Raw genomic sequence first — 72,089 nt, 5'->3', positions numbered from 1 at the left:
GCTCTGATGGGAAGGGCGAATCCCCAGGAGCAGAGTGGAGTCCAGGGTTCTTCAGGCCACATGGGGAGAGGTGGTTCCCCTGCTGGGAGGACACCTGGTAGAGGCTGTGTGGGTCCCCCAAAGGCAAGGCCCCAGTGAACCTGGGAAAACAACCACATTCTCTGGTGCTGGAACAAGGTCATTAAGGGTGAAGCCTGGTGCCAGATGTGTGCTGTGATTTTCCATAATCCCTGAAACACTCCTGCTACACTATCTCACAAACTTTTTCTGGGATAGGCTGGCACCCAGCCGCAGGCTCTGGGCATCAGCAATAGCACAGTCCCGCAAACGTCCCTAGGTGCAGACAGCACCCAGCCATTGCTCAGTGAGACCCTCCTGCAGAGGGGCAGAAGGAGACAAAGTTGCAGTCTCTCAGAAGTAAGGGGACGGGGAAAAACAGCCACATCTGAGACAAAACTCAGGAGGGAGGTGCTGCCTGGGGCTTGGTCACAGACCGTGTAAAAGCGGGGAGTGGATGGAAGCCAAAGACAAAGGAGGGGTGTACAATTGCTGATTAGGGAGAACAGCGCTCTGATACTAGAGACTGTGTAGCTGGGTAACACCATTTTTACCGCTCCCACTCATGCGCATACTCACCTACAAGTGCCACAATAATCCACCCCAGTAAGCTAAGCAGCTCCATCTAGTGCAGAATGGAGCCATTACACTAAGCTCCGCCTGACTGGGTCAACCTTGCTCTTCAGAAACACAAGTCTCTCTGCGTGGACTATAAAGCGCTTCATAGTTTGACTTCTAGGGGAAAACAAAGTAATTTCAGTCATATTTCAGTCTGTTTACTGGTCCATCTATTCAATTTTCTTTCTTCCTTTTATTTTCTTTTTTCCCTTTTCCCTTTTTTGTTTCTTTTCTTTTTCTGAATACAGAAAGAGAAAAAACTCATTTTTATTTTCAATTTTTATTAAAAATATTTTTCTTTGGGGCGCCTGGGTGGCTCAGTCGGTTGAGCGTCCGACTTCGGCTCAGGTCACGATCTCACGGTCTGTGAGTTCGAGCCCCGCGTCGGGCTCTGGGGTGATGGCTCAGAGCCTGGAGCCTGCTTCTGATTCTGTGTCTCCCTCTCTCTCTGCACCTCCCCCATTCATGCTCTGTCTCAAAAATAAATAAACGTTAAAAAAATAATATTTTTCTTTAATTTTTTTTCTACTATATTTTTTAATTTTGTGTAAATTTTTTCAAATTCTATTTTACTTCCATGATTTCATTTTAGTCTACTTCAGTGTATTCATTTTTTCAAATTTTCAAAGGATTTCCTTTTTTTTTCTTCTTTCCCCTTTTTTCTCTAATGTATCAAGCCCCTTTTAACACCCAGACCAAAAGAAACTTAGGATCTAGCATCATTTATTCGATTTTGTGTGTGTGTGTGTGTTTCTAATTTTTTTAACTTTAATTGTTTTATACCCCATTAATTCCTTTTCTCCCTTCAAAATGATGAAACGAAGGAACTGACCCCAAAAGGAAGAGCAGGAAGATACGACAGCCAGGGACTTAACCAACACAGATAGAAGCAAGATGTCTGAACCAGAATTTAGAATCACGTTAATAGGAATACTAGCTGCAGTCAAAAATAGATTAGAATGCCTTCTGCAGATATAAAAGAAGTCAAAGTTACTCAGGATGAAATAAAAAATGTTGTAACTGAGCTGAAATCTCAAATGGATGCCACGGCCATAAGGATGAATGAGGTAGAACAGAGAATCAGTAATATAGAGGACAAAGTTATGGAGAGTAATGAAGCAGAAGAAAAGAAGGAGATTAAGGTAAAAGAGCACGATGTAAGAAATAGAGAAATCAGTAACTCATTAAAAAGGAAAAACATCAGAATCATAGGGGTCCCAGGAAAGGAAGAGAGAGAAATAGGGGTAGAAGGGTTATGTGAGCAAATTATAGTGGAAAACTTTCCTAACCTGGGGAAAGACACAGACATCAAAATTCAGGAAGCACAGAGGACTCCCATTAGATTCAATAAAAACCGACCATCAACAAGCCATATCATAGTCAAATTCACAAAATACTCAGGCAAGGAGAGAATCATGAAAGCAGCAAGAAAAAAAAGTCCTTAACCTACGAGGGAAGACAGATCAAGTTTACAGCAAGCCTATCCACGCAAACTTGGTAGGTCAGTAAGGAGTGGAAGGATATATTCAATGTGCTGAATCAGAAAAATATGCAGCCAAGAATTCTTTATCCAGGAAGGTTGTCATTCAAAATAGAAGGAGAGATAAAAATTTTCCCATAAAAACAAAAATTAAAGGAGTTTGTGACCACCAAACCAGCCCTGCAAGACATTTTAAGGGGGACTCTCTGAGGGGAGAAAAGATAGATAGATAGATAGATAGATAGATAGATAGATAGATAGATAGATACCAAAAGCAACAAAGACTAGAAAGGACCAGAGAACACCACCAGAAACTCCAACTCTACAAGCAACATAATGGCAATAAATTCATATCTTTTAATACTCACTCTAAACGTCAATGGACTCAATGCTCCAATCAAATGACACAGGGTACAGAATGGATAATAAAACAGGATCCATCTATATTCTGTTTATAAGAGACCCATTTTAGACCTAAAGACACCTTCAGATTGAAGGTAAGGGGATGGAGAACCATCTATCATGCTAATGGTCAACAAAAGAAAGAGTAGCCATACTTATATCAATCTAGACTTTAAAGACTGTATCAAGAGATGAAGGGAATTATATCATAATTAAGGGGTCTATCCACCAAGAAGACCTAATAATTGTAAACATTTATGCACCAAATGTAGGCTACCCAAATATATAAATCAATTAATCACAAACATAAAAAAACTCATTGATAGTAATACCATAATAGTAGGGGACTCCAACACCCCACTCACAGCAATGGACAGATCATCTAATCAAAAAATCAACAAGGAAACAATGGCTTTGAATGACACACTGGACCAGATGGACTTAACAGATATATTCAGAACATTTCATCCTAAAGCAGCAGAATATACATTCTTCTCCAGTGCACATGGAATGTTCTCCAGAATAGACCACATATGGAGACACAAATAAGCCCTCAACCAGTACAAAAAGATCAAGATCATACCATGCATATTTTCAGACAACACTATGAAACTCAAAATCAACCACAAGAAAAAATTTGGAAAGGTAACAAATACTTGGAGACTAAAGAACATCCTACTACAGAACGAATGGGCTAACCACGAAGGTAAAGAGGAAATTAAAAGTTCATGGAAGCCAATGAAAATGGTAACACCACAACCCAAAACCTCTGGGATGCAGGAAAGGTGGTCATAAGAGAAAAGTATATAGCAATCCAGGCCTTCCTAAAGAAGGAAGAAAGATCTCAGATACACAACCTAACTTACGCCTTAAAGAGCTGGAAAAAGAACAGCAGATAAAACCCAAAACCAGTAGAAGACAGGAAATAATAAAGATTAGAGCAGAAATTAATGCTATCGAAACAAACAAACAAACAGAAACACATTAGAAGAGATCAATGAAACCAGAAGCTGGTTCTTTGGAAGAATTAACAAAAATCAATAAAACCCTAGCCAGTTTGATCAAAAAGAAAAAGGACCCAAATAAACAAAATCGAGAATGAAAGAAGAGAGATCACAACCAACACAGCAGAAATAAAAACAATAATAAGAGAATATTATGAGCAATTATATGCCAATAAAATGGGAAATCTGGAAGAAATGGACAAATTCCTAGAAACAGATACACTACCAAAACTGAAACAGGAAGAAATAGAAAATTTGAATAGATCCATAACCAGTAAAGAAATTGAATTAGTAATCAAAAATCTCCCAAAAAACAAGAGTCCAGGGCCAGATGGCTTTCCAGGGGAATTCTACCAAACATTTAAATAAATTTTTTTCCAAAAAATAGAAATGGAAGGAAATTTTCCAACCTCTTTCTATGAAGCCAGCATTACCCCGATTCCAAAACCAGACAGAGACCCCACTAAAAAGGCGAACTATAGACCAATTTCCCTGATGAACATGGATGCAAAAATCCTCAACAAAATATTAGCCAACCAGATCCAACAATACATTAAAAAAATTATTCACCACGACCAAGTGGGATTCATACCTGGGATCCAGGGCTGGTTCAATATCCACAAAACAATCAATGTGATTCATCATATCAATAAAATAAAGGACAAGAACCATATGATCCTCTCAATAGATGCAGAGAAAGCATTTGACAAAATACAGCATCCTTTCTTGATAAAAACCCTCAAGAAAGTAGGGATAGAAGGATCATACCTCAAGATCATAAACGCCATATATGAAAGACCCAATGCTAATATCATCCTCAATTAGGAAAAACTGAGAGCTTTCCCCCTAAGGTCAGGAACAAGACAGGGATGTCCACTCTCGTCACTGTTATTCAACATAGTATTGGAAGTCTTAGCCTCTGCAATCAGACAACACAAAGAAATAAAAGACATCCAAATTGGCCAGGAGGAGGTCAAACTTTCACTCTTCACAGATGGCATGATACTCTATATGGAAAACCCAAAAGATTCCATCAAAAAACTGCTACAACTGACTCATGAATTCAGCAAAGTCGCAGGATATAAAATCAATGCACAGAAATTGGTTACATTCCTATACACCAATGATGAAACAACAGAAAGAGAAATCAAGGAATTGATCCCACTTGCAATTGCACCAAAAAGCATAAAATATCTAGGAATAAATCTAACCAAAGAGGTGAAAAATCTATACACTGAAAACTATAGAAAGCTTATGAAAGAAATTGAAAAAGACACACAAAAAATGGACAAAGATTTCATGCTCCTGGATAGGAAGAACAAATATTGTTAAAATGTCAATACCAGCCAAAGAAATCTGCATATTCAATGCAATCCCTATCAAAATAACACCAGCATTCTTCACAGAGCTAGAACAAATAATCCTAAAATTTGTATGGAACCAGAAAAGACCCTGAATAGCCAAAGCAATCTTGAAAAAGAAAGTCAAAGCGGGAGGCATCACATTCCCGGGCTTCAAGCTACACTACAAAGCTGTAATCATCAAGACAGTATGGTACTGGGACAAAAACAGACATTCAGATCAGTGGAACAGAATAGAGAACCCAGAAATGGACCCACAAACGTATGGCCAACTAATCTTTGACAAAGCAGGAAAGGATATCCAATGGAATAAAGACAGTCTCTTCACCAAGTGGTGTTGGGAAAACTGGACAGCGACATGCAGAAAAATGAACCTAGACCACTTTCTCACACCATACACAAGAATAAACTCAAAATGGATGGAAGACCTAAATGTAAGACAGCAAGCCATCAAAATCCTTGAGGAGACAGCAGGCAAAAACTTCTTTAATCTTGGCTGCATCAACTTCCTACTCAACATGTCTCCAGAGGCAAGGGAAACAAAAGCAAAAATGAACTATTGGGACCTCATCAAAATAAAAAGCTTCTGCACAGTGAAGGAAACAACCAGCAAAACTAAAAGGCAACCGACAGAATGGGAGAAGATATTTGCAAACAACATATCAGATAAAGGTTAGTATCCAAAATCTATAAAGAACTTCTCTATCTCAACACCCAAAAAACAAAGATCCAGTGAAGAAATGGGCAAAAGACATGAATACACACTTCTCCAAAGAAGACATTCAGATGGCCAACCAACATATGAAAAATGCTCAATATCACTCATCATCAGGGAAATATAAATCAAAACCACAATGAGATACCACCTCACACCTGTGAGAATGGCTAACAGTAACAACTCAGGCAACAACAGATGTTGGTGAGGATGCAGAGAAAGAGGATCTCTTTTGCATTGCTGGTGGGAATGCAAGCTGGTGCAGCCACTCTGGAAAACAGTATGGAGGTTTCTCAAAAAATTAAAAATAGGGGCGCCTGGGTGGCTCAGTCGGTAAAGCGTCCGACTTCCGCTCAGGTCATGATCTCACGGTTGGTGAGTTTGAGCCCCACATCAGGCTCGGTGAGGACAGCTCAGACCTTGGAGCCTGCTTCAGATTCTGTGTCTCCTTCTCTCTCTGCCCCTCTACCGCTTGTGCTCTCTCTGTCTCTCAACTATGAATAAACGTTAAAAAACTTAAAAAAAAAATTAGAACTACACTACTACCCAGCAATTGCACTACTAGGTATTTATCCAAGGGATACAGGTATGCTGTTTCGAAGGGACACATGCACCCAATGTTTACAGCAGCACTATCAACAATAGCCAAAGTATGGAAAGAGCCCAAATGTCCACTGATGGATGAATGGATAAATAAGATGTGGTATATATATATATAAGATGTGTATATATATATATATATATATATATATATATATATATACACAATGGAGTATTATTCAGCAATCAAAAAGAATGAAATCTTGCCATCTGCAACTACGTACGTGGATGCAACTAGAGGGTATTATGCTAAGTGAAATTAGTCAGAGAAAGACAAATATTATATGACTTCACTCATATGAGGACTTTAAGACACAGGACAGATGAACATAAGGGAAGGGAAACAAAAATAATATAAAAACAGGGAGGGGGACAAAACATCACAGACTCTTAAATATGGAGAACAACAGAGGGTTACTGGAGGGGTTGTGGGAGTAGGGATGGGCTAAATGGGTAAGGGGCATTATGGAATCTACTCCTGAAATCATTGTTGCACTATATGCTAACTAATTCAGATGTAAATTAAAAAAATTAAATTAAAAAAAATTTTCAGACTGGAACACAATGTAAATAATCTACAATAAACTATCACTATTCCAGTTAAAAAAAAAACAAAGCAAAACAAAACAAACAATGGCACATGATTTTTCAAACTATGTAATATATTTTGAATAAAGCAGACAAGTACTCTGCTAATATTAGAAACCACAAGTTTCAGTTTAAAGGGAAAAAAGTTACCAAAATAAAATACAAGACATTAATAAAAATATTGTCAACTTGAATTATAGTTGAAAATAGTAATATATGCTCATAATTTTATTTGTACTTTTTACTACTTTCTGTACCCTAAAAGTTCTAGAACATATGAAGCCCATGTGCCAAAGCCATACCTTCCATCTACATCTTGATTTCTAAAACCAGCCCAGTAAACAGAACCATGGCCTCTTGAAGAACTGGATAATTTTAGGTGTAAGGCAGGCAATTTACAAAACAAGCTGGGATATATTGTTGTTCCAGAAAGACCAAGGCCAGCACATCATCTACTGAAGCAAGATGAAGGGGATGACCAGCCACCAAATGAGAATGATTTTGGCACCAAGAGGCCTAATAAATGCAAATGAATATTTTTAGAAAATCTTTGGAACCACAGTATATGAGGAGAGTAAAAGGAAGAGAGAAGGGGAGCTCATTTGTCCACAGAGGGGTTTACCATTACACTAAAACCCTGCTATGACAATTGATAATCAAAGGTAAAGTACTAACCATGGATCCTGACACATTTGTTGTCTATACCCCAGTTGAGGCAGGAAAACTCTTTATCAAAGAATGCTATCTAAGAAATGAAAAAGAACGGAGGTATTAAAAAATCACTATGCTGTAAACCCCCCCAAAAGCAAACTGTTGTAGACAAAACTGGTCAATGGATACCACAACCATTACTAGTGAGTGGCTAATGGAAAAAAAAAATGCATTTGCAGTGGAGAGGTCAGTCCGTTACAACATTCAAGACTGGCATCACTAGCAATGGCTGCTCACAAGGATTACATGCCCAGTGTGGTACAACGTGAAGCACGTGACTGGCAAGTAGCTTCCAGCTTATCATGGAGAATATAGGGGATAGAGTCACAAGTTAAATGGCACCTTGTGGAAACACACAAGACAGGACACAGGTGTTCCACAGCTGGTTTGTGACATTGGAAAGTCAGGGTCAGGGGAGGAAATAGGTAACAGTTCTAGACCAAGTGAGGTTAAAGGCATAAGGAGGCACACATCGTGATTGCATTTTTGTTGGAAAAATATACTCTTAGCAGATTGAGTATTGGTTAAAGAAATCTGGTCTTTGCCTGCGAGCAGATAATCAGGAGCTCTTGTTAATTGACTCAAGGGTAATGATTGAGCCTGGTGTAACAAAGGTAATAGCTAACAAAGAAAAGTAATAATTGTGACAATGTATATTTTACTCAGACATGTTTATCATTTTGCCATATTTGCTTTAATAATTAAATAAAGACAGTGTATGTTGGCTGAAAGAGGTGATTGTAGTATGTTTTTCAGTATATTGGATTATTTTAATTAAATCTTAAAATGTTTCAGAAAAAAAATACATTCGGCCCTACTGATACTAAAAACAATTTTTTTACAAAGCAGCTGCCTAACAATTTATGCCAATTGTATCACTTTATATTTGGCACACTGAAATTTAGTTGCTCTCTTCTCCTGTTTTCTTTCTTTTGGTAATGTTCATGTGTTTTCTTTAAAAGATCTATTAGCTACTTTCCTTAAAAAGAAAAATTAGGAATTGTGAAACAAAATTATAGTGAACCAGTACCCAAGTTCCTTGCCAGTCTGAAAATTCAGCTGAAAAAACAGTCAACAACCAAGCATGATGTATTTTAAGCCCAGTCTTTAAGAAATCCAGCAAGGTTTTGGGGCACCTTGGTTAAGCATCCGACTTTGGCTCAGGTCATGATCTGATGGTTTGTGAGTTTGATCCCCACGTTGGGCTCTGTGGTGACAGCTCAGAGCCTGGAGCCTGCTTCGGATTCTGTGTCTCCCTCTCTCTCTGTCCCACCCCTGCTTGTGCTCTGTCTCTCAAAAATGAATAAACGTCAAAAAAATGTTTTTAAAAAGACAAAAGAAATCGAGCAAGGTTTTGAAGATCTGTAAGACAGCCACTTCTCTTGGAATGAATAGCCCCTACCAGGTGTGGCAAACAAATATACAAAGGATTTAGGTATAAATGAAAAAGAAATGTTAACATGAAAAATAAAGTCTGAGAGAGTTTACTCTTAATACCTCCACATTTAACATACCTGAGGAGGATGACTTTTTAAGTTTTTAAATCCCAACACCGTAAGGCAAGTGTTGCTCAATATGTGAAATCAGGTTTCATTTAGCCTTTTCAATCTCTCAAACTATGGGATGCAAGCCTTTGGGAAATCTAACCACCATATACAGTTGCAGAGTTTGTGTACTGCACAAATGTACCTCGCCAAAGGGGATGTGAAAGCCAAGTAGGGCTGGGCCCAGGAAAAGTCACAAATCTAAATATATATATGTAAGACTGTACCAATTTAAGGAGATCTCAAACCCTATGAAGCCCAGGACACAAGTCCAGAACCTTTTCTTCTATTCATTTCTACCCAAATAAATGAGGTTTGCATTTTACCACACTGAGACTTTGTTGTTGAGTCAATTGTACCTCAGGCATAAAACTAATTACAAATGTGCCCTTTTCAAGGTAAAAGAAAATTTATCTTTACCAGGTTAATTAATTATTTTGTCCTTTGTTACAAAACTGATTTTTATCTAAATAAGATCTTAAGACAGTAACTCTCAAGTATTTTCTCTTGACTTCTTTTCCACTACATGAAAGGGTCACTCTCTGGCCTTTATAAATTTAATAAAAAGCTAACACTATGGAAAGCATATCTAGGAGTAAAAGTTTCAACATTTATAACTTCATGATATCTACTTTCTTTCATTTTAAAGTTTCATTCAAATAAGCAAAATTTATCAATTGAAGCTATCAGTTATAACAGCTTAACTGAATGAAATGACACAGGAACATACTCTGAGATACATACACTCATCTGTCAAAGTCAACTGATTTAATAAAAATATTTGACAAGAAAAGGAACAAAAGCATCACACTTAATTTCAGGATGCAGCTATAAATTTAAACTCAATTCTATGTGACATCACCACCCCATTCTTCAGTACAAAGAAGTCCCCAATGTCACAGCTAAAAGATCTTACACAATAAAAAGTTTTTGTTAATATCTGATTTTCTCAAAACACTGTTAAAGTAATGTAAAGAGATCTTTTTAAGTGTATTGTAAAAATACAAAAAAGAACAGGAGAGTACTTCTGTTTCAGGCAAAATAACTTAGTAGGCTGGATAACTTAAGAAAAACTCCTGGAACAGATGCTGAAAAGTTCTGGATAAAATGTTTGTTTTGTTTTTTTAATCTCTTTACAATCATGGTTGGGCACTATGAAGAAGCACTACACAAGCAAAAATGAAGCAAGAACTTAAATTAAGTGAGATAGCTAAGTGTAAGAGCTAACAGTTACCACTGATGCTTCTGATGATCGATGCTAGTGGATTCCAGCTTTTTGGTCTTTATGCAAATAAGAACACTGGAAAAAAGAAAAGAAAACGTGGGACCTAACATGACAGGTGAGATGAGATGAGATGAAACCCAAAACTCCCGAGAAAATAAGATGAACACAGAAGCAGATAGGAAGGAAATATATCTATTTTACCTTAGCTCTGGGAGAAGGAAAGGTTCTTCTGGGAGTTTCTCCAAAAGCTGGCCCTGCACGCACAAACAAAATCTGTAGCGTCCTTGGGTGTGAAAAACTCCAAGGTGCGAATTTAATTTAAAACATTCCCGGATCCTAGAAGATGGCGACGAAGGAGGATGCTGGTCTCACCACATCCTGCTGATCGCTTAGATTCCACCTACATCTGCCTAATTTACCCCAATAATCACCAAAAGACTAGCAGAACAGACTTTCCGGAGCCAAGCGTAGACGAGAAGCCCACGGAAGAGGGTAGGAAGGGCGGAGAGGCAATGCGTGCTACATGGACGGGCAGGAGGGAGCTGGGGCAGCAGAGGGGCAGCCAGCCCACCAGGCAAGGCAGAGCCCCCGAGTCTGGCTTGCAAAAGTGGAGGGGCTGGACGGAGTGTGTTCTGACAGCCAGTGGGACTTAACATCTGGAATGTTATACGTCATCAGCTCTGCTCGGAGAGCGGGAGAGAGAGTTGTTGAGTCCCGGAGGACAGAACTCAGCTTGGCGGGGAACAAAGGCAGTGGGAAGCGCCGGCTCCCTCGCCCATCCTCCAGCCAAAATCACAAAGGGAGCCAGTTACCGCCACGGAACTTGTTTGCACCGCGCAAACACCCAACACTGTGCGTCTGTGGATCCATCCCTCTGGCGGGTCTGCCTCCCTCCCAGGTGCTGCAGGACCCCTCCTGAAGCGGACCACCAAAGGCAAAGAGAGCTGAGCCTACCCCTCCTGCCCCTGTGCACCTTGCAATCCACCCCAGCTAATACGCCAGATCCCATTGAAGCAGCACCACAAGCCTGGCAGTATGCAAGTAGCCCAGACAGAGGCCACACCACTCCAAAGTGAGTCCTGCCCCTGGGAGAGGGGAAGATAAGGTACACACCAGTCTGACTGTGGCTCCCAGCAGCAGGCTGGGGGCAGACATCAGATCTGACTGTGGCCCTGTTTACCAACTCAAGTTACACCAGACAGCACAGAGGAAGAGCCTTGAAGTTCCAAGCCACCCCAGAGACTATCCAAAATGATGAAATGGAGGAATTCTCCTCAAAAGAAACTCCAGGAAGTAGCGACAGCTAATGAACTGATCAAAAACGATTTAAGCAATATAGCAGAAAATGAATTTAAAATAACAGTCATAAAATTAGTCGCTGGGCTTGAAAAAAGTATAGAGGATAGCAGAGAATCTATTACTACAGAGATCAAGGGACTAAGAAACAGTCAGGAGGAGCTAAAAAATGCTATAAATGAGCTGCAAAATAAAATGGAGGCGACCACAGCTTGGGTTGAAGAGGCAGATGAGAGAATAGGTGAACTAGAAGATAAAATTATGGAAAAAGAAGAAGCTGAGAAAAAGAGATAAAAAAAATCCAGGAGTATGAGGGGAGAATTAGAGAACTAAGTGACATAATTAAGGGAAATAATGTACGCATAATTGGGATTTCAGAGGGGGAAGAGAGAGGGAAAGGAGCTGAAGGTGTACCTGAAGAAATCATAGCTGAGAACTTCCCTGACCTGGGGAAGGAAAAAGGCATTGAAATCCAAGAGGCACAGAGAACTCCCCTCAGACATAACTTGAATCTATCTTCTGCATGACATATCATAGTGAAACTGGCAAAATACAAGGATAAAGAGAGAATTCTGAAAGCACCTAGGGATAAACATGCTCTAACATATAAAGGGAGACTGATAAGACTCATGACAGATCTGTCTACTGAAACTTGGCAGGCCAGACAGGAATGGCAGGAAATCTTCAATGTGATGAACAGAAAAAAATATGCAGCCTAGAATCCTTTATCCAGCAAGTCTGTCATTCAGAATAGGAGAGATAAAGGTCTCCCAAACAAACAAAAACTGAAGGGATTCATCACCACTAAACCAGCCCTACAAGAGATCCTAAGGGGGATCCTGTCAGACAAAGTACCAGAGACATCACTGCAAGCATGAAACCTACAGACATCACAATGACTCTAAACCCATATCTTTCAATAATAACACTGAAGGTAAATGGACTAAATGCCCCAACCAAAAGACATAGGGTATCAGAATGGATTAAAAAAAAAACAAGACCCATCTATTTGCTGTCTACAAGAGACTCATTTTAGACCTGAGGACACCTGCAGATTGAAAGTGAGGGGATAGAGAACTATCTATCATGCTACTGGAAGTCAAAAGAAAGCTGGAGTAGCCATACTTATATCAGACAAACTAGACTTCAAATTAAAGGCTGTAACAAGAGATGAAGAAGGGCATTATATAATAATTACAGGGTCTATCCATCAGGAAGAGCTAACAATTATAAATGTCTATGTGCCAAATACAGGAGCCCCCAAGTATATAAAACAATTAATCACAAACATAAGCAACCTTATTGATAAGAATGTGGTAATTGCAGGGGACTTTAATACTCCACTTACAACATTGGATAGATCCTCTGGACACAGGATCAATAAAGAAACAAGGGCCCTGAATGATACACTGTTTCAGATGGACTTGATAGATATATTTAGAACTCTGCATGCCAAAGCAACAGAATATACTTTCTTCTCGAGTGCACATGGAACCTTCTCCAAGATAGATCACATACTGGGTCACAAAAGAGCCCTTCATAAGTATACAAGAATTGAGATCACACCATGCATACTTTCTGACCACAATGCTATGAAGCTTGAAATCAACCACAAGAAAAATCTGGAAAACCTCCAAAAGCATGGAGGTTAAAGAACACCCTACTAAAGAATGAATGGGTCAACCAGGCAATTAGAGAAGAAATTTAAAAATATAAGGAAACAAATGAAAATGAAAATACAACAATTCAAATGCTTTGGGTGCAGTCAAGGCAGTCCTGAGAGGAAAATACATTGCAATCCAGGCCTATCTCAAGAAACAAGAAAAATACCAAACACAAAATCCAACAGCACACCTAAAGGAAATAGAAGCATAACAGCAAAGACACCCAAATCTGGCAGAAGAAGAGAAATAATAAAGATCAGAGCAGAAATAAACAATATAGAATCTAAAAAAACTGTAGAGGAGATCAATGAAACCAAGAGTTGGTTTTTTGAAAAAATAAACAAAATGGATAAACCTCTAGCCAGGCTTCTCAAAAAGAAAAGGGAGATGACCCAAATAGATAAAATCATGAATGAAAATGGAATTATTAAACCAATCCCTCAGAAATACAAGGAATTATCAGGATACTGTGAAAAATTATATGCCAACAAACTGGACAACCTGGAAGAAATGGAAAAATTCCTAAACACCCACACACTTCCAAAACTCAAACAGGAAGAAATAGAAAGCTTGAACAGACCCATAACCAGCGAAGAAATGGAAGCAGTTATCAAAAATCTCCCAAGAAATAAGAGTCCAGGACCAGATGGCTTCCCAGGGGAATTCTACCAGACATTTAAAGTAGAGATAATACCTATCCTTCTCAAGCTATTCCAAAAAATAGAAAGGGAAGGAAAACTTCCAGACTCATTCTATGAAGCCAGCATTACTTTGATTCCTAAACCAGACAGAGACCCAGTAAAAAAAGAGAACTACAGGCCAATATCCCTGATGAATATGGATGCAAAAATTCTCAATAAGATACTAGCAAATCGAATTCAACAGCATATAAAAAGAATTATTCACCATGATCAAGTGGGATTCATTCCTGGGCTGCAGGGCTGGTTCAACATTCGAAAATCAGTCAATGTGATACATCACATTAATAAAAGAAGAACCATATGATCCTGTCAATCGATGCAGAAAAAGCATTTGACAAAATTCAGCATCCTTTCTTAATAAAAACCCTCGAGAAAGTCGGGATAGAAGGAACATACTTAAACATCATAAAAGCCATTTATGAAAAGCCCACAGCTAATATCATCCTCAATGGGGAAAAACTGAGAGCTTTCCCTCTGAGATCAGGAACATGACAGGGATGTCCACTCTCACCACTGTTGTTAAACATAGTGTTGGAAGTTCTAGCATCAGCAATCAGACAATAAAAGGAAATCAAAGGCAACAAAATTGGCAAAGACGAACTCAAGCTTTCACTTTTTGCAGATGACATGATACTATACATGGAAAACCCGATAGATTCCACCAAAATTCTGCTAGAACTGATACATGAATTCAGCAAAGTCACAGGATACAAAATCAATGTACAGAAATCAGTTGCATTCTTATACACTAATAATGAAGCAACAGAAAGACAAATAAAGAAACTGATCCCATTCACAATTGCACCAAGAATCATAAAATACCTAGGAATAAACCTGACCAAAGATGTAAAAGATCTGTATGCTGAAACCTATAGAAAGCTTATGAAGGACATTGAAGAAGATATAAAGAAATCGAAAAACATTCCATGCTCATGGATTGGAAGAATAAATATTGTTAAAATGTCAATACTACCCAAAGCTATGTACACATTCAATGCAATCCCAATCAAAATTGCACCAGCATTCTTCTCAAAGCTAGAACAAGCAATCCTAAAATTTGTATGGAACCACAAAAGGCCCCGAATAGCCAAAGTAATTTTGAAGAAGAAGACCAAAGCAGGAGGCATCACAATCCCAGACTTTAGCCTCTACTACAAAGCTGTCATCATCAAGACAGCATGGTATTGGCACAAAAACAGACACATAGACCAATGGAATAGAATAGAAACCCCAGAACTAGACCCACAAAAGTATGGCCAACTAATCTTTGACAAAGCAGGAAAGAACATCCAATGGAAAAAAGACAGTCTCTTTAACAAATGGTGCCGGGAGAACTGGACAGCAACATGCAGAAGAATGAAACTAGACCACTTTCTTACATCATTTACAAAAAGAACTCAAAATGGATAAAGGACCTAAATGTGAGACAGGAAACCATCAAAACCCCAGAAGAGAAAGCAGGAAAAAACCTCTCTGACCTCAGCCGTAGCAATTTCTTACTTGGCACATCCCCAAAGGCCAGGGAAACAAAAGCAAAAATGAACTATTGGGACCTCATGAAGATAAAAAGCTTTTGCACTGCAAAGGAAACAATCAACAAAACTAAAAGGCAACCGACAGAATGGGAAAAGATATTTGCAAATGACATATCAGACAAAGGGCTAGTATCCAAATTTATAAAGAGCTCACCAAGCTCCACACCCAAAAAACAAATAATCCAGTGAAGAAATGGGCAGAAAACATGAATAGATACTTCTCTAAAGAAGACATCTGGATGTACTTGCTTCGGCAGCACATACACTAAAATTGGAACGATACACAGAAGATTAGCATGGACCCTGCCAAGGATGACATGCAAAGAAGACATCCAGATGGCCAACAGGCACATGAAAAGATGCTCAACGTCACTCCTCATCAGGGAAATACAAATCAAAACCACACTCAGGTATCACCTTATGCCAGTCAGAGTGGCTAAAATGAACAAAACAGGAGACTATAGATGCTGGAGAGGATGTGGAGAAATGGGAATCCTCTTGCACTGTTGGTGGGAATGCAAACTGGTGCAGCCACTCTGGAAAACAGTGTGGAGGTTACTAAAATAATTAAAAATAGACCTACCCTATGACCCAGCAGTAGCACTGCTAGGAATTTACCCAAGGGATACAGGAGTACTGATGCATAGGGGCACTTGTACCCCAATGTTTATAGCAGCACTCTCAACAATAGCTAAATTATGGAAAGAGCCTAAATGTCCATCAACTGATGAATGGATAAAGAAATTTTGGTTTATATACACAATGGAATACTACGTGGCAATGAGAAAGAATGAAATATGGCCTTTTGTAGCAACATGGATGGAACTGGAGAGTGTTTGCTAAGTGAAATAAGTCATACAGAGAAGGACAGATACCATATGTTTTCACTCCTATGTGGATCCTGAGAAACTTAACAGAAGACCATGGGGGAGGGGAAGAAGAAAAAAATGGTTAGAGAGGGAGGGAGCCAAAACATAAGAGACTCCTAAAAACTGAGAACAAACTGAGGGTTTATGGGTGGTGGAAGGCAGGGGTGAGTGAGTGATGGGTATTGAGGGCACCTGTTGGGATGAGCACTGGGTGTTGTATGGAAACCAATTTGACAATAAATTTCATTTAAAAAAAAAATTCCCAATGAGGCACCTGGGTGGCTCAGTTGGTTAACCGTCCAACTTTGGCTCAGGCCATGATCTCGCTGTCCAACTTTGGCTCAGGTCATGAGTTTAAGCCTGGGCATTGGGCTCTGTGCTGACAGTTCAGAGCCTGGAGCCTACTTCAGACTGTGTGTCTCCCTCTCTCTCTGCCCCTCCCCATCTTGCTCTCTCTCTCTCAAAAATAAACATTAAAAAAAAAAAAAACACTCCAAAGTGACTGGCAGAAATAAATGCAAATCCTAGTCTACCCTGAAGTCTGGCTCCCAAGAATTCACAGATAAAGCAAATATGAAATTAAGACAAAAAATCCCTTAGGTACAAGAGAAAAAAAATCAGCATACGTGACTAACACTCAAACAGAACACAACCATTTCAGACTCACAGTGACTGGAAATAATTTACTGACTACATTTAAATATATACTTAAGATAGTACTTAAAGTATGAACAGGCGTATTTCATAAGTAGAGTGTCTAGAAATTTAAAACATATCATTGGACTTGGAAACTCAATAATGAGATAAAAGAGAAGATTAGATGTGGCTGAAGAAAGAATTATTATCAAAGATAATTTTGAAGAAATTACTCAAGATGAAGGAAAGAATAATAGACGAAAAATATAAAAAGAAATGTAATAGATATTGAGAACAGAGGGAAAATGTTGAACACATCTCTACTAAGACTACCAGAAGAAACAAATAAATAATATAGGAATGAGGCAATGTTCAAAAACATAATAGCTGAAAATTTTCCAACACTGATAAAAGGCGCAAATTCTCAGATTCAAGGATCCCGATGAGTCCTAAAAAAGCTTAAAGAGATTCACAACTAAACATTACAGAACAATGAAGGGAAGATCTTAAATACAGCTAGAGGCAAAGATTACCCTAAAGAAACTAGTCTAACTTACTTCTAAAACTCACAAGACCTACTCCAAGAAGAAGTAAAATGGACTCCCCCCAAAAATGATTTGTGATGCAAAAATCAATGGTAAGCAAAATAAGCAGAAAGTGCATAAGAAAATCTAAGCTACTATTGACTGTATAATGCAGCAACAACTGTACTGAAATGTGGGGTTAAATATAGACCAGTAAAATAAAAAATAATAGTATATAATTTGGGTGATGAGCAAAAACAGTGATTAAATTTTGAATTTGTTCAATTAAACATGCTTGTTAGAATTTTTAGAACCACAAAAAATTAAAATAGAGACCATCACTTTCAATGGAGAAGATGAAATTTAAAACAAAATTTTAAAAAATCTCTATCAATCCAAGAAAAGGGAAAAAATACATATGTAAAAAGAATGCTACAAAACACAAAATAAGATGGTAAAAAGAACTCCAAAAATATTATTAACATAATAAATATTAAAGACTAAATTCTTTAGTAAAAGAAAAGGTCCATATCCAGTACCTGTTTTATAAATAAAGTATTATTGGAACATGGCTACACTCATTCATTTACAGATTACCCAAGGCTGTCTTTGTGTTGCTACAACAGCAAAGTTGAACTCTTCAATAGTGTCTCACCATGGCTTTTCCTAATTATCATAAACCTTTCTATTTGTACAAGAGGAGTTTGGGCAAGCTTTTAATGTTCTGACTCAATTTCAAGAGAATCACTAGAGGCCAAAGGCTTACTACAATCTTCTTCTTAACCTGGTGGCAAGACCTACTGACCTGGTAAGGGCAGCAGCTACAGCCGCCAACCTAGGAGAGGCTTCTGCAGACTTGGTTTTAGGGTCTCCTTTAAACTTGATGGTGTCCCATGCTGTACAATCTTTGCTGCTTACTAGTAATATACAGTTCTCACCAGGTGGGCTTATCTTCTATGAGATGCTATTTTTTTCCCACACATTTATATTCATTATTATATTCGAAATACTGCTGCTCTACTTCTATTACCTGGAGAAGAGGACACTCACGACTGTTTAATCTCTGTGCATGAATGATCTATGCTCCAAATTGATTTATTAGAGAAGCCAGACTTAAACTTCTTTGTTGATGGACTTACATAGAAAATTATCAGGAGAGATACACTATAACAGGTCTCACACTTCCCCTCTAGGATATGACCCCCTGCAAGAAGGCAAAATTTGCCTCAGTATATTCACCAGAACCTGTTGGTTACTTAAAGAGAATTGATATATAAACTGATAGCACGTATGATTCTTGATCTCAGCAGAAAATCTAATTAAGATCAATAAGAAAATTAAAGAACTTTGAAGTACTCTAATACATCCTAAAGTACTGGTCATTATAATGGTTGGAACTTATCACAAATGGGATAACATGACACTGAACAAAATGCCACGGCTGATCACGATGCGAGACAGGCATCCTTTACTAAAATCCTAGTGTTCATGAAATCCCAAAAGACTAAATCTTTGGAGAGGTGAGGCTATTACAAGATGCCAGCAATTAGATCCAGAATGAGAAGAGAAATACTGGAAGAAATCTGGATGCAAACTGCATAGGGATAATGTCTTGACACTCTCATCATGGAATATGGTAAAAAGTTTACACGAAACTACTTACCACAGCAAGGAAAAATTGGCCACTGTACTGAACCAACATTGGTATATTAGCCAGGGCTATCCAGAGAAATGGACACAACAGAATAAACACAGACAGACAGATACACACACACACACACACACACACACACACACACACAGAGAGATATTATAGAAATTGGATCACATAGTTATGAAGACCAAGAAGTCCTGTAATCTGCTATCTTCTCTGCAAGCTGGAGAAATAGGAAAGCCAGTGATATAATTCAATCCACTTCCAAAGGCCCCCAAACCAGGAATCCTGATGTCCATAGGGAAAAGTAAAGAAAATTCAGCCTCCCTCAGCCTTTTGATTCTATTCGGGCCCTCAACTGACTTGATGTTGCCCATCCAAACTGATAGTACAAATCTTTAGTTTAATGATTCAAATGCTAATCTCTTCCAGAAACAACCTCACAGACACTCCTAGAAATAATGTTTTACCAGCTACCTGTGCACCCCTTAATTCAGTCATAAATGTGACATAAATTTAAGCATCCCAGTGTGGAAACTTTACTAAGATTGCTGCTGGTGTCTCTGATGCATGTCCCATGTCACCAGTATAACTTTAGTAAAACTTTAAAGGTTGGCCTTGGACAAAAGCCCCAAATTCAGGTCCTCTTTGAACATCTCCAAATGGATTTCATCCAAGTATACCCTATTATGGGTTTTAAATATGCCCTGGTCATTGTTCTATCCTTATTCTCAGGATAGACTGAAATCCTTTCTTACTAGATCTTTAGCCCTATAGTATAAAAAATATTACCTAATTTCATGCTCCAACCTGAGGAATTCCAGCCTCTCTCTCTTTAGTAAACAAAGCACCAGTTTCCCTGGGACTATTTATTAAAGAGTTTTGTGAAGCCCTACCACTTACTCAGAAAGTCTGCTATGCATATTGCCCCCAATTTCTAGGAAAAGTAGGAAAAAAAAAAAAATGGAGTTCTGAAACTTAGTTTAGCAAAGTTCTCAGAGACTCTCCAAGTTCTACGGTTGAAGATATTCTCATTGGCTTTAATGACTCCACTGGGGTTCAACAACTTTTGCCTTATGAGTAGTTGACTTATCTGGGCATCTAGGAATATTACATCTGATTCTAGACTCCACACGCTACTAGCAAGCAGGCATGACCAAATATGGCAAGGGACTCATGTAATACCTCTGACCTTATCATCAACAGGTATGAGCAGACTTGCCTTGGAATCCTCCTAAAGTATGCATTACCTTAAAACCCAGATTTGGCCTTCTGGAAGAGACAAATGACTCATGAACAAGTAGAGCATACAACCAAACTAATCATTGGAATTGTACATATTTCCCTTTGGGAGCAGCCACTTGGTTTCCCTTGGTTCCATTTCCTTGAATGAAATCTGGTAACTTCTGTGTAAACTCAATCATTTTATTAGGCATTTTTTTTTTACTTTTTTTTTCTTGTATTTGCATTTATTTTATGCAGGATTTGTTCCTGGGCCCTAAGTTTTTGTTTCTTCAGTTTCTTCTGCGAGATCTTTTTCTTCTGTGCAACCTCCTCTTTTGGTTTAGGAACAATCTGCTCTTTTTCGGTCAGGATCATCTTAGTGTGGCAGGGAGAGCTCATGTACCAGTTAATACGACCATGGACTCTCTAAGTTCTGCATTGCATCTTGAGGGCTTTGTTCACCTGGATGTGCTCAATGTCCAGAGAATCTATATCTAAACCCTTAAATTCAGCACTACACCCTGAATTTTTAAGCATGTGCAGCAAAAATTCAGCACTCTTTTTGGGACACCGACTGTGTGTCAAGCCCCACTGTTTAGCCTGGGCACACCTACCAACTCCACCATTGTAGCGAAGGAATGGTACACATAGCTCCTGCAAAGTGACATCTTTCAGATACTTGGTGGTTTTTTGGACATGCATACCCTTGATGGCCTGGCAGTTTCACATGTGTTCTTAAAGTAAACAAGAAGATTTGAACTTCTTGATTTGCATGATTTACTTTAGTAGGGTTTTCTGGATCCACTGAATAGGGAACCATTTTCTGAGATCACTTCAGTCCACTTAGGGCAAGAGTATCAGGCAAATTTTTAGATGGCAAACAACACACAGATAGACAGCCAGAAATCTAAAATCCTCTATCATGTCATATGTAGAAAAAAAAGACTCTTGTCTCCACCAAAACTATTATTTGGACCTTTTGTGGGATCTAGCTATGGTACTTGAACTCTCAGATATGGAGCTTGGAAAAGAACTAGGGAACACATGGTAGATATTTGGAAGCTGTCTCACTTTATCCAGTGCTACAGGTAAAACACACTATTTCCTTTACTTTAGATGTGCCTAATTAATGGTCTTGACACTAAATTTTAACACCTGGAACCAGACTACTCAAGTGGCCCCAAATCATAAAAAAACTAATTGACAACCCCATTAGGGGTACTTTAATCAAAAACAGACGACTAAGTGGCCACCAATGACTACATATGTAACACAAAACTGACTTTGTAATACAATTAGATCTGTAACACAAAAGTCTATTGGCTACAAACTGCAAAATGCCCAGGGGTTGTTACCATGGTAAATGGACAACCTGCCCTCAGGATAGTCTGATATTACCCACTCGGACTCATCAATTTGCCTCTCAGAAAAGGAAATTAGGTAAATTAATGAAAGGAGAAAAATTGGACCTTAGGTTAAAAACTGAGCCCTAACGATTCACAGAGAATTCTGGATTGCTGTCTATTATCTGCTAGACTATTTCACTTTGCAAGAAGCCTTGAAATAGGGAGACAGCTTACATGCTATGGTTCAGAGAAAAGGAAAGCTAGACAAATCCACTAAGGCTATAAAGTTCCACCAAGGAAATCTTCATCCAAGAGATTCAGGAAATTGAACTGAAATAAAAGCCCATTAGATATAATATTGGTGTCTTGAGAGGAAGCATGTACTGTTTTAGGGGAAAATGATGTGATTATATCACTGCAGACCTCTCTGGCATCTTTAATACTACTAAATAGATCTGGTAAGCTAACAACAAAAAAAAAATCACAAAATATGGTAACTTGGCTAATAATCCCCTATCTGGTACTACAGACTCTAAATGGAAATGAAATCTGTCCTTCTATTTTAATTTGGGCACTCTTGGCTCAGGGTTTAAAAGAATTCTACAAACTCTGATCATAGTCCTTCTCTTAGAATTTGTTATACAGGGGCTCAGATGGGTGACGGCAAGTTTTAAATGTTGCTATGCAACTGGTGTCTCATCACAAAATTAAAGAAATGATCAAGAAAAAGAACAGAAAAAACTAACACTGTGCATGCTGAAACAGTCATCTGGGAACTGTGATACATGATCATGATGCCACAAATAGCAGTGACAATCTGCAGTAAAGACTGTGGGATCACATCCCTTGTTATGGATCTTTCAGCTCAGGCCAAAGAATGGCAATACTGAGAACCGAAACTATTTGCACTTACACAGCTTACTGTCAACATTAACAACTTTTACTATTTGACTGTCTTCATTCAATGGCATTAATATTCTAGGACACTTGCCCAGAAAGCTAAAGCTACAAAGAACTTTATTGTTCATTTTAAGAACTTCCTTTAAGTCATTTATCTGTACACTAAACTATTCAACGTCCACCCTCAGCAAAGTATATACTCTTTTCTCAGAACAGGTAGCATTTAGTGACTATTTACTTTTCAAGATTTACTTTAAAATCCTAGTACCAAATTTGTCCAGCCACAAACAAGACCTCAAATCAAGAAACCCACCTTAAATCAGACCGCAAAAAGAACTCACATAACTTGATTTTGCTCTCCCTTACTTCAAAACCCTAATAAGACTGTCAATGAAGTGATTGTCCTTACCACAGTAAAGAATAAACTCAGCTTTGCTTAAATAAGTAGGATTATTTTGGTATATTTTCAGAAAGCTAGCATTCGACAATTGAGTAGGAAGCTTAGATTATGAGGTGCCATAAAAAAAAGCCCCATATAAAATGAGGGTAGCATGGTATAGATGTTACTACACTGGGGCTCCTGGGTGATTTAGTCGATTAAGCGTCTGTCTTTGGCCTAGGTCATGATCTCACTGTTCCCAGGTTCGAGCCCTGCGTCAGGCTCTGTGCTGACAGCTCAGAGCCTGGAAACTGTTTTGGACTATGTGTCTCCCTCTCTCTCTCTGCCCCTCCCCCACTCACACTGTCTTTCTCTCTCAAAAATAAACATTAAGAAAGAAAGGAGGGAAGGAAGGAAGGAAGGAAGGAAGGAAGGAAGGAAGGAAGAAAGAAAGAAAGAAAGAAAGAAAGAAAGAAAGAAAGAAAGAAAGAAAGAAAGAAAGAAAGAAAAAGAAATCACTATACTAACATTCCCCCAAAGTACCCAAAGTATACTTGAAGGAATACTAATGTCTTGGGATATTTAAAGAATGTTAATTTAAAAAGAGGTTCTATGTTCAAATACAGTAAAACCTTGGATTGCGAGTAACTTGTTCTGCGAGTGTTCCACAAGATGAGCAAATATTTCTAATAAATTTTAACTTGATAAACAGGCGATATCTTGCAATACTAGTACCTGATGCCAGATGTCACATGATCGTAACTGAGCCATGGTTCCTCTCTGTCTGTCTCTCTCCCTCACTGTGGGATTGTGGGTGATCGTCTCTCCCATGCTCAGATGCTCAGTCTCAGGCCAAGGTGTTTGGCAGAAATGAGTGATTTTTCAGAACGCTGGAAAGTGCCCACAACTAGCACTAGTGTGTTTTTGTCACTTCAAAGCACCTATGGACGGTCCTTTGCTTTTCCATACAAGAGTAAGCTCAGGAATGCTTTGCTTCATTCTAGGTCAGGCTGCCTTTAGACACAGACCTTTTCCTTTTCTGCCTTATTGCCAGCTATACTAAATACAGTATATGACAAGAGTTTATTAATACTGTACTACAGTCAACATCTGAGCAAACATATACAATGGCCCCCATGCAGAAAAGATTCCATTGAGCCAATAGATAGCAGTGATTCCATTAGTGATAGTGAAAGTTGTCCTATATAATAACCTTGCTCTCTGTCTCCCTTACACCAGCCATGAAGGTTTTCAAAGGTAAGTGCAGATTAATTTATTTTTCTTTTTATTTTGTATTTTATTATTTTGTACTGCATTACAATATTATAATCATTTTTATATGAATATTTTGGGGTTGTGGAATGAAGCACCCGAGTTTCCATTATTTCTCACAGGGAAATTCGCTTTGATACACAAGTGCTTTGGATTATAAGCATATTTCTGGAACAAATTACCCTCGCAAACAAAGGTTTTATTATAAAGGGAAATATCACAATGAACAAAGGTAAACTGGTCTTGTTGGTACAGGGACTTCGTCTGTGCTACCAGCATCCATAGGAACAGCATATACAAACCCATTTTACCACGAGACTCCATGAAACCTCTTGTGGGATTAGTGATCTAAAGATAATCTAGAAACACTGAACTCTACTAAAGTAAGTCAACCTAGGTTCAAGCCTTAAATCCACTACTTAATGGTTGTGCAAACCTGAATCAGATCTATTGGCTGGAGTTTCCATTTCTTTATTGTTAAAATAATAATAATACTTGCCCTACCTACTTCTTAAGGTGGTTGTGAGTCAAATGAGACGTTTGTGAAAGCCCTTTGGAAGCTCTACCGCAGGACACATGTGACTAAAATGTTCTTCACAATACCTCTCAGGAGAGATAAGGTAAATCCATGGGAATCAGGGGACAGTGTATTAGTGAAATAAAACGGAAAACATTCTAATAAAAATTATTCTGGACAAAGTTGGATAACTGGCACCACCAGAGTTTTCTTTGATTGTCTACTCCAGGTCAGGGGTAAACAGCTAAATAAATACACTGAGCAAACATTTAGTGAGCTACTGTAGTGCCAAGACATGAATACGACTGACATGAACTTAACCTCAGTACTTCTCCTTGATACTATATTTTATAATGATGCTTCAACCAGAAAAAAATAAGTTGTCAAAACCTCAGTGTACCCAACTGGTCTTTCTATTCCTTAGCACCAGTATAGATTTAATCTTATGCATCTATATTAACAAGTAGAAATGTTACTGATAAAGCTAAAATTCAAAGACAATTATTCTCCTCCATGATCCAATTTAAAACAGAGACACAGAAAAATGAGACTGCTGCAGGCATAAGTTGCACAGTAATATAAACTGTCACCTGACAGATCTATGAGCCAACAGCCCTGTTTGATCAGACTTGGATTCTTTCTTTCTTTCTTCTTCTTCTTTTTTTTTTTTCTTAACACAGGAGGCTAAGTTCATTTTGAGAGAGTGAGAGTGAGTGTGCATGTGCACACAGGGGAGGGGCAGAGAGAGAGAGAGAGAGAGAGAGAGAGAGAGAGACAGAGAGAGAGAGAATTCCAAGCAGGCTCCATGCTATCAGCACAGAGCCCAACGTGGGCCTCAAACTCACAAACCATGAGATCATAACATGAACAAAAATCACGAATCAGATACTTAACTGACTGAGCCACCTAGGCGCCCAGGTCAGACTTGGGTTCGATGTAACGATATGAACAGAACATTTAAGCTTACAGTTGTATAACAAGGCATGGCTTCCAATAACCCCACTCAGGGAAAAATTTGTGAAGAAAGAAGAAATCACTTGTGAGGAGACCTGAATTTTTATTTTCTATTTGCCTTTCATGAGCCGTCTAGGGAAGAAACTTCAGTTTACTCATCTTGGACAAGATAAGTGGTTCCCAGACTTCAAAACTTTATGGTCCAGTAAAACTCTCCAAATTTGGGATACTCACAAGAGACTGTCAACTCTTAACTTTAGTAAGGTAAGGCCACTTTTTAAAATCTAGCATTTTTAATTTTAAAACATTAAGAAGGAGGATATAACCTCAGAATAAAAAATAGCTCTTTAAAAAACTCATCATATTATCCTGTCTCTGTATACTATAATTTCTCTGTAAGCTCATATCCAAAGGTAAGAGTAAGTAACATCACTTTATGAAATTTACATATCTCCAGATTAAAAATCAGCCTGAAGGCTGGAGCCATTTAACAACTTGAACTCACACATAAACACTGAACACAACTAAAAATGCTTACATGCAGCATGCATATAACTCAAAGTTAGCAAGGCATCTGGTTCCTTCAACAATGAGGTACTTCAAAGCATGCATTGACAGCTCAAACATCAAAGAAAGTAATTGCATTCTCGACGGTTTTGCGAAATAAACACTTCAAGCTACAATGCAAGTTATAGTCTCGTAAGCAGTAGGGTTATTTGACTGGAATCCCCTTTCATAAACATTAAGAAATATTCCATATCAAGCTGTTTGCATGTGCTAGGTTATGACTGGCATTTGCACATACATTGTCATTTAATCTTGACAAAACACAAACAAGAAACTTAGAAAAGAGAGAAACATTCCAGAAGACATAAACAAATGTCACCCTTTACTCACCCATCCTTTTCTTCCTCCTCTTCAAAGGGGACAGAATGGCAAAATGATTCCTTCTTACCATCTTCAAACTTATATTATTCCCATTCTCAGTAGAAAATTCAAGTTACTATCAAAAATGATACATAGGAATTTGCTCACTAAACAAAATCCAAAGAGGATCTTACAAGCTAAACAAGGCTATTTTAGGCTCAAAGCCTGAGTTAACACGAAATGGTTAGCTATACTTACACTCAACACACTATTTTTAGCTTCTAGGATTTCATCTTTAATGCTTACAAGATTCTAATATTAATGTAATAAAATATGAGGAATAAAAAAATAGCCCCCTAAAACAGAAAAACTATACTCACTTAACTTCTCACTACCAAGCCTGTTTGGAGTACATGTCTGACTTAACCCATCAATTGCTTTCAACCACATATATGAAGATTAACTCTTTTTCCTGAACTTGGGCTGTCACAGTGAGAAAAGTAAACCATGGCTTGAGGTTAGCAACCTGATGATGACATGGAATTGAGCTAAGTTAACCCAAATCAAGACACCATTGTTCACAGAGTCCAGAAAGGTGACAGCCATGTTGATACTTTAGTTATAAGTAACTGAAAACGGCTAGGGCATAAGGAAAATTATCTCAAATAACAAGATGTTCAGAGATAGGGAGTGTTCTGTCAAAGCTCAAGCTTTGCTTTTCTGATTCTCTTGGCTCTGTCCTCCTTTTTGCTCACTTCATCCTCAGGAAGTGAGATGGTCACAACATTCTAGGCATCACATCCAGAAAATGGCCAACTCCAGAAAAAAGAGACATGCCTTTGAGTCCTCGTTTTTAAGGAAAGAGACCTTACGAGAAGCCCCCACATCCTCACTGGCTCAAGTTGGACATGTTCATTGACCATGTCAATCACTGGTTTGGATTATCATGTGTCTTAAGAACCAAAACTCACCCCTAGTAAGTGAGAAGAGTCTCAGCTTGTCCTGAAGCACATGGCTGTCAAGAAAAAGATGGAGAACATAAAATCTGGGTTCTGCTGTGAAGGGTGTGAATGTCAGAAAGTAGAATAGACATTAGTCTGTACTAGGAGCGCAAAGGCAGAACAGCCTTTTCCTTTTCCTGCTTCTCCATTTCGGCAGATTGAGGACCCAAGCCGGTGCCTAATGACACCCACGATTTACTGTCAACATGACTAACTTCACAACTGTCTCCATTCACATGGCATTTATGTTCTAGAAAACCTGCCCAAGAAGCTAAAGTTGCAAATAACTCTATTGTTCACTTCAAGAACTTCCTCAAAGTAACTTTCTAACAACTAGACTACTCAACTTGCACTCATTTCGCAAAAACGAAAATCAATGTACAGACAGGCAGTAGTCACATTCTGAGTCAGGGGCAGAGACAAGACGTGAAGCCAGGTCTCTCGACTTCTGTCAAATCTCGCCGAAACAGCATGCTTTGTCTCTAACAAGTATTTTCAGGCCTCAAAGTGATGACAATCAGGTTTTAGAGACAACTTATGAATGCAGTGACTATCTTCTTCAAGGTAGAGAACCCCAGAAATCACTTAACTCATAACTTGAGACCAAAGGATGTATTATGATTTGCTCAGTGCCAGTTAACTGGTATAATAAATGCAAGAGAAGAAATATAACAAGACAGAATGTGATTTAACTGCCAGGCAATGGTGAAAATCCACATTTTAGGTTTTTTTGGAAAAAAACAAAACAAAACAAAAGATTGTGGGCCAGAAAGGACTTAAGGGATTTGAGCTGACTCTTAAACCAACAGATGGAACGTGAGACATGTTGACAGACAAGAGGATTTGTTAAAATAGTTTCAGGAATATTAGTTGGGTTGGGTGGGGGAGATGAAGTTAATAGCATTTAACATTCTCAACCAAGTGTATACTTGATTCTGTGGAAGCAGAGACATCTAAACATACCTGTGGAATGCCCAGGTAGCAGTAAGTTGAATCTTAAATACTTGAGTTGATATATGCTAACCTACTAATAACCTTATTTCTGTGACATGTTTTATTAAAAACACTGAAAACTAAGGATGTTTTTTAAAAATACTTAATTACTTAAGTTATTCTTCAAAGTATATGTACACTCAGTTTAAAATGGATTTAATAGGGGCACCTGAGTGGCTCAGTCAGTTAGGTGTCCGACTTGGGCTCAGGTCATGATCTCATGGTTTGTGAGTTTGAGCCCTGCATCGGGCTCTGCACTGACAGCTCAGAGCCTAGAGCCAGCTTCAGATTCTGTCTGTCTGTCTGTCTGTCTCTCTCTCTCTCTGCCCCTCCCCCGCTCGTGCTCTGTCTCTCAAAAATAAAATTTTTTTAAAATAATAAATAAAATAAAAGACTTACTTCTATTTAAATTTAAAAGAAATTTCAGATGGGCACCTGGATGGCTCAGGTGGTTGAGCATCTGATTTTGTGCTGACAGCACAGAGCCTGGAGCCTGCTTTGGATTCTGTGTCTCCCTCTGTCTCTGCTCCCCACTCCCCGCCACCCTGCTCGTGCTCTGTCTCTTAAAAATAAATAAATGTTAAAAAAAAAAAAAAAGAAATTTCAGAGAAGCACACCTCTATTTGGTCAATTACTTGTTATATTTTCATTTTTCATGTTTTCATTTTCAGGATACAACCAGTCTGAGTTGTGATAACAACAAAAATAGGCTTAAAAATGTTACACACAGCCAAATGGGTAGAAAGGAGACAGTTGATTTCATTAATGGCCACAATACTGATATTATCATAATCATCTGTAATTAATGAGTCAAAAGAAACAATCATTAAAGGAAAGGATATATTGGGGTGCCTGGGTGGCTCAGTCAGTTAAGTGTCTGACTCTTGATTTTGGTTCAGGTCATGATCCCATGGTTCATGAAATTAAGCCCCTGGGTTGGGCTGTGCACTGATTGCAGCATGCCCACTTGAAATTCCCTCTCTCTCTCTCTCTCTCTCTCTGCCCCTCCCTGGCTCATGCTTTCTCTCAAAATAAACATTTTTGCTGGGTGGCACCTGGGTGGCTCAGTAGTTTAAGGGTCTGAGCTCAGCTCAGGTCATGATCTTGCAGTCCATGAGTTCAAGCCCCACATCGGGGTCTGTGCTGACAGCTCAGAGCCTGTAGCCTGCTTCAGTTCGGTGACTGTCTCTGCCCCTCCCATGCTTGTGCTCTATCTCTCTCTCAAAATAAATAAATAAACATTAAAAAAATATTTTTTAGTAAATAAAATTTAAAAGGATATATTTTAGATCTGTTCAGATAATGACTTTACTACTTATATATTATCAAACTTCAAATTTAAATTTTTGTTCTAGCTTTAATGGTTTTAGAACAAATGCAGAAGTTGCTAGATATGCAATATATACCCAAATCTGTAAGTGATATATTTAAAATTTTACTTTTAGGGGCGCCTGGGTGGCTCAGTCGGTTGAGCGACCAACCAACTTTGGCTCAGGTCATGATCTCACGGTTTTTGAGTTTGAGCCCCATGTCAGGCTCTGTGCTGACAGCTCAGAGCCTGGAGCCTGCTTCTGATTCTGTGTCTCCCTCTCTCTGCCCCTCCCCCACTCATGCTCTGTCTCTCTTTGTCTCAGAAATAAATAAACATTAAAATTTTTAATTTTACTTTTAGAATTATACAATTATTCAGTAGGACCACTCAAATTCCATCTCAAATTAATTATCTTATTAATAAAAGATCCCTATCAAAAGTAATTTGTTTTGGCAATCATACCTCAGTAAAACTGGAAAGAAATAATTTATTGAAAGAATTATACCTTAAACTAGTGTTATGCATCATAATATCCTAGGTAATCCTAAAATGAGTTAAAATGTTTATTCAAAAATGTTAATCTCATAATATAATTAAGTCCAGATCTATGCCTTTGATGCACTGGGTTGAATAAGGACACAACTGACTTGACAGAAAATTGCTTTCAAAAGCATCATTTACAAATGAAACTGGACCACTTCTCACACTATACACAAAAATAAACTCAAAATGGATTAAAGATCTAAATGTGAGACCTGAAACCATAAAACTTCTAGAAGAAAACATAGGCAATAATTTCTCTGACTTCAGCCTTAGTAACATTGTCTAGGTATGTCTCCTTAGGCAAGGGGAATACAAGTAAAAATAAACCATTGGGACCACATCAAAAGAAGAAGCTTTTGCACAGCGAAGGAAACTATCCAAAAGATAAAAAGGCAACCTACTGAATGAGAGAAGATAGATTTGTAAACGATCTATTCAGTAAGGGGCTAATATCCAAAATATATGAGAATTTGTACAAGGCAACACCAAAAACACCCAAGTAATCCTACTAAAAATGGTCAGAGGACTTGACTACACAATTTCCCAAAGTCACACAGATGGCCAACAGACACATGAAAAGAGGCCCAACATCACTAATCCTCAGGGAAATGCAAATCAAAACCACAATGAGGTATCACTTTACACCTGTCAGAATGGCTAACTCAAAAAGACAAGAGGTAACAAATGTTGGCATGAATGTGGAGAAAAAAAGAACCGTCGTGAATGGAAGCTAATATATACACAGGAATCTTCATTACAACTTCTGTCATTCTTGCTGACCTAGGCAGTATGTGGTAGACCTGCATTTGTTTTTAAAGGTTTATTTATTTTTGAGAGTGCACTAGCAGGGGAGGGACAGTGAGAGGGAGTGTGGCTGATCTGAAGTGGGCTCTGTGCTAACAGCAGCAAGCCTGATACAGGGCTTGAACTCATGAATCACAAGATTATAACCTGAAGTCAGATGTTCAACAAACTGAGCCCCCCAGGCATCCCTAGAACTGCCTTTGCTATTGGAGTGATCAGTTTTACACTTCCACGTTAGCAGTGAATAATTATTGTGGGGTGGGGGGCAGAGTTCTCCAGGATGCTGATATTGCACCTTAATCTCTCCTAAGATTTATAACTAACTGCTGTGTTGAGCCCCCTTAACCCAATAAGGGAAACAAAAGGAGTCTGTTAGAGGTAAATGATCCTGTAGTTTCTATATGCCTCTCGTATGACAGAAAATTGATATTCAGGTGTCTAGAGTGACAATCTTGAAGAAATGCAAAACCATCTGTTTTCTGAAATATCATGTCTCTACCTATTCAGGCTACTTTTAATTTTCTGTATATACAGTATTTTCTAATTAAGAACTTAAAGTCTATGTCTTGTATACTAGAATACTAGAAAGTGGAACACCTGATTAATGAGTACTATTTTCCTCTATCATCTCAAATAACAAAAAAAATGTGTAGAACTCTAGCCGTTTGATTATACAAATCAAGAACAGAGTGACACAACTATTCATCTGAACATTGTTAAATACAAAGTAATGAAGTACTTCTAAAGATGCAACTAGAAATCACACTTGTCTCCAGCCTTTAGTGAAGTGCTTAGAAAAGTTTATTTTGTGCTTAGTCTATTTTTCTAAAGCATCACAAAATTACTATACATCCAAAACTCTTCAATGGTAGAATATTTAATATTCTAAAGGCAAGGTCTTTGAAGAAAACTGTTGTACATTACGATACTGTATAAGTCTAATGGATTCACATAGCAGAATCTAGACAAAACAGGACATTACAGAAATTGTCTATTAAATAATGGGCAAGTGATTCATTCTGAGTTATGGCTTTTCCCCTTCTTGTAGATAATACAGTTCTTACTGCCACCCAACACCCCCCCCCTTTTGCTGTAAAGTGAAAGTTCTGTACTCTTTGAGGTGTAAAATTATATTAAATGTCCCATCCTGCTGATGCCCACCTGTGAAACACTACACAATAAAAAGTACAGCAGAATACAGACTTTGTGTTCAAAAACGAAAGAATGCTATGATTTTTAAACATCAAGCATACACAGACTTTGTAAAATCAATTACGAATTTTCTGTGTGATGATGAATATACAGTGAAAACATACACTATAAGATGCTTTTTCCTGAGTAGAATGTTAACTTTATTTTATATCAAATTAAGCTTCTATGAATTTTCAAAATGTAAAATATCAAGGCTTTTCTACAAGATCAAATAAAAATCAGGAATGTTCACCTTCATGTGCAAAACAAACAAACAAACAAAAACCTCAGAAGTTCAACAGAATGACATAAAATCTGAAATGAGTGGCCAAAATTTTAAATGATCAGTAAACAGCTTTTCAATTTTAAGGAATCCTCAGTAAGCTTCAGTTGAAACAAAAAGGGCTATTTATTAAAGCATGAAAAATGTTTCCAGAAAATTATCCAATTTAGAAAAAGAAAAATGTAACCCATGGTAAGAAAAACATAAACCATACAGTGAACAGAGGGGAACAAAAAAAGGCAACCGACCTTTACAGGAATCAAGACAACACCATGGACTTATATAAAAACTTCCTAAATCAGAAGAATATCCTATATTACCATGTGTAGAAAACTAATTAAAGCAAGGTAGTCTTTATTAGTTGCATAATCTAAAAATATGAAGAAATTTTGGACTATATTTGTGAAATGACCAGAGCTGTCACTGAACCACACATTTCTCGAGTCAATGGGCAAAGTTCCCATTTATGGGAAATATGTTCTTTTTTTCACACAGTGAAACTGAAAAAAATTATATCAAATGAGAAATCTTCTCCAAAGTAATCTCCAAAAATACCTCAATAATGCAATACTCGGGAAATGCAATTTTTCAACTCAGAAGATCTGAAACATTATTAAATAAAAATACTCAAACCTTATTGCTTGGCACCAGATTTTTCAAAACCTAAAGAATTGTTTAAACCATCATACTGTTGTTCTTAAATCCTATTTCAAACTTTTTTATGTAGTGCTACTTTTATTTTCTGAAGATAGTCTGTCCAATCTAATGACAATCTAGACTGAACCCTGCAATGTACAAGCATGTCACAGTTTACTTCAAACCAAAATGATCCATCTTCTGTTTCTGCCAAAATCATATTATGATATCTATAAAAATCAACTAGGATTGATCTGTGGCCAATGAAGGACCCACAGAACGTTGCCTAATGGCGTTCCGTGGAAAGTCTTTGTTTGTTCCTTCTTTACTTCCTGCTTCCTCTTCTGAAACATCTTCTTCATCAGCCTCTTGTTCCTCCTCCACTTTTTTCAAAGGTTGAGAAGATTCTGGTAATAATTTTTCTTAAAGATAAAGACCAGAGGGGATTAAGAGGTACACACTTCCAGTTATAAAATAAGTTACAAAGATGAAAAGTACAGCATAGGGAATATAGTCAGTAATACTATAATCACATTGTATGCACACAGACATCATTCACGGTGGGCATTACAACAGAAAAAGATAAAGACCCAGAAATGGTTTTTTTCATTGATGTATTAGAGTTCCACTACAGTAAAATCAAGACACGATTCACAGGCCCATAAACTGCTTCGGATTTTATTTATCAATCATAAGTTTAGATTTCTAAAAGGAAAAAGTTATCTTTAAAAATAAGTGACACCATAAAAATGAAAATTGGTTTGAAAGATCCATCTTATTTACCAAATTCACTGTAATCACCTGCCTGTTTATAAACTGAACCGAAATTAATAAACCAGAATTAATGCTGTGCGTGCATGTGGATGTTGTAAGAAAATATACTACATTAAATAGAACCATATTTATTTGCTCTTAAATCTTCTAGTTAATAAGTGCAATGAAACAAACTTCAACACTACCCATTTCAGTTTCTAGGTGAGCAGCAATCAGACATTTACAACGTTATATTCCTATCCATTGTGTTTTTCTTCTCCAAGGAGTTTCACAAGTGTGCTTCCTCTTCCTCACATATATAATTTTGTTTGGCATAATTACAAACAATAAAATGTATAACGCTTAAGTGCACAGCTCAATGAATTTTTAACTATGTACGTGTACACACACACACACACACACACACACACACCTTTTCCATTTTTCTTTACAGGACCTGTTGCTAGTTAACCTAAACTTCGAACACACCATGTTACTGAGATACAGAACAGAGAAATGGGCCAAGAGACTTTAGTCTAATCCGCGATCCTAGACTGCCTTAATCTTAGGCAATCCTGAGCAGAGTAGGGAGGCCTGAGAGTGTAAGGCAGAAAAAAACACGAGAAGAAATGACCACATGGTGGGCACTCTGTGCTTTGGTCTGACATTGCTCTTTCAGCTGGGTTAATGGCCCCTTCCCAGTACCACACCCCATGTAGCTGTGGTAGGCACTACAGCCTACAACAGTGGTTCTCCACGGGGGGTGGTCTTGCTCCCCGGACCCCACCACTGCCAAGGAACACTTAGCACTGTCTGGAGATATTTCTGGTTGTCACCACTAAGAGGAGCGGTGCTGCTGCGAACGTGTGGGATGATGCTGAACACCCAACAATATACAAATGACAGTCTGTCACAATTAAGAATTATCCATCTCAAAAGGTAAAAAGTGTCCATGTTGAGAAACCCTGGTTTACACGGACTGTTCCAAAAAGTGAGCTCTTTACACAAGTAGAGTGCACCAAAATTTTTCCAAAAGATAGCTGGGTGTAGGGAAAAAGCATACTTCCTACTCTGGATTGTGAGCCACTGCTTTCTTACTCATTTTATGCTAAGGACTGGAAAGAGCAAAAATGAAGCAGGGAAAGACATGGAAAACAAAGCGGTTCAGAAACACAACATCTTTAACATTTGAGCCCAAGGATCCAGCCAACTCTGCCCTCAGACTTCCTTGCTACATGAAGCAGTAAATCCCTATTTTGCTTAAAGCTAGACTGAGTTGGGTCTCTCCCTGGCAACTCAACATCAAAGCTAAACACAGACATTGAAAAACAACTCAAATCACGTGGCCTGCTATAGAAGGGGTGGTATCATATTAAAGTCCAGGTTAAAATCTATCAGTCGTGCCACAGATTACTTGAAACTAATTTGCTGTTAGATTTAAGGTTTTTCAATGATGTAAGTATTAAATGTACATCCACCAACTTTTAAATTGTCTTTTAAGTAATCTGTGTTCACATTTCTTTCCCTACAGGTCAGTGGCTATTGCTGGATAGAATGAATTCTTCCCCTGTACGTGTCCTTTTCAGTATTGATGCAACCATCTAAGAAATGAAAAGATAACCTGTCAGCTATCCAATGAACAAGGTAGACTGTAAATGCAATCTTGACTGATTTCACTTCAGGAGTTCTGACCTCGATAATTCCTAAAGTCACAAAAGGTGGCACAATGAAAATGTCATGCCCGCAGTCTACTTTAGGCTCTATTCTCTACTCTGTCCCTTCTTTGTGACCCTAGAAAAATAGTTCACCTCTCTGAGCCTTACTTTCCCCAACCACAAAATGAAAAGTATCACTCATACAATCTAGAGAGCTGCTGAAAAGTGAATAGGAGGGCACAAAGTGAGAGTTCTTTATAAACAGCAAACAGGAGGGCTTCCCTAACAGTGTAATTTTCAAGATTAAACCAAATGCTGAGAGCAATTATATTAAGACAGATAGCAGTGAATGCTTCTAATTATATCAACTCATCTTGTAGTACAGTGTTAATGCAAATCCTCAATCAGCTACAGGAACTGCTTTCCCGAATATCCTACCAGAAAAACTTAGACTTGGCTACGATTCAAAGAAAAACCTTCAAATGTGGCCACTATAATAATGAACGACTACCAGAGTAGAACATATTCAACTCTTTCTGACTCCAGTATACTCAAATGGACCCATGAATATCATGAAATTTTCAAATAAAATGACACCAGATCAGGGTTATTAAGTATCTGCAAGTTATATGCAATGTTAAAAATCTCCACATTACAAAAGCCAAGAAAACAACTATGTTCTAAAATCCAGGCTGGAGGGGCGCCTGGGTGGCGCAGTCGGTTAAGCGTCCGACTTCAGCCAGGTCACGATCTCGCAGTTCGAGAGTTCGAGCCCCGCGTCAGGCTCTGGGCTGATGGCTCAGAGCCTGGAGCCTGTTTCCGATTCTGTGTCTCCCTCTCTCTCTGCCCCTCCCCCGTTCATGCTCTGTCTCTCTCTGTCGCAAAAATAAATAAACGTTGAAAAAAAAAAAAAATTTTTAAATCCAGGCTGGAATTCTTACATGAAATCTATATCCTCCTTCCGTTTCTGACGTAAACTATTATTCCACATTTAGAAACCTAAGCTAAACAAGCAACTTGCTATATGTGTGACTGTGTTCACAGAAATGAACAGAATTATGGCGAATAAAAAATAAACGTTAAAAATATACTTACTGGAAGGGTATGGCTGTGGTCTACGCCTTTTTGAAGGAAAAAGACAATCTGCCACAAATATCATACACTGCGAAAATAAACACAAGTAATCTGAATGTATATGATAGAGCTTAGTGTACCTACATTCAATCATCAGATTTTAAAATATTTTTCTTCCATGTACTCTGAAAATGAAGTACTTACAAGTCCCAATAATAGTCCTGAAAGCAGAGTTGCTAAAGCAAAAACTGTGTATGATCCCCAAACTGGTAATCCAAGGTCTTCAATAAAATAGTTATGGCAAGTCTAAAATCAAAAGGAAAGAATAAACTTAAAAACCCTGGTTGTTTAAAAAACTTGGGTAGTGTCAAAAATGTTTCAAATAGAAATAAAACTCTAGCCCATACCCTGATCCACATGGATAGCTGAAAGAGTGCTGACATACTACTCATCCTGAAAGAAAAAAGGATTAAAAAACTGAATAGGACACATACCTTCGAAAGACAATGTGTGCATATCTAGATCTTCTATTTTTCAGGCTATAATTTCCCTAACGTAACAGATTTTAGTGCTGGTGTTAATCAAGACTAGCGGCACATCACTGATTTCAAGCTTGTATTAGGAATTCCTATTAACAAAAATGAACAGTTCTTGAACTGCTGTCACTATGTGATGTCCTCATAAATAAAACACTTGGTAACTTTTTCCCTTTCCCTACTGCTTTGACTTTAGCCTTTCACCTTTCATCTGATGATGTCTCCAATATACTCTGCATAACGGGTTACAAGTTCTAAGGAACCAGTTGCCTAAAGTCAAGTGTACTGTAGGCAAATGACAACTCTTATTAACCCTTAAAATCCCTCCAAAGAATGAGGAGAGAAGGGAGCCTGAAGGAAGAACTGGGAATACTTGTTGAACTGATCCTTCCCACCTAACAATTATTCCCCTTTTGTATTAAAATTAAATAATTTTAATTTGTATTAGTTTGATATCATTTAAGGATATACAAAGAAATTTCATATGAAATAAATGCTAAGACATCATATAAACATAAATAATTATTATTTTCACATAAACCCAAGTAGTTTAGACAGTTAGAAAAAAGGCAAAACTAAGAAGGGTTTGCTTTCTCTCTAGCACAAGGATTGCCACCAACATATAGATCAATTCACACCTAAGCCAAAGTTCCCGCATGCAGGATGACCTACTCTGACTGCCCACACTGGGTGGGTGAGCCTGCCGACACTACAAGTGTCTCTCACTTGGTCCACCAATAAAAAAGGCATGCACTGCTGAATCCCTGAGGATTCAACAAAGACGTACAAGGAATACCTTCTTCTACTAGAGAGGGTAAGATTCGTCTAGGAGATTTCAAATTAACAAAAATCAGGAGCAATTTCAGTTTGACACAAAAATGTGGTTCAATCATTTGCTTCTGTCACTTAAATTGCAAATGGGCATAGGAACAGGGAACTGAAACATAAAGCAATGTGTAGCCTCACTATAATCAGCACTAATTAGATTCTATCAGGAATACTAGGGCATGGTGGTTCAGTAAGGGGAATTCTGACAGCTACAGGACCATTCAATTTAGAGATTTTCACAGGAAAAGAGGTGATAAGGAAAGGAGCTAAAGACAAAATTCGATTTCAAAATATCACTTAGGGCTGATCTTTCCTCCACTCCCAGAATCCAGAGCATTTTTATACCTTACACTGTTGGTGTAACAACTCCCCAACCTCTAAGGGCAAATGTGGTGAGGGGACAGGAAGAGATAACTTAGCCAAACCAGGATGAGTCCATGGAGACCTCAGCAAAACTCAATTATTTCCAGATGTCTCTCATATGACCTGAGAGGCCTTATACCCCAAAGGCTAGCTGAAAATACTCTTGCTATTTCCAATCCTTACTGCTCCATGTATCCAGCTATAGATTAAGCCCAGTGGTTACCCATACCATTAAGTTCATTGTTCATTCATCCTATTCAACCAAAAAATTATCAGATGGGTAGAATAATGCAATCACATTAAGAACTAAAATATAAGGGTATAAAATATAACGGTAACAAGAGTAGGCACATGTTTGAGGCTTATCAAATATTAAGCTGAAATGATAGCTTTACCAATTACACTGCTCAGGGAGATCAATTCGTTTTTGAGGATACAAATGACCATTATCTGGAGAGCTAAAATATTCCTGAAAAGGCTTTCAACTTAATTTTAGCGTATGCCTCCTTCTAGCTTACCAAAGATCAAAGTATCTGACTTAGAAGAAAAAGTCAAACTACAAATATCGCAGTAAGTATGAATGTACCTTAAGACTCCAAGAACTAAAACTGGGTATGAATGCTTTATTTCCACAAAATATAATTATCTGGTCCAATTAATTCTGAAATAGATAAAAGAAAATCCCTCATACTTACAAAACAGAACCTGGACCAAACCACGATGAAACGGGTTCAATACTCTTCCACTCTTTCTCACTTACAAAGTTTATGAAGTCCTTCTTAGTCCTTGGGCCCTGATAGCGCCTAAATTCACCATCTTTACAACTAAAGGGGATCAGAATTAAATATTAAACAGCACCAAATAAACTTAGCATTGTTTTGCTTTTTCTTTAACCTCATTTTATAATCAATCCTTATATTCAAAATCATTAGTAATGCACAAGTAACAAATTGCACAAGTAACAACACTAATTACCAACTCATAACATCTTGGTTCCAAATTTATTTAAGCAGTGGCATTATAAGAAATCATAAGCCTTACAATTATTACTTTTCCAAATTATAAAATTATGAAACCATAGTTCTATGTAAATTATACCTCGATAAAGGTGCAATGCACATCTTAAAAGGATGGCTACATGAAAAGTTGTTAGACAGTATCTGACACTTACTAATTATTAGCTATTTTAAGCTACAGGTTAAAAATTGAAGGCATTTTTCTGGTATTGTCAGCCATAATCACATCATCTTAACCATGCTACTTTAAATTGCTGGAGGTATCTGGTAGTGTTTCCTTTCCTATTTCAGTGATTCTATTTTACAGTATGCTTTGCATTCTTCCTGACATCTGCCTCCTCCTTCCCCTTCCCAATGTAGGGAGTTCTCATAGGCTCAAAAATGCTCTCCCTGCTCCCACAACTTCACTATTTCCAAACTACCCTAAATAATACTGCCAATCTAGGGGCATCTGGGTGGTTCAGTCATTTAAGCATCCAACTTCGGCTTAGGCCATGATCTCACGGGCCCAGGGTTCGAGCCCCGTGTCAGGCTCTGTGCTGACAGCTCAGAGCCTGGAGCCTGGTTCAGATTCTGTGTCTCCCTCTCTCTCTGCCCCTCCTGCACCTGTGCTATCTCTAGCTCTCAAAAATAAATAAATGTTAAAAAAAAAAAAATGATAATACTGCCAGTCTAATCCTACATAATACTTTATCACTTAAGTACAAAAATTTTCAAGAGCTCCCTACCACCTACAGTAGGATTAAAGAATCCTTTAGCCTTCCAGTGCCAAAGACTACAAGGAAGCTTCCACTCAAAAACACAAAGTTTTTGTAAAGGCAATGGCATTTGAGCTGTTTTTGAAAAATATGTAGGATTTCAAAAGGCAAAAATTAGGGGAAAAATATGTAGGATTTCAAAAGGCAAAAATTAGGGGAAAAATATGTAGGATTTCAAAAGGCAAAAATTAGGGGCATGATAAACAATGTGACTTAAAAAAAGGACAGGAGGGGCGCATGGGTGGCTCAGTCAGTCATCCGACTTTGGCTCAGGTCGTGATCTCGCAGTTTGTGGGCTCGAGCCCCGGATCCCTGTGTTGAGCTCTGTGCTGACAGCTCAGAGCCTGGAGCCTGCTGCCTGCTTCAGATTCTGTGTCTCACTCACTCTCTGCCCCTCCCCCCCGCTCACACTCTGTCTCTCTCTCTCTCTCAAAAGTAAATAAAACATTAAAATAAAATTATAAAAGAAGGACAGGAAATTCTGGAAGTTCAGGGGATGTTAAGAAGGGAGAAGGAAAATGGGAGACACTGATTAGAACCAGTAAAGGGGGAAGTGGAGAAAAGGATGGAGTAAAAAGGAACAGTAGCACTTCCAGAGAGGAAGAATATACATATGAATAGATACAAAAGGAACAGGGGTGAATACAAAGGCACAGAGAAACAGATACACACATGGAAAAAAAAAGATGCCAAAGAAAAGTGAGGTAGAGACACAAAAAACTGCCAACTGGCTTTCAGAAATTTAAATGAGGAAAGTACCTCCTGCCACACAAGCCACCAGCTGAATGAACTTTATGTCTAAAACATTATGCATATCTTCATCTAAAAATACTTTCTTGCTAAAAAATGCTAAACATCATCTGAGCTTTCAGCAAGCTATAATCACTTATTACAGACCACCAGAAGACATAATAATGAAAAAGTCTGAAATATTTCAAGAATTACCAAAATGTGACACAGAGACACAAAGTGAGCAAATGCTATTGGAAAAATGGTGCAGACAGACCCACTTGATCCAACGTTGCTACAAACCTTCAATTTGTGAAAATCCAACATCTGTGAAGCACAGTAAAACAAGGTACGCCTGTACAGATTTGAGATTTCCTATCCCCAGCTTAGAAGATAAATTCAAACTAAAAGACCTGACACAGAAAACTACATAATCTTGTTCATTCTGACTTAACACTCAACCATTTCACCGATTACCGTCTGAAGACTGAGCTACAGCCCTTTCCTAGCTAATTTTTGAACACACCGTGTTCCTATTTATGACTGTTCGTGAGAGTATCCAAAGGATGGAATGCTTACTTCTACACTCTTTTGAAAATTCTACCTCTGAGGTTGCGTTTATATTCCCATGTTCTCTAGGAACCACCCTGCCCAGTGATTTTTTTTCCTTACCAAACTTTCTACAGGACTTAACACAAACCTGGGCTCATAATCTTTACTATGCTACATGGTATCACACCATGTCATGTGAACCTCTGAGTTCAGAAGGTTACAAAATAGCTACAAACCTCTGTGACCAGAAGTATTTCATAGTCATCCATCTATCTAACGCACCTACAATAGCATGAAGGACAAACTGAGCCTTACTGAATATAATGCTTTTTAAACATGATTCAGGCCAGAGGTCTTTTATTCTGATTATACTATGCTGCATCCTTCTCCGTAACGATAGAATCTTCAAATACTTACTGATAAATAGTAGGAAGAGCAGTTATAATAAATCGTCCACTCAGTCCTAAAAATGATAAGGAAACATTAGAAACAAATACAAGAAACAACAGGTTTTATATGAGCCAACAATCACTTACTACTTAAAAGTTGATTCTGAATTATTTAAATACTAATAGGGAATGAATATGAAATTATACCTACAAACAGTTGAGCTTTGTAACAATGAAAAAAATCCCAATTATGTACTTGAAGCAACTTTAAAATCAACACTACTGCACATTATCTCAATTAAAAGTATGTAAGGCTTGAATACTGAAGATGTCTGTGAATATATATATTAACATTTGATCAACTATAACACTATGTGATAAGACTACCAGCAATGAGTCACAGGGTGGCACAATATAACAGTAGTCTTAGAAAGATCTAAAATCAAATGAAATACCACTTGCCATTCAAAAAAACAAAGAGTTTAAGATGTTAAAAACGAAAAATATTTTCAATCTTTCCTAAGATGAGCAGTAACAATAACATTATTAACCATGTGTTAAGCTCTAATATAACTGAGAGTTCATCTCTCTATGCCTCAGTTTTCTCATATTACCTAACTCACAAGGTTGTATAAGGATTATATAACAAATGCAAAACACTTGGAGCAATACTTGTACTAAGTGCTCAATAAATATTAGCTCTTATTACCATCTGGGGTGGGAACAGAATCAACAACCCAGGTTTACTGTGACCAAGATCAGGTAAGATGAGGTTGGTCTAAGAAAGGAGCATCCTTAAGCAGGGCCTGCCACTTGTTCAGGGGGCCAAGTCGGGAGTGTATTTGACCCCACAGACATGAGAGCTTTGTATTAAGAGCATGCCCTCAAACCACAGGTTATTAAATTTGAAACCCAATTAAGAGATTGGGTTCACTTGTCAGAGAATGTACCCTTGGCTCTACAAAAAACCTCAACCACATGCTCTTTATTCTGAAGCTTGGTATATGGATGCAAATGATGGCTTGGCCAATGTCCACCTAAACCACAGTATTCTAGGACTTCTCAAAGGCATCTTACATGCTAGTCTGGGGTCTGGGATACAAAGGAAAAAAAAGATCAAAGGCAGTTACATGGGCCAGAACAGGGAGAGGGCACCACCCCCAACATCCCTTACAGCAACACCTAAAAGGAAGGAGCTGCATACACAACCACAGAATCTGCTTTTTGTAGCCACTGCACAAGGATCCCTCACCAGGGAGGCGGGTGAGTCAGCGTAAGTACTGCAGACAGTTATGCAGTTATGTTTTTGTTTTTGTTTTTTTAATGTTTACTTATTTTTTGAGAGAGAGAGAAACAGAGAGAGACAGACTGTGAGCAGGGGAGGGGCATAGAGAGTGGGAGAGACAGAATCCGAAGCAGGCTCCAGGCTCCCACAGAGCCTGACGTGGGGCTCGAATCTACAAACTGAACCTTGAGATCATGACCTGAGCTGGAGTTGGACGCTCTACGTACTGAGCCACCCAGGCGCCCCCAGACAGTTATGTTTTCAAAACCTAATGAAAGGCAGTTAAGACCAAGTGATGTGGCAAACAGGATGAACATATCAACCCAATTTGCAGACTAACCACAGACTTACAGTACCTGGCTGCTCTGTGACATCTACTTTTGCAACATTAACCTCAAGATCTTCTCCCCATTCAGCAAAACTTTCCCATTCTGGTTGAAGATTCTGACAAGCAGGACACCATGGAGCATAACTATAAAATACAGTTTAAAAAAAAAAGTTAAGCATTCTAATATGACCATATAGATATAACAATTCTAAATGTGTAATTTGTGAAGACTGTTTTATACTAAAAACAAGATAGCAAAGTGATTAATTCTGTGAAGATGAAAGAGTTTTAACTGTGCAGCTAACATTCTGAAAATCAAAACTATAACTGATGATGCTCATTATGTAAAATTCTGAGAATAAGTTCTTCAGACACAAAAATAAGTTCATAAGTTTACATGCCAAACAGTCTTTGTTTTTTAATCAGTTTATATATTTTGAATGAGAGAGCACGCACCCATTTGAGCAGGGAAGAGGCAGAGAGACAGAGAGGGAGAGCCCCACGCTCAGCTTGGAGCCGGAAACTGGGCTTGATTTCACGTCTGTGAGATCATGAACTGAGCCGAAATCAAGAGTCAGATGCTCAACTGAAGATCAACAGACTGAGCCACCCAGGGGCCCCCCAAAACAGCTCTTTGAAAACCTCTGAATCTCTCTATGAATACGTGGCCACCAGAAAACTCAAAACCAAATCTGGAGTTCACCCGTTTGAATAATTTGCACCACAGGAGTCACAAAGGCAAGGGGCTAGTAAGGAGAAAAATAGGAAGTGCCCAGGGCTGTGGCGAAAAAGGAAATGCATGCTCCTTATGAGGGGAACCTCCACTCAGCATGATTGCCACAAGGGGATTTCTGGCTAGGTAGCAGGCTCTATCTTATTTAAAAGAAGCTGAAAATCTGCATATTTATGTAAAAATGTTACCTCAAAACTTAACCCGGACACAAACACTGGACAGACCATACAAAATTCCTTTGGCCAGTCCTTGGTTAGCCAGTTTCTAAAACCTCAGGTTTACAAATCTATGGCCAAACTTATTAGCATTTTAATTACTCCTCTGGTATTCAGCATCTTTCAAGGCCCTGATTTTTCTCCAGGATTTTATTCTTCACTTTATTGTGTATTATCTTTCAATTTGACTCAGTTTTTTTTTTTAATGGAAGAATAAAGCCTGTACTTGCTGAACACAAGAGTTCAGTTTCTGCATTTCATTATATTTTAACTTATGTCATGAAAATAAAACTCCTAAAAGTAACAGACACTGGGAAACAAGACTAGTACCATACATGAAAGCAAAAGTCCTTAACAACAGATTGTATTTCAATAAAAATATCTCTGCAACAAAACTGATCAGGATGGGTTTAATGCAGATAACAGACTTGTAATAAGAGCAGACTATCATTCATTAGTAATACTCGATCCCCCTTACAAGTTCCTTTTGTGCTTTTTAAAGTCTTAACACGTAAATCAGTAAGCTAAGGGGGAAAAAAGTAAGAACAAGTTCTACAGTATAGTCTTATTTCACAGAGAAGTTCTAATTCAAATCCCCAAATACTTAACTTTTGACCACTGTATTTACATAGATTGATCAAATCAGTTAAAAAAAAAAAAAAACAAAAAACCTCAAGGGGTGCTTGAGTGGCTCAGTCTGTTGTCTGACTTTGGCTCAGGTCATGATCTCACAGTTTGTGGGTTCGAGCCCCGTGTCAGGCTCTGTGCTGTCAGCATGGAGCCTGGAGCCTGCTTCAGATTCTGTGTCTCCCTCTCTCTCTGCCCCTCCCCAGCTCGTGCTCTCTCTCTCCCTCTCTCAAAAATAAGCATTAAAAAAAAATTTTTTTTAAACCCTCAAGTATTACTTGACATATGTATATAAATTCATAATCACTATTGTTTAATTACTATTTATGAAACCATAAATGGGCACAAGCCAACTTATTCATGACAATAAAAATCAAATGTTGTCCCTGGTTATATTTCCTCTTGGCTGCAGCTTCAATGTTGCCTAAAAATTCATTTCACTAAGTTACAGATTAAATGTATAGTGCATAAACAATTTCCCCTATCTTTTACTCCATATAAATGTTCTATGCCTTTTTTGATTTTATGACTCAAGAGTTATCGATTTGGTCTTCTGCACTCTCCCTTGGGGATGTCCACCTTCATCCATTAACTGGCAACCCAAGCATACAGGAAAACACTCATCTGAACCCTGTTAAAGAAGGGGACCGTTCTAACAATTACTGCATACCTACGCTTAGGCTCTGGAAAGGAAAGCCAGTATAGCAATACCAGGACAGATTAATTAAAACCCTTAGGTATTTCTCTCACCTGTAAAATGTGGGAAATAATGCCGATCTTAAAGGATTTGTAGAAAATTAAATAGTATAATGTATATAAAGTGTTTAGCAGTGTCTGGTACAGTTAACACTCAAAAGTGGTGTTTTTTACTAATATCACTAATACCACTAATACCACTATGATCAATAGCACTACCACCATCACCAATTTAGCAACTAAAGCAAAAGCAGACAATTTATTTTCTACAGATGCAAAGGGGACCTTAGTAGAACAGAATCACCACAGACACGTGGTTTCCTCCAAACAGTAAATGATGACCTGATGGTCCTAAGAGTTTATAATCACTCTCATACATTAACTTTATTTTTTATTGCAATAACACTTAGATCTGAGAGTAACAATCCAGGACATTGAGCAATAAGTACTTTGCAGAAACACGAATCCAAAAGAAAAATGAGACGTGCAGAGAGAAAAAAACAAAAACAAGATAAAGCAAATAAATAAATAAATAAATAAATAACAATAATCCAAGTTGAATTTACTCAGCATTTAAAATTAAAATATACTTAATCCATAAAATAAAATGTGAAAAGTCTCAAATTCCAACACTACGAATGGACTTTTAAAGGATAAAAGACAAAAGGAGAGAAGTTCTGCTCAATCTCCTCTTTTGTAAAGTTTGGTGAAGAGTAAGTCTAGATAGAAGTTTGCGAAGGATGATTCTAAAATAAATAACTGTATAGGAATTAGTCAAACCAACCACTTCCACCCCCAAAGTCATGAAAAGTAGAAAAAATGCGAAGTTGGACTCTTATCTCTTAGGCGCACCACAGTACTAGAAACGAAACCATTTAGAAGAAACTTAATATTCCCTGGTTAGAAACGAGGGGGTGGGACCAAGCCAGCGGCCGATCCGAAGAGGACTTTAGGGATCTGGAGGAGTCTGAGGCGCTGGGTCGTCGGCTCCGAGTGGCAGTTCTGGGTAAGCTGGGACCCGCCTGAGCTGAATGGAAGCGGGTGTCCCGATTTAGATCCAGCAGCCGGGACCTCCCGGCCCACCGAGGGGACCCGAGACGACCGCCCCACACTCACAATTCTATCATCCACTCTCCTTCCAGCAACTCTTTCCAGTTCTCGTCTGTGATGATGCGCACGTCGCTCCGCCGCCCGTGGGTCCAGGGAGCCCCGCAAGCCAACAGCAGCAACACTGCCACAGGAACCACGGGACTCCTGGAGGCCGTCATTTCTGCAGCTCGCCCACCCCACAGCAAGCGCAGCGCCCCCCACCTTTGCGCAGCCGCTCCTCACTTCCGCCCTCAGCGAGCAAATCTGCTCATGCGCATGACCGTGCAGTTGCGCGCGCGCGCGCGCGTTCCTGGGAAACTCTCAATGCGCAGGACGATGCCCGGTCCTACTGGTTTGTAGAGAGAGGGAAAAGCGCCAATCCCTAGTGCGCATGACAGAAAAGCGGTTTCTTCCCGACGCCTGGCGAGCCCTAGAATTGTTCGGAAGGAAAAGAGCAAGCAGGGGGCGTGGTGTAGGGAGTGGGGCGGGGCTACGGAGCGGCCTGCCTTAAATATTGTTTCACCTTTTGGCGCCAAATGATTGGTATTCATACTTACTCAAGCCAATTGGTAAGTTTACACTAAAGAAGTGTCCAATTAAGCGCCCTTTAGAGTTTTCATTTGTTTCTTTTGGAAATTTTTGTAGTAAAGCTAATGGATGTTTATGTAAGTCAGAATTTTGATTTTCTTCTAGGGGATTACAGGCTGGAAAGGTGCACAAGGGAATCTTCTGGGATACTTTTACATTCCTTATCTTTGAACAGTTGGTTACAAGGGCGTACACGTAAAAAACCATCAAGCTGTACCCGTTGAGATTAGTGCACTTTATGCACTTTAGAATGTATGTTATATCTCAACTTGTTTTTAAATGCAGTAGTTACAGAGATGCCAAATCTGAAATTCAACATGGGAACAAAACACATAGGCTTGTAACAAATATTTGAGATTTTTTTTCCCCAGGCATTTGTAAATGCAAATACAAATCAAAATGTGCACTGTCTTTAGAAAGTATTAGTCAAATGATAATAGTTGCAATTACATCTCACCTCAATTTCTCTCCTAAACTACTCTAGTTGGCTGACTCCCTCACCCTGACACTGAAGGCTTTTTCTAGGACACTAGTGATCTGCATGTTAACAAAGCCAATTGTTTCTGCTCAGTATTCATCTTACTTCACTGACAGCAGTATTCTACAGTCACCACGCCCTCCTTGAAGCTGCTTTACTATCTTGCCTTCAGTTGAGCCTCACCTGATTGCTTTTTCTCCTTCCTCACTAGCTGCTTCTTCTGAAACTTCTTGGTTGGTCCTCTCTGTGATTTCTAGGCATTGGTTTGCCCTAGAAATCCTAGTAGGATGCTGTACTGGCCCCTTTTTCTCTTTGTATCTGCACACTCCTCCAGATAAACCTCAATCTGGACGTAAAAGACCTCAGTCTTACCTGTCATTCCCACTCTGGGAACTTTGGACATATGTATTCAACTCTTTGCAGGACATCTCTTGGATATAGAATAGGCAGCTGAAACATTACGTGGTCAAAGAATAAAATTCTTGATTCCCCCTCTCTTAGTCTTCCATCTCAGTAAAAAGCCCCAAGGTCCATCAGGTTGCTCAAGACAAAAATTTCCATTCTAATTCTTTATTGTTTCTCTCTTCACCCCTTCCTCATGTACTCCATCAACAAGTCCCATAAACTCAACCTCCAAAACATATCCTGCATTTGATCACTAATTTCCATCTGCATAGCAACACCCTAGTCCAAGGTTCTATCATCTCTTGCCTCTACTAATAGATTCCCAACTGATCTCCCTGTGTCCTCTCTTTGCTTCCTTAAGATCAAGCTGTTTCTCTTGAAAACCCTCCAAGTGCTTCCCACTTTACTTAAACCCAAACTTCTTAAACTCATTACTAGCACTTAAAAAGTCCTACTTGATCTTCTACCCACCTAACTGCTCCCCACTTAGTATTTGCTCTCTTCCTCCTTAGCCTGCTACCCTCCAGTGGTTCCCTGAATGTGTCACATGCATTCTCACACTAGAGAATTGGCATTGTCTGTTCCCTTTACTTACTACTTATCCACCAGTCTTCATATGACTCCATTTTGTCATTGGTCTCAGCTTGAATGTTACCTCTTAAAAGTCATATTAGAGCCATCATATTAGTCCACTCTAAATATTAGTCCACTCTAAATATTAAACTGATGTCCTTGTTTATTAACTGATTTCTTTCCTCCCTCAGTAAGTATGTAAGTTTCACGACAGTGGAAAACTTCTCTATTTTGTTCACTACTATAATCCCTAAGGTATAGTGCCTAGCCACTATTAGAAACTAATATATAATAAATGCTCAATAAATATTCGTTGAATGAATGAATGAGGAAAATGATAATTATAGATATGCCATGCTTTTATTATAATGTATGGGCTGTACATAAAAAGAATATGGGCACCTGGGTGGCTCAGTCAGTTAAGCCTCTGACTTCATGTCAGGTCATGATCTTGCATTTCGTGAGTTCAAGCCCCACGTCAGGCTCTGTGCCGACAGCTCAGAGCCCAGAGCCTGCTTCAAGTTCTGTTTCCCACTCTCTCTGCCCCTCCCCTGCTCACACTCTCTCTGTCTCTCAAAAATGAATACACATTAAAAAAATTTTTTTAAAGAATATAAACATATTCTTATGTAATATGGAAATAATAGCTGCATTTATTTTTTTATTTTTTTTAATACTGCCTTTTATACTCACAGGGTTGATAAAAAGATAAAATGAGCTTATATTCATAAATAATTCTTTTTAACAGTACATCATTCATGATAATTTATTAAAATTTCATTTTAAGTGCATTTTTATACTACAAAAAAATGCAGTCTTATGACTTATATGTGCAAGTATCGAAGGCTATAAAGTGAATAGAGATACCCTCTAAAATCTTTTTCCATCTTCGGTGACAATTTGCACCCCATAGGCAATGGCTAATAACATTTTCTTGTGTATGCTTTCAGAATTTTTCTATGTACATAAACTGTTCTTAAAAAAACACACAAATGAGCTCATACCTCAATTACTACTCAGTTTTTTTCACTTAACAATACATACATATCACCTTAAAAGAATTCTAATATGATCTCTGAAATATTTGTCTAAAAGTATAAGTATCAGGAAATATGTGAAAATATCTATATAACATAGTATTGATAACTTAATATATTAATAATTAACCATCAATTTAAACTTCATGTAATGTTATTATAAATTAAATAATATCAGATAGTATTCTTTATATAATATAATATTGAATAAGTTATTGATATTATTAATATCGTTTTTCTCATAGTGTGAATGCTACGCTATCCTCTCAGTTAAGGCTTGTATGCAGAATAGGCCATATACACTCTTGACCACTGAGTTCTGTGTGGCACACCCTACTTTTCTGTATCAACCAAAATACATTTTACTCTGTATCATGAGTGTGTTCTGAGATTAGTGCCACCCCACGAAAGATGGAAAGGTAGCTTAGTGTAGTGATTAAGTGAATGGAGTCAAGCCAGGCTGTATTCAAATCTTGCCTTTACCACTTAAGTTCTTCAGGATATTTGGCAAGTTGCTTAACCTCTTGTTATCTTGGTTTTTGTGTTTGTAAAAAGGGGTAATGGTTATCCTACCTCACTGTTGTTCTGTCAGAGCTGTTATGAGGATTAAATGAACTAACATTTACAAAGTGCTTAAAACAGAGTGAGTCAGTTTAAATCTTCCAAGAAACAGATGCTAAAATGGGATTAGACACAGAAGGGATTTATTAGGGAGAAGTTCTGGGAGGAACAAGGGGAAGAGGAGCAGGAGTAGGCAGGGAGCTTGCAGACTGCAGTATTTTTCTGACACCTGTAAAAGTACAAAGGGAAGGCTGGGCAGAGCCTCAGAACACAGTACCGTTCTAAGAAAGGCTCGGCCGGATCCATGGAGAGGCCTGAACCAAAGCTCCCTGGTAGAGGAATCTCATGTCAGGCAGGAAAAGCTGGCACAAGTATATCTGCCACTCAGTCATCAGCTGGCAGCGGTGGTTAGTTGGGCGGGAAAGGGAACATGGCCTCAGCATTCAGTGGCAGCAGCTGGGGACCATCAATCAGTAATGCTCCCCACAGCAGGCTCTCTTGTAGGCAGGCATCTGAATAGTGCTTCTCTATGATTGCCACACAGAGCGTGGCAAACAGTAAATACTAATAAGTGTTTGATAAATAATGATTTAATACATAAGAGTATAGAGCAATGTTCTCCAATAAAAATAGAATGAGAATCACATATATAATTGTAAATTTTCTTATAGCCAAATTTATAATGAAAAATTAAAATTAGGGGTGCCTGGGTGGCTCAGTCAGTTAAGCATCCGATTTGGCTCAGGTCATGATCTCACAGTTCCTGAGTTCAAGCTCCATATCGGGCTCCATGCTGACAGCTTAGAGCCTGGAGCCTGCTTCAGATTCTGTGTCTCCCTCTCTCTGCCCCTCCCTGCTCATGCTCTCTGTCTCTGTCTCTCTCTCTCTCAAAAATAAATAAATGTTAAAATAAATAAATAAAAATAAGTTTCTAAAAAAATTAAAGTTAGCACTCATTTTCATATTTCTTGAATATGATTACATAATTAATTATGTAATTAAATAATATCAATTTAATAACCCTGTATCAAACCCTAAATTTTGGTAACAGAGAATATTTTTTTTCATTTATTCAGAGACCTTTTACTAAAATTAACTTACATAAGGCCATAGAGAAAAGCTCAAAAAATTCTAGAAAGTAGAAGGATAGTGTAGCAGTTAGCCTGTCTGGGGGTAAACCCTACCTCCACCCTTGGCTAATAACCATAGGCAGTTTTCTCTTGAGCATCCTCAGTTAGATATCACCAATTAGGAAAAGTATGGACCATAATGCTTCAGCAATGTCCTGGTGGCCCCCCTGTGCAGGAGAAACTAAAGATTAATATTTTAGTTGCTGAAGATCTCAAGAGGGACGGTGGAGGGCAGGGGGAGCAGCCAAGATGACTCTAGTAGCTGGAAGCTGTGTAGAGGCAGGAGTCTTGGGGGAGGTAGGTGGCTCCAGGTAGCAGCTAGCTGCCAACCATCATGGAAGTATTTCAATATTTTAACAAGTGGCACAGCTTTACTATCACAGTGTGACTCACTAATTCTCCCAGGCTAAGGCTGTTCCTCTTCCTCTGAGAGCTAGTTTTTCATTGTTTTGGTTTATTTCATTAGGCTTAGGGGGAGGAGCCACTGATGATCTAGCTTCGCTGCTAGATCTTACCACCAAAGATCTGAAGGAGACACTATTTGAGTTATTAAAACCAGATTAGCGCTCCTAACTAATCAACCAAATCACCAAGTTCTGTTGCTTTTAACTCCTAAACTCATCTGAAATCTATCTTTTCATCCCACTGTCACAGCCCTGGTATATGCCATGATCCTTTTTCCTCTGGAGTCTTGAAGGTTTTCCTTCTTTTTTTTTTTTTTTAAAACAATAAACATTACTGATATATCATTATTGATATATAATACATTGATATATAAATCATGTACCATACACTATAGCCATTTAAAACGTACAATTTAATGGTTTTTAGTATATTTACAGAGTTGTGCAACCATCACCACAATCAAATTTAAAACATATTTATCACCCCAGACAGAAACCCTATATTCTTTAGCAGTCATTCCCATTTCCACCCAACTACCCCTTTCCCCAGCTCTAAGCAAACACCAATCTACTTTCTGCCACTATGGTTTTTTTTGTACTCTAGATATTTCACAGAAATTGAATAATATAATATATGGTCCTTTGTGAATACCTTCTTTCATTTAGCATAATGCATTCAAAGTTCATCCATGTTGTAGCATGTATCAGTACTTCATTTATTGCTGAATCACACTCCATTGTATGAACAGAACATACTTGATTATCCATTCATCACTTGATACTCTTTGGCTATTATTAATAATGCTGCTATGAACATTCATGTATAAGTTTTTGTGTGGACATAATGTTCCCATTTCTCATGGACATGTACCTTGAAATGAAAGTGTTTATGATACAGTATCTAAAAAATGATTGCCTAATTTAGGGGTACCTATGTTTTCATATGAGAATTTTACAGTTTTGGCTCATACAGATATTTGGTAGATATTTGGTTCATTTTAAGTTAATTTTTATATATGGTGTGGGATAAGAGGTCCAACTTCATTCTGTAGCATGTGGATATCCAGATGTCCCAACACCATTTGTTGAAAAGACTATTCTTTCAACATTAAATGGTCGTGGCAACTTTATCAGAAATCAGTTGATCATAAATGTATGAGATTTTGTTTTTCCCTGAATTTCCAGTTCTGTTTTATTGATCTATATGTCTCCCTTGATGCTATTACCACATGTCTTCATTACTATAGTTTTGAAATGAGGAAATGTGAGTCTTCCAACTATGTTCTTTTTTAAAATTGTTTTAGCTATTCTGGATCCTTAAATTTCCATATAAAATTTTAAATCAGCTTATTGATTTTTATAAAAAAGCAAGCTAGAATTTCAAGAAACTACATGGAATCTGTAGATCAGTTTGGGGAGTTGCCCTTTTTTTTCAATTTTTTTTTTAACGTTTATTTATTTTTTTGAGACAGAGCACATGAACAGGGGAGGGGCAGAGAGAGAGGGAGACACAGGATCTGAAACAGGCTCCATGCTCTGAGCTGTCAGCACAGAGCCCGACGCGGGGCTCGAACTCACAGACCATGAGATCATGACCTGAGCCGAAGTCTGACGCCCAACTGACCGAGCCACCCAGGCGCCCCCCCCCTTTTTTTTTTTAAAGGAGTTGCCCTTTTAACAATATTAAGCCTTCCAGTCTGTGAACAGGGATGTCTTTCCATTGATTCATGTCTTCTTAATTTTTTTTAGCAATATCTTGTAGTTTTCAGATTACAAGTTTTGCAATTCTAATAAATTTATTAAGTATTCTTTTTGATGCTTATATTAATGCAGTTGTTTTTATTGTTAAGTTCATTTATCTATATTTATAGAGACAGAGCTCCCACATGAGAGGGAAGGGGCAGAGTGAGAATCCCAAGCCCTCTTTGAGCTATCAGCGTGGAGCCCAACTAAGTGGGGCTCAATCTCAATCTCACAAACTATGAGATCGTGACCTGAGCCAAAATCAAAAGTCAGATGCTTAACCTACTGAGCCACCCAGTACCCCCCACCTTTTTTTTTTTTAAGGTAATGCAGTTGTTTGCTTAATTTCATTTTTTGTTTGTTCATTGCTGCTATACAGAAATGCAATAGAATTTGTAATGTATATTTACCTTGTATCCTGCAATTTTGCTGAATGTGTTTATTAGTTCTAATACTTTTTAGTGGATTTCTTACATTTTTTGTATGTAATAATATGTGATCTAAAAGTAGAGATAGTTTTACTTCTTTTTATTTGCTAATATAGATGCCTTTTATTTAATTATTTAATTTTCCTACCTGGTTTCCCTGACTAGACCTCCAGTACAATGCTGAATAGAAGTGGCAAGAGTAGAGAACCATCTCTTGTTCCTGTTCTTGGAAGGAAACCATTCCGTTTCATCATTAAGTATAATGTGAGTTTGGATTTTTCACAGATGCCCTTTATTAGCTTGAAGAGGTTTCCTTCACTTCCTAGGTGGTTGTATATTTTTATTATGAAGGAATGTTGAATTTTATTACATGGTTTTTCTACATTTTTCGAGATGATTATGTGGTTTCTCTTTTATTCAATTGATATAGTGGATTGTATTAATTGATTTAAATCAACCTTACATTCCTGATATAAATCCCACTTGGTTATGGTGTTTAGTTCTTTTTATATATTGATAAATTCCACTTGCTAGTATTTTATTGAGGATTTTTACACCTATATCCATAAGAGATACTGGTTTCTTTTCTTGTGATGTCTTTGTCTGGTTTTGAAATCCAGATAATACTAGCCTGATAGAATGAGGTGAGAATTGTTCCCTCCTTTTCTATTTTTTGAAAGTGTTTGTGAAGAATTCTATTCTTTATTGTAAACATTTTTTTAAAATGTTTATTTATTGTCAATAGTGGGGAGCAGGGAGGGATAGAGAGAGAGGAAGACAGAGGATCTGAAAAGGGCTCTGCGCTGAGAGTGGAGAGCCTGATGTGGGGCTCGAATTCACAACCATTAGACCATGACCTGAGCCAAAGTCAGACCCTTAACTGAATGAGCCACCCAGGTGCCCCAACAATTATATTAATTCTTTAAATTTTTGGTAGAAGTCGAGAGTGAAATCTGGGCCTGGGCTTTTCTTTGTGGGTAGTGTTTAAATTACTAATCCAATCTTTCACTATATATCTTTTCAGATTTTCTACTTTTTCTTGTGTCAGTTTTGGTAGTTTGTGTCTTTCTAGTAATATGTCTTTTTCATCTAAGTTATCTAATTTGTTGGCCCATAGTAGTTCATAGTATATCCCTTTATAATTCTTTTTATATCTGTAAGGTCAATGTTAAGTCTCTTCTTTCATTCTTAATTTTACTAATTAGTAATTTAGTAATGTGAGTCTTCTTGTTTTTCTTGGTTGGTTTAGCTAAAGGTTTGTCAATTTTATTGATCTTTTCGAAGAACCAATGTTTAGTTTCAGTGGTTTTCTCTATTTTTTAAAAATGCTCTCTTTCATTATCTCCTTCCTTTTGCATCTTTGGTTTTAGTTTTCTTCCCCACTCCTTTCAAAGTATTTTAAAGTGGATATTTCTTCTTTTTCTAATTTTGGCATTGAACCCCTAAGTTACCTTCTAAACACTGCTTTAGCTGCATCCCATAACGTTTGTCAGGTTGTGTCATCATTTCATTGTTGTCAGGGTATTTACTAATTTTCCTTTTGATATCCTCTTTGTCCATTGGTTACTTAGAAGTGTGTTATTTATTTCCACAAAGTTCTGAATTTCCCCAATTTCTTTCTGTTATTAATTTCAACTTCACTCTATTGGGATCAAAGAGCATGCTTTGTGTGATTTCAGTTCTTTCTAATTTATTGGGATTTGGTTTATGGCCTAGCATATAGTCTAATCCAGGGAATGTTCCATTCCTTGAGAAAAATCTGCATTCTTCTGTTAGGTTAAGTGCTCTATAGATGTCCATTAAGCCAGATGATGTGTAGTGTTGTTCAAGTCTTTTACTTCCTTGTTGATCTTCTGCCTAAATATTCTATCCATTATTGTAAATAGGGTATTGAAGTCTACGACTGTTACTGTTGAACTGTCTATTTCTCTCTTCAATTCTGACGGTTTTTGTTTCAGGTATTTTAGGGCATACTTGTATATATCTTTATAATTGTTATATATTTCTGATGTATTGGCTCTTTTACTATTATAAAATTTCCCTCTATATCTAGTAACATTTCTTTTTGTTTTATATTTTCTTTTGTCTGATATTAGTATAGTCACCTCTTGTGACTTTGTTAAATTAATACTTGTTATTAGATGGCAAGTTGCAGTTTATTAAAAGACCGTAAGAGAAATTGAAATAGAGAAATTTATTACTCACAAGTCCTGGAGGAAGTACACAGTATGCCTTGAGGGTCAGTGAGTAGAGTGCTTGGGGGTTCCCGGGCTAAGGCCAAATTTGTTGATTCAAACCAAAAAATAGCAGGGTTTGGGTAAATTTCACAGGGTTTTTATCTAAGGGATGCACAAGGTGAAGGTCCTAGGAAGAGGGTGGGGACTGTTTATCATGTCAGCCATTGAGGGAGTCACAGCAGGAACTTACATTTTCCTATGACTCTATGGACTGTTACAAGGACATACACACACAGGAGGAGCTGGTGTCAGTTCAAGGCCCCTGCAGGCTGCCTCGAAACACCAATTGTATGCCAAGGCAGCACTATTATGCCTTTAGCTTAGCTAACCTCAATGACAACTACACTGTCTATGAGATAACATCCTTAGATGGTCTCACAGCTCTCTAAGCCACCATTAGGAAGATTAATTATTCTCCTTTCCCATCTAGATGCAGAAGGGCAAAAGTAAGGGCCATTCTAAATTTATGAGATTGACTTTAAAATTTAACTTTAAAGAATCTTATTAAATATTTTATAATGTTCTCATTCATGCATAAAATGTTTAAACCAAGCTAGAGAAAATTCTAAATGTTCAAAGGGGTACTATCACATGAAATCCTGTATTACAGTTAAATGAAGATTTGGCCATCTGAAGGGTAACTAATCACTGACGTAATTATTTGGCAGGTTTTAATGTGGGGAATAAGCTTAGGAATCCCCTGGGCTTACACCAGTGGGTTAACAAGGCATAAAGAAGTACAAAGCCATAGGATGCTCACACCGGAGTTTGGGTAAACAAGATTAGGCGAATAAGGATAGAGAAGGGGGACTTAGGCCCCTAGAATAGAGTAAAGGGGGTCTGGAGCCCCCATAATAGAGTAGGGAGGTGCAAAGGCACCCAGAATAGAGTAGGAGGGTACAGAGACCCCAGAATAGGGAGGGAGGGGCAAAGGCCCAGAATAGGGCGGTGCAAAGACACCAAAATAGAACATAGGTATATGAAATAAACAAGATTAGGTATTCAGGTGGAAGCACCCCCTGATTTAGTACTATAGCAGAAAGCTGCTTTCACAAGAGGGAAGGACCAAGATAGGTAACAGGTAAATTGGGCTATAGACCGCTGTGCTGCAGGTGAAGCAGCCCAGAGTGGAGATGATTAACAAAAGAAAAGATGCCTTGTTAACTCTGAGGTCACACATCCTACTAGTCTCATCCCCTAGGCTAGCTAAGACAAACAGAGGTGGTGCCTCATGTCTGCTGTAAATAACCTTCTGCCCACTACCGGGTGTCAGGATTTTCCTTTGTATTAACCCAAACCCCTAACCCTGAATATCTGCAATAACCCCTTTCCCTCACATCCACAAGTTAATGTTCACAGATTCATTGTCTCTCTGTACATGTCCATGCCGTGTATGTAAGCCTTCTGATCCTAATAAAAATGGGGCAAGGACCCTTATTCGGGGCTCTTGTCTTTTCCCAAACAGTAGCCATCTCCCACTTTCATCCTGCATCCCAATCTCTTGCTAGACAAGAGAGAACTTTAGACCCAGAGTCTACAATAGTTTTAATATATGTTCTTGCAGTTGTCCAAAGGCAGAAGGAAAACTGAAACTTAAACACCAGAGTTAAATTTTGAAGTCTGGTCAATTTCAGAAGAAGAAAGAGTGTATTCACTTAGCATTGACATCTCTGACACAAATAGCAGTTCTTCCTACACAGAAGGCCCAAGGCAGAGGAAGGATCATAAATGATACAGAGTCAGGACAACAAAAAGTGCTTGAACTGGACCTGGACAGAAATGCTTATCTGAGCATACCATGGATATCACAGGTTTGCTACCCATGAACACTGGCAGTTAATACAGAGCAACATTGCATACTAACTCTTATTTCCTCTTTTTTTTTTTGTATTTTTTTTAATGTTTCTTGCTGAGAGAGAGAGAGAGAGTAGGGGAGGGGCAGAGAGAGAGGGAGACAGAGTATCTGAAGCAGGTTCTATACTGACAGCAGAGAGCCTGACATGGGGCTCACACCCACAAACCATGAAATCATGACCTGCACTGAAGTCAGATGCTTAACCGACTGAGTCACCGAGGCGCCCCGCATACGAACTTATATTTACCTATTAGATGAATTATAGTAGGTTAAGTATCAAATTTTATAAGTGTATTCTGATATACCATACTTAAGTATCTGTCTAAAATTCAGTCATTCTAGAAAATGGCCACTTAATTGTTGTTCTGGACTGAATGATTCTGTCTCCCTGAAATTCATACGTTGAAGCCCTAACTGCCCCCCATGCCATGGTGTTAAGAGGTGGGGCCTTTGGGAGATCATTTGGTTTAGATGGGGCCATGAGAATGGGACTCTCATGATGAGAAGAGTGCCTTTATAGGAAGAGGAAGAGACACCAGAGCTGTTTTTCTCTGTCATGTGGGGGTCCAGCAAGAAGGCAGACATCTGCAGATGAGGAAGAGGGCTCTTACCAAGAACCAAAACTGCCTGTACCTTGATCTTAGACTTTCCAGCCTCCAAAACTGTGGGAAGTAAATATCTATTGTTTCAACCACCAAGGCTATGATATTTTCTTGTAGCAGCCTGAACAGGCTAAGTCCTTTTTAAAAATTAAAGCAAATCAATATGCTTGTGGTTCTTAATATTTCCATTCTAAGTAATATTTGGATCTGACAGTTTAGGGGGCATTTGCTATCATGGAAGCCTAATATATTAGTTATCTATTGCTTCCCCAAATTACCTCAAGATTTACTAAATTAAAACAATAGGCATGCTCTCTCACAGTTTTCTGGGTGTCAGGAATTCGGGAATGGCTTAATTCCTGGTGGTTCTGGCTCCAAGTCTTTCATGAGGTTGTTGACAAGGTGTCGATCGAAGGACATTCATCTGAAGGTTTAACTGGTGCTGGAGGATACACTTCCAAAGTGGCTTCCCTGTGGCTGGCGTGTGGGAGGTGCTGGCTGGTGGAAGGCTGTAGCACCTTTCCACGAAGGCCTCTCCATAGGCTGCTTGAGGCCTCCGTGGCTGGCTTCCTCCGGAGTGAGCCATCCAAGAAAGCAAGGCAGATGTAGTGATGTCTTTTATGACCTGGCCTCAGAGGCCACTCACTGTCAGTCACTTCCACAACATCTTGTTTGTCTTAAAGGTCAGACTTGTTCATTGTGGGAGAAGAACACACAAGCATATGACACAAGCAGACAAGGATTACTGGGGGACATCTTGGAGGCTGGCTCCCACACCTAACAGCTCCGTTTTAACGGTTATGATAGCTTAGGTCTGGTGGCTAAGAACCTGGTTCTGGAGTCAGAAAGACCAGCATTCCAATTTTAATTGCACTACCTACTTACACTTTCTAATCCTCTGTTTCCTTATCTGTTGTGTGGAAATGATAGACCCACCTCACAGGTTTGCTATAAGCATTATATGAGTTAATGCACACAGAATAATCCTTTCTGTCAGATCATGTCATATCCCAACTCAAAATCTTCAGACTTACCAGAACCTGACCCACCTACAACTGACTTAGCTACTACCACTATTGCCACTACTACTCCTACCACCACCAGCAGCTGATCATGTTTCTTCTTAGTATCACCTTCCCTCACTCCACTCTATCCTTCTTCAGACATGCCAAGCTTTTTCCTACCTCAGGGCCTTTGCACTTGCTGTCCCTCTGCTTGGAACACTTTTCCCTAATGTTTTCATGAATCATTTGCCACTTCATTCAGGTCTCTACCTAACTCACTTCCTCAGAGACCTTCCCTAACCATTCCTCTTATCTTTTAATCCTTCTTGACTTTTCTATGTATAGCATTTACCACTACTTGATATTATATATTTGTTTGTCTATTTTGATTATTGTGGCTCTCCTTCATTAGTATGTCACTTCTATGAGGACTGTGTCTCATTCACCACCTTTCTTTAGTGCTTAAATGTATGCCTACAGTAAGCGTTTCAAAAATATTTGTTTAAAAATTAAGTAATGCATATGAACTACTCAGCACATTGCTCAACCCACAGCATCATAAGAGTTCAATAAATCTTAGCTGACTTCAACTTCATCATCATCAACATCCTTCCCATTATCCCCTGACCATCCTAATATCTCACATGTATATGGTACTTTACAGTGTTCAAATTCCTTTGTTGTTTATAGAGAATATGTTATAATACTTTGAAAACAAAGCTGTAATTGTATAGCTGTAGCTGAAATGATCTGACAACTAATAAAACTGGGAAGCGCAAGGGGAGGATTTGTCTCTTGTAGGCCCTGCCTGAGAATTGGTCTTTCCCCCCAAAATATGCAGGCTTTCCTTAGGACAAATGAGTCTATTATGAACAGGTCATTTTAAGTTCATTTATGATTTGACTCTTAAAAGAGTCTTTAGTGACTGGGTAGTGTCCTGGCTCTTTCTTGCCCACACTCTAAAGCAGAGGGTCATGTTTTATGACTCTTCAACCTTGGAGTTGCCCTAGAAGCTTAGTAATTTTTTCCACACCCTTGCTATCCCCCTCATCTACCCTCACTGTCCCTAAAAATCATATCCCCTTGCAGGGCTGCTTGCCTATATTGTGCCTTCATGTTAATTAGGAAAAGGCAACCTTTTGTCCTGGCAGAGGAAGCCCTCTAGGGGACCTGATTTGGTGTGGACGACGGCCAGGGCTCATGGCTTTGCCAACGAAACAGAGGCTGAATTTGAGCCCCAGTCAGCCCTTGGCTGGAGGCCCTAGAGCACAGTGGCAGGCAGTGGACACCTCTGTTCCCTCCGTGCTGCTCACAGGCTGCATGTATCTCCATTGTCATCCTAGGAGATGAGTACCCTGCTGAATTATACCGAGTAGAGGAATCTTCGCTGAGAGGCAGTCTAGCACGGTGGGGACTGCAGACCAAAGCATGTAAGAGTGAAGGTTCTAAAGTCAGATGTCCTGGCCGTGAATCCTGCGTCTCCCAATTAATAACCCGAGACCTCAGGCAAGTGATGCAGTCTGTCTTACCTCGGTCTTGGGTTGTTGTGAGGCTTACATAAGTTAATATATGTAATCCATACTCAATACACATTACTTTGTTAATACAGCATAGCCCAGAAAATCTAGGAATGTTGTTCAAAATGCCTCCTCATGTGTTAATGAAAATGCAGCTCCACCTAAGAATGTTTCACTTCCATGCCTTCCACCCACCCTTGCTGGACTCAGCATTGAGTCATTCAGCAAGCATCTGAACGCTTACTGTGCACGGTGGTAGACAAAAACATTTAAAGAGGCAGCCCCTAGCCCCAAAGTATGTTCCCTACTTCTCAAAAGGTCAATCAAAATAAGAGAATGCTATTATGTATTATCCTAAAACAAATGGGACCCTATCAGGAAGCATGCAATAGGCCTTCTGGCTTACTGGACTGGAATCATCCTTTAGAGATAGATCACCTTTGAATTCAACCTCCTTTACTTATTGGCTGTGTGACCTCAACTAGGTTACTTAACTTCCATGAGCCTCCAGTTTTCCAATAGGTAAAATGAGTGGGGGAAAGTTTCAAGGGTTATTTGAGATAATTTTGGAACAAAAGGGGTCTGGCACATAGGAAGTGATTATTTAGTGGTAACTTTTGTCCTTATCACTATTTTCTGTTATTATCTAATTTCTGTTGTCAAGTTCTATGATGGCCTTTAATATCCTACAGGTTAAACTCAAGATATAGCACATTCCAGGCTTTTGGGAATCTGGCCTCGCCCACCTTTTTACCTACACCTTAAACCTTGAACCTTGTAGCCCAGACGATTTGTGGTTTCCGAAACCTGCTATTGTAAGTACCCCACCTTTGCGTCCAGTCTTCTCTCTGTCTAGATGATCCTTCTTGACTCATTTTGCCCAGTGAACTACCATTTTTACATAAATTATATGCATTTGGTTAAAAGAATCGTATTTCCTTACCCCCAAGTTAAAAAGCAGAAATAGAAGGCCTCTGAGCACCCCACATTTTTTTTAAATCAACATTTGTGACATTTGTGTTTTAAAAGTATGGAAGACAAAACCCTTATGTTTATGGACCACCTGTGCCATGAAAAAACCAAGGAACTTAAATGTGCCATAAAAGCCATAAGGGCTACTAGTCACTCTGCAGAATTGCTGTTAGCAACTAAATATTCAAATGCAATTTGACCAATGCAATATTATGGAGAAAAAAAGAATGTTTAAATATTTTAAATTTAAGCAGTTTTTTCCTACTATGTATTGCTTCTTTTGAAAATCTACAGCATGATTCCTTTGTTTACATTAAATATGGTGGGGGGGGTTCTTTGCTTGTTGGTTTTTTTCTTTTGTTTTTTGTCATTTTTGGCATCTTTTATGTTTTTCTTGACTGGTCATAAAGTGCCACTAGGTGGCAGAGGATGCTTTTTTTGATTACAATAAGAAAACATTTTTAAAAAATTCAGTGGGAAGCAGGTTTTGGAAAACAAAGTATCACACTGTAGACCTAACAGGTTAACACGTTGCCCTAGTACCCCATGGCCCTGCGGTTTCGGCTTATTGGCTATATTTTAGTAATAACAACGATAATATCAAAACCACAAAGATATACTGAATGATTACTGTATACCAGGCACCAGACTAAGAGGTGTCCACACATTATGCTGTTTGATCCTCAAGGAAGCTAGAGGAGGCAAACGCTGTTAAGCTGCTTTTTGCAGAAGAAGAAGCTGAGTCTTGAAGAGAGAAGAAACAAGGTGCCTAGACAGTGATGGGTAGCAGAGGTCAGATTCAAACCAGGTTTGTCGGATTTCAGAGACTGAGGGATTAACCACTTCACAGATTCTCAGAACTGGGAGCATATTTGAATTTTTTTTGGAAGGATTAACTACTCTATGATATAATTAGTTTCAGACATGTGTTGACTTCAGATATTTTCTAATAGTTTTAGATGTCACATTAATATCTGTGAGCTTAATCCTTAAAGAACTTACAAAATAACAAGTTTATTAAGGACTTTACAAGTGGGTAGGCCCGCCCCCTTATCTCTTTTTCCCATTTAGTGATCATTTGAACCCAATTCCTATTTATCATGTTTAATGTATTCCCTCAAAACCTCCTTTCTATTATACCCGTATGACAGGAAAAGGCAATTTATGAATGAAAGCCAATTTTTTCTCTAACCAAAAAATTTTAAGGTCCCTACAATAGTGTAATTGACAAGAATAATATTATAATGGTGTCAATAACCACATGTAAAAGATAAAGTGAAATCAAATGACACAGTCATTAATAGCTTTTGCAATCCTATGTGTTCATCTTCAAAAAACTACACCATATTCTAAAGCCTCTAGCTGGCATAAGGGATCAAAGAAGCATTTTATTTCCTAAATAACACTTAATAACTGTATTAAAGATATACGGAAAAGGGAGAGACTATAGACACAATATTGGTTAATGTTAAGCTTTGTGACAATATGTGACTGTTATATAAATCTGAAATGGGGCATTGATCATGTAGAAATTTCATACAGCTATGGGTGGTCCTCCTTCTGATTAGTAAAGTTTTATTTAGTGTCTTTATCCTCTTGTTTCCTTTATATGTTTTCTTCTTTGGAAGAAGAAAAGATCAGGGAAGGGGAAGGAGTAAGGTGATATCCAATACCTTCACAGATGTTATTTTGAATAAAAGAAAGAGCATCCCCAAATCTTCATGTTCCTGGATGTGAAAGTAGGAGTGCAGGCCAAAAGAAAGAAGCTTAAATCTCACATGTCTTTATTACTTGTTAAGTTTTGACATTATCCTCAAGTCATCTAGATTGAGTGATGATATTTTACACTACACTACATTCATACCATGCTTTACAGTTTAGAAGATGCTTTCAAAAACATCAGTGTATCCTTTGAAATAGAGAAGGGAGAGAAGCAGACAGATTAGAATGGTAATTAGCAGTTCATTGGATGTTGGTGGTTTGTTGGATGTTAAATACGATACTTATTTATATTATTATTTAAACTAGATTTTAGTGTTTTTTATTTTTCACTATGAAGATCTTCAAATTGTAGTAGGCAAAATGAAAATTCAAAAATAATACTCCTTTTTTTGGTTTCTTTTGAATTTATTTATTTATTTATTTATTTATTTATTTATTTATTTTTAAATATGAAGTTTATTGTCAAATTGGTTTCCATACAACACCCAGTGCTCATCCCAACAGGTGTCCTCAATACCCATCACCTACCCTCCCCTCTCTCCCACCCCCCATCAACTCTCAGTTTGTTCTCAGTTTTTAAGAGTCTCTTAGGTTTTGGCTCTCTCCCTCTCTAACCTTTTTTTTTTCCTTCCCCTCCCCATGGTCTTCTGTTAAGTTTCTCAGGATCCACATAAGAGTGAAAACATATGGTACCTGTCTTTCTCTGTATGACTTATTTCACTTAGCATAACACTCTCCAGTTCCATCCGCGTTGCTACAAAAGGCCATATTTCATTCTTTCTCATTGCCCCATAATATTCCATTGTGTATATAACACAATTTCTTTATCCATTCATCCGTTGATGGACATTTAGGCTCTTTCCATAATTTGGCTATTGTTGAAAGTGCTGCCATAAACATTGGGGTACAAGTGCCCCTATGCATTAGCACTCCTGTATCCCTAGGAACCTTCACACTGTTTTCCAGAGCGGCTGCCCCAGTTTGCATTCCCATTAACAGTGCAAGAGGGTTCCCATTTCTCCACATCGTCTCCAGCATCTATAGTCTCCTGATTTGTTCATTTTAGCCACTCTGACTGGCGTGAGGTGATATCTGAGTATGGTTTTGATTTGTATTTCCCTGATGAGGAGTGACGTTGATCTTTTCATGTGCCTGTTGGCCATCTGGATGTCTTCTTTAGAGAAGTGTCTAGAGAAGTGTCTATTCATGTTTTCTGCCCATTTCTTCACTGGATTATTTGTTTTTCAGGTGTGGAGTTTGGTGAGCTCTTTATAGATTTTGGATACTAGCCCTTTGTCCGATATGTCATTTGCAAATATCTTTTCCCATTCCATCGGTTGCCTTTTAGTTTTGTTGATTGTTTCCTTTGCAGTGCAGAAGCTTTTTATCTTCATGAGGTCCCAATAGTTCATTTTTGTTTTTAATTCCCGGGCCTTTGGGGATGTGTCAAGTAAGAAATTGCTGCAGCTGAGGTCAGAGAGGTTTTTTCCTGCTTTCTCCTCTAGGGTTTTGATGGTTTCCTGTCTCACATTCAGGTCCTTTATCCATTTTGAGTTTATTTTTGTGAGTGGTGTAAGAGAGTGGTCTAGTTTCATTCTTCTGCATGTTGCTGTCCAGTTCTCCCAGCACCATTTGTTAAAGAGACTGTCTTTTTTCCATTGGATATTCTTTCCTGCTTTGTCAAAGATTAGTTGGCAATACTTTTGTGGGCCTAATTCTGGGGTTTCTATTCTATTCCATTGGTCTGTGTGTCTGTTTTTGTGCCATGGTTTCTTTTGAAATATTCAGGATTTATGTTGGTCACACTTCAGTGTCTAATATGGCTGTACATTTTAAATGTGCCAATAAGTTGTGAATATATATAATGAAGAGCTTTTCTAAAAAACAAAACAAAATAGATAAATAAAATTTTAGGAATCCAGTATCTTAGGAATGGGGAGGAAAAGTTGCTATCACACTGATTATAAATTTTATTGACAACTTTTTAATATTACTATTTCCTTAAGCTAAAGAAATAAACAGAAGTATGTTAGGGATTACTATTGCTTAATTGATTTTTCATCAGCAATTTACCCGCTCCTTTTTTCCTTTTCTTTTTTTTTTTTTTAAAGAGGCCATATTTACCTACAGTTTGTTTAAAAGAGATTTCTCTTCTAATTTTACAATTTAAAATACCATGCATTTAGAATGTCATTACCCTGTATAATATTATTTTAGCCTAGTTCTTTTCTCTAGCTGTTAGGTAGTATTCTACTCTATCCATTAATTGTCTAGGAAGACATTACTGCCTGCATTTTTAAGTTTTGCATGATTTGCGTATGTATGGTTTTGCAATAAATCAGTAAAAGTCAGATGTTTTATATATTCATAACTTTCTCCCTTTCTCCGGACCTCTTTGATGCCTTTTGTTTTCCTACTAAACACACCTATATTTTTAGTTACCCAATAAGCTTCAGGAGCCATCTCTCCACTGAAAATAGTAGTGTAGTTTTAACAGATAGGGGGCAGCCATGGTATAAGCATCAAGGATAAAAAGTTTCATATTGTGGAAGACTGCTTCCCTTTACCCAATATACTAGAGTAAGGAAAGCTAGCTGCTCTGACAACCAAATCTCAAAATGTCAGTGGCTTAACACAATTGAAGTTTATTTTTTGCTCTCATGTAAAATCTAATGAGGATGTTCTGGGTTGAAGGACAACCTTCAGTGTAGCCACTCAGAGACACTGTCTCTTTCCCATGTATGGCCCCAGCACCTGCTGGGATCGCAGACTTCTCTGCCTAGATGTCTGCATCCAGCTGGCAAATAGGTACTAAGAAGTTGTGGAGAATCACACAGAAGGTTGTATGACAGGTCTGGAAATGGTCAACATGGTTTTGCCCTTGTTCCATTGGCCATAACTCAGTCATGGGCAGGGCAGGCTATGAGATGCTGTTTAGCCATGTGTCAGGGGCAAAGGAAAAGATTTTGTTGAACACGTGGCCGTCCTTGCCTAGTCCTTGGTAGGAGTCCTATGAAAGAAATTGCTTTCAGCAACTCTCATGTGTACCTTATACAGAAGCAATTGGAGCTTGGGACTGCAGGATTTTCAAGCCACATCCCTGCCCTGCTACTACACCTAATCTTTGAACCTTTAGAGTAAACTACTATGTAGTGAAATCTGTCATTGAGAAGCCTCAATGTTGTATGGCTCTAGAAGGCTTTAGAGCAGATAGCAGTTGGATACAGGCATGAAAGAGGGAAAATAGACACTCAGGAGCTGAACAGGGGCTCACATTTCCCTGCCTCTGCTAAGAGCAGTGCCCAATGCCATAATGAAAGCTCTATTGCCATTTTTCCAGCCCTCCTCGAATCCATTTTCCAGTGCCTCTAGTGTGACCTGGCCTCCACCTCTGACTGCCAGAGAACTGATGATCAAAGTGGCCAGTATTCACTGGTGGAATGAAACCTGGAAAACTGGACAAGAAAATTATCACAGCTATAGGTTCATTAAGCAAATGTATTAATGCATAGTTTAGTGATATTTGCAATAGGTTAAAATGTTGTGTTTAGCTTTGTGCTGTGAAGGACACTTGTGCCTAAGCACTGAATTTGGTAATTGAGTTGTTGGTTACTGAAACTTACATCCAAGTGTATTGATCACCTTTTTAATCTTTGACTGAATATAAATTTGATTTGATGGCTTACATTTGCATATGTCATAAAAGGACCTTAACCTCTTTTATGGGGATTAAAAGAAACCTCTTCTGTTAACTTGTTTTATTGTTGTTGCCATGGAGACCACAGGAGGTACATAAATGTATAAATTCATAACCCAAATGAATTAGCCTCCAAGCAATTTGTACTTTATTCGCTTCAAATAACTTTTGAAATGATTTACATTTTTGTCAAAAATGAATATGGATTTTTTATTTTTACTTGCCTGAGTTTCATAAATATGCAGCCCAGGATCATAGGTTATAAATACAAAATTAATTCACTGAATATTCATTTTATGAGCCTAAAGTTATGAATTAGTTCATCACAACATGTCATAACAAAAAAAGCAATTTAATGGTATCAATTGCTTTTATCAGCTGCAGATCATTAAAATGTGCAATTATTATGAAAAATCTTACACATAACATCGAGATTGATGTTAATATTCGGTTCTAAATTACCTAATATTCTATAGGACATATACTATTCTGTTATAAATCTCAGAATAATAATTATCCTTTCAAAACATATACATAAAATGAGAACCACGAAAAGACATACCAGAAAGTCATTGTCTGTTGTCAGTGTAGTGTTAGTAATGGTTATGACCTACAATATTTAATCCGAGTAACAAACTCTTTGCTTAAATGATAACAGTTTCTTCCCCTAAATATTATGTCTTTCTCATTTAGAATTATGACCCACTCACACGTCTCTATAAGGATTCTGGAGAAAAAAAACAGATTTAGCCTAAATGACTGTTAGGATTCTATAAATTCATTCATCTTAACCAGAAATGACTTGTATAAATTTAAGAAGAAAAGTAACTTCACATTGCTATTCTTCCCAAAGAATATTCCACAAGATTCTGCATATTGGCTTGAGTTCAGATGCAGCCCCCTGCTGGGATGCAGAGGAAGCAGTCTTTTTTAGCTTCTTGGAGTATCTTTCTAACCAGTTTTCTACCCATCTAGGCTGGAGAATCATCCACTCATCCACTCCTCCCTAAAATTATCCTCCCCACTAAAGATCTACAAAATAGTTTTTGTCACAACTAATAATTAGAGTGGAAATAGAAGTGAATTTGGAGTCCCTGGGAACTGTTGTAAGTCTATACTTCCCCACCAGAGAAGCAGAAAAACTTTGGAGCCTGAATTTGCTATCCCAGCTCAGCCATTCACCAATCATGGAACCCTAGGCAAATCACTAAACTTTACTGAACTTCTCTCTTCCTCACTTTCCTCTTAATGTAAAATGGGGATAATAATAGTACCTACTTCATAAGCAGTGGTGTGAGGGCCTGTGTCTGTTTACAAAAGCCAGTTGTTAAATTTTGGGGAATTTTGCATGTCACTGTTAAACATAGTCCCTGTTAAAAGTTAAATTATACAATTTAATAAGCAAGTCATATTAAATCAAAGGCAATACTCAAAGTCATCACTTCCTAATTATTTTACTATATTTTACCATTATCTATGTTTTCCAAGTTACTTACATCTATTGTATCTGTATGGTCCAAAAGCATATAATGGTGGCTGCTGCGAATTTCTACCCAACTCCCATGTTCAGTGACATCGGATTTGTACCTTGACATTGGCATTGGTGGGGAATATTTATACGTGGAGATTGGCAAGTGCTACAAATCAGGCTTTTTAAAGAGTGCTGCTGGTTAAACATTTATCAGTACACTAGGACATCCTTCTTTGTGGTGGTTTTAGGGTTTGGTACCATAAAAATCAAATGTTAAACATATTAAATATGTAATATATTATATAGTAAAATGTAAATATATTAGATGCATGTGTGTATGTATAAAAACAAAATAGCATGATGGGCCCTGTACGTTTTCAAAACGTGTTAGCCATCATTACTTCTGAGTTATGTTTATTTTTTGTCTCTGTATTCTTTCCTCCCTTCCTCCTTCAGTTCTACTTCTTTTCTCCTTCCCCCTTTCCCTTCCCTCACCCCCAAACCTGACGCACAGGGTATGGGGAGATAGAACAAAGACTGGCAGTCATTCAGGTTCTGTTTCCTTACTCCTAATCTCTGCTGACTTGACTTTAACCCCAACCGCACCAGATCAGAGACCACATCTCTCTGATTTAGCACTGGATCCTCAGCAGCAAGCAATGAGCCTGCCAAGCAACAGCCCTCAGATAATCCCAGCTCTGCAGATCCACCTGGGGGCTGGCTGGGAGAGTGTTGCAGAAAAGCCCTGCAAGACGTATGCTTGCAATGACCCTTCTGTTCACTGGCTCTCTTCCATCCCGTAGTTCTAGAAAGTCAAAGCTGTGGTTAGAACTGCTACATTTCAACACTGCTGCCCTCCCTAGACTCCTCCCAAGACTCACTAGAAAGGTTTTAGAAAGTGTCCTAGAGAGTAGGATTGTTTAAATGACCTCAAGCAGCTGTAAACAGCAGTGGACTGTTCTGGGAAGGAGAACGCAAACAAATATAATGACTTACTAAGATTTTCATTTGTCCCTAATTCTGGAATCCCTTTATCCTCTATTGTATATGGCTAGTCAAGAGCTTTTTGATGGAGTGATTGTTGTCAAGCTGGCTCTGGTTTTGAGAATCAGATAATTCATCCTGTTTGTCCATCTAATGACCTTCTTTGGCTCGTTTTACAGTTAGAATTCCCTCTGCCCCATGGCCTAATTCAGTTTTCATTAATTTGCCTTTTAATGAAGAACTTTGAGATTTAGCTTTTACCATGTCTTGGCTGCATTCTACTTTAAATTATAGGTTACCGTTTTGTCCTAATTCAAACTAATAGTAAAATCTAAATTTTGAATTGCAGTTGAGCATATAAAAATACTGATTTCCCACGGTGTATCTACCTGTAATTATACTATTAGTAAACAGAGTCATTTATAGATTCTAAAACTTAGAACATCCAAGGGATTTTTATGCATGACTTTTGCCACAATCCCCAACGTTTTTTATGATCAAAATAGTTCAGGGATCTGTAACCGGCTCTTTTATTTATGCCCCTGGGGCTAATTTATCTAAATATGTAAACCTGTATCTTCAAGTAATTGTAGATTAAAAAAATGAAATTCTAAGATAAGAACTTTTTTTTTAATGACCAATCCCTTAAAAGTCTTTTTTTTTTTTATCAAATACTTCTTTCTCAATTTTGCTGCTCAAATCATCTTTAATAGGAATATGGATTAGCATTAACCCACCATCTGGGGCTATTTGGTTGCTTTTTAGGTTAAAGGTGGCCCTCTGCAGGGGTAAGTTAATTGTCTAACACAGACCCTGTTATTGTCCCAGCTGTAAAGCAGATGGTGCAGTGAGCAGAGGGCAGCTGCGGGGAGCCTGCCTTCAATTTCATCTGTTTACAAGCCACAGCACACACTTTCTCATTCTACTGGGGGCTCAGAAACATTCCCTTCCCATCTGTATCTCCCCAGCTCCCGAAAGATACATGAAGTATTAATTTGTGTGTATGTGTAATAAAAGTTATTAGAATGACTTCCAGACAAATTTCAAAAAAAAATTCTCTGAGTTTACAGAGAAGGCCTGGGTTAGAGGTCCCCTAAGGAACAGGTGTTACAACGCGTTTCAATGGTGGACCATCTGCTAGGCTATGGGAACCTGCTGGGTACAGCTGACTGCCCGACACATCAGAATGTCACTAATTAATACATCACATGAAATATGTTAACACCATAGTTGTAGGAAATGGTGCCCAATGTGGTATGAAGCAGAAATTAAAGACAGATCTGTAACTTGTTTGCTCTGTTTGGTGTGGCCTAATAGGAGATATAGTGTGTCATATTTGAGAGTCTAAGTAATACCCTTTCCATTCACTTATTACTGACTAAAGCTATAAAACCTGTTACTTTTTCTTGAATACCATGAAGATCCAATGACATTAGTCTTTTAAAATGTAAAATACTTTCCTCCTTTAAAATATAATGCAATCAAACAATATTCCACCTGAAAGCACATCTCCCAGAGATCAGATTATCTCTTCAGTAAAAGATTCTTCCATCTTAACCCAGATTTTGTTTATAGTAGCCCCAGAATTCAAGCTTTTATTTCATGAATGTAGTATATACCCAAAATGCATTACTTTGTGTTAGCTTCCT

At 38.2% G+C, this 72,089-nt stretch overlaps 1 protein-coding gene, 1 non-coding gene and 2 pseudogenes across 2 annotated transcripts; 1 reads left to right on the top strand and 3 right to left on the bottom strand.

Annotated features, from left to right (window-relative positions):
* Positions 1 to 15,742: 15,742 nt before the first annotated feature.
* On the top strand, positions 15,743 to 15,843 carry LOC122469719 (annotated as a pseudogene).
* A 4,796-nt stretch (positions 15,844 to 20,639) lies between these two features.
* On the bottom strand, positions 20,640 to 21,228 carry LOC122467950 (annotated as a pseudogene).
* Positions 21,229 to 32,079: 10,851 nt separating this feature from the next.
* Positions 32,080 to 47,357, bottom strand: TMX1 (thioredoxin related transmembrane protein 1). The gene is made up of 8 exons (XM_043556138.1): positions 47,060 to 47,357; positions 43,701 to 43,816; positions 42,088 to 42,133; positions 39,311 to 39,439; positions 37,296 to 37,341; positions 37,093 to 37,194; positions 36,910 to 36,976; positions 32,080 to 33,828 (listed from the first exon to the last, which is right to left on the bottom strand). The coding sequence occupies exons 1-8, from the start codon at positions 47,209 to 47,211 to the stop codon at positions 33,650 to 33,652; spliced, it is 837 nt and encodes a 278-aa protein (XP_043412073.1). The 5' UTR covers positions 47,212 to 47,357; the 3' UTR covers positions 32,080 to 33,649.
* LOC122469799 lies at positions 43,212 to 43,345 on the bottom strand. Its single transcript, XR_006293684.1, has one exon. It is a non-coding gene; the product is annotated as a small nucleolar RNA SNORA70 (small nucleolar RNA).
* Positions 47,358 to 72,089: the final 24,732 nt, after the last annotated feature.

The sequence above is a fragment of the Prionailurus bengalensis genome, chromosome B3, assembly GCF_016509475.1.
Source record: "Prionailurus bengalensis isolate Pbe53 chromosome B3, Fcat_Pben_1.1_paternal_pri, whole genome shotgun sequence".
Lineage (NCBI taxonomy): Eukaryota > Metazoa > Chordata > Mammalia > Carnivora > Felidae > Prionailurus > Prionailurus bengalensis.
The sequence above is the reverse complement of the archived record's forward strand: the minus strand, read 5'-3'. Positions and strand labels throughout refer to the sequence as shown.

Excerpts from the sequence above, each read along its gene's own strand:
- TMX1 (XM_043556138.1), bottom strand. The coding sequence starts at position 47,211 with ATGACGGCCTCCAGGAGTCCCGTGGTTCCTGTGGCAGTGTTGCTGCTG. Across the intron at positions 39,440-42,087 it reads GCTCTTCCTACTATTTATCA|TTGTAAAGATGGTGAATTTA; the intron begins GTAAGTATTTGA and ends GATCCCCTTTAG. Across the intron at positions 37,342-39,310 it reads TTTGGTCCAGGTTCTGTTTT|GATGAGTAGTATGTCAGCAC; the intron begins GTAAGTATGAGG and ends TTTTTCTTTCAG.